The 71,258-nt window shown below is 45.6% G+C and overlaps 1 protein-coding gene across 4 annotated transcripts; it reads left to right on the top strand.

Annotated features, from left to right (window-relative positions):
• Positions 1-20,366: 20,366 nt before the first annotated feature.
• ZNF318 (zinc finger protein 318) lies at positions 20,367-66,963 on the top strand. Of its 4 annotated transcripts, XM_062186158.1 has the most exons (10): positions 20,367-20,836; positions 23,440-23,588; positions 35,658-36,294; positions 37,255-38,685; positions 42,680-42,779; positions 45,959-46,260; positions 57,990-58,193; positions 58,660-58,759; positions 59,856-59,974; positions 60,259-66,963. In XM_062186158.1, exons 1-10 carry the CDS (start codon positions 20,378-20,380, stop codon positions 63,562-63,564), a joined length of 6,807 nt encoding a protein of 2,268 aa, XP_062042142.1. In that variant the 5' UTR covers positions 20,367-20,377; the 3' UTR covers positions 63,565-66,963. The 4 variants fall into 4 exon arrangements, with proteins under 4 accessions (XP_062042142.1, XP_062042145.1, XP_062042144.1 ...); XM_062186161.1 differs by lacking the exons at positions 59,856-59,974; positions 60,259-66,963 and adding an exon at positions 58,301-58,398 and having other exon boundaries at positions 58,660-58,749; XM_062186160.1 differs by lacking the exons at positions 59,856-59,974; positions 60,259-66,963 and adding an exon at positions 58,301-58,398 and having other exon boundaries at positions 58,503-58,748.
• Positions 66,964-71,258: the final 4,295 nt, after the last annotated feature.

Below are 71,258 nucleotides of genomic sequence, written 5' to 3'. Positions count from 1 at the left end.
CTCCGGCCATTGTGGCCGTCTGGGGAGGGAATCAGCAGATGGAAGATTTGTCTGTCTCCCTCCCCCTCTGTAACTCTGTCTTTCAAATAAACAAATATTTACAAAAAATTGTTTACAAATAAACCTTGAAGAAAAAGAAAATGTGATAATTAAGTTTATGAATCAACTTGTTTGGGCCACAGTGACCATATACTTGATAAAATGCTTTCCAGATGTTCCATTGCAAGTGGTTTTTGAATGAGATTTACATTGAAATTGTTACGGAAAAATGGCAGCAGAGAAGTTATTATGACCTCGGGTTTTGTCTCAGATGGAAGAAGAATTTGCAAGCAGACAAGCAGAGAGACTTAAATTTATTAGAGTCAAAGACCTCCACCAGAGTAGCACGGAGGGGGCTCCCAAGAGAGGAAAAAACGGGAAGTGGTCTGTTTTTTGACCACTTCGCAGTTTTTAAGCACAATTTTGGGAAAAAAAAAAAAAAAGTTGACCTTCAGTTTCAAGGCAGGAACAAAACCCTTTCTGCAATCCTTTATCCTGTCTGGCTTGCTCAAGATAAGACAAAAGAGCCAACACAGAGGTGGGATACCTGGGGGGCTCAGAGGGTGGGGTCACCACTCCCTTACTATTCTCATGATAAAATTGGAAGCTCCCAAGGATTGGGCAGGCAGGCACCTCTGACCTTGCTAAGGAGAACTTTTGTGGGGAAGCAAGAACTCTATACCCTGAATTGCCACTTGGACCACCCTGACTGCCTGTTACCCCATCTGACCCCTTACAACCTTGGTAGACTCTGAAGAGAGCAGATTACCTACCATAATGTGTGCGGGCCTCTTCCAATGGGCGCCAGAATGAAGACTGACCTCTCCCAACCAAGAAGCAATTCAGCCAGAAGACCTCTGGACTCAAATCGCAGCTCCTCCTGGGGGGCCGGCAGCCTGTGGTCTGCCCTGCAGGTGATGGACTTGGCAAGCCTTCTTGATCACCTGACACAGCTCTTCAAAATCTTTGTGTCTTGAACACACACACACACACATAGAGTTGGTTCTGTTTCTTCAGAAAACTTGACTGGTACAGATCATTAGATTATCTAATGAAGTCCAAATAAAATTAACTGATCAGGTGTTCAGAAGAAAAGGACAACTTAAATGAGTTTTTGCTGCCGTGCAGTGGTTAGGCCCCTAACTGCTGTGCTGACAACTTGTGTGAGCACCAGCTGTTGTAGCCATTGGGGGACTGGACCAGCAGTTGAAAGGTCCTCTCTCTCCTCTCTTATTGTGTCATACTGCCTTTTGAACCAATCAATCAATCATTTGATTTAAAAAAAAAAAAAAAAGAATAGGAATCAAGGTAACTTCTAAAATCTCAACTGATTTCCTGTAGCACACACTAACTGCCACTAATGCAATTCAGCTTTAAGGAGTTCTGTGCATTGATGTCTCTCAGTGCAAATTTTCAAACTTCCAGGAGAGACCAAGCCAATTCAAGCAGGTTGGCTCAGCCTTGAATCAGATTCCCACCCAAGCTTCAATCAGCTATGACCAGGGTATGGTGTCACGGAGCACAGACGTGGCTGGAAATAGCCAGAAGGCAGTTCCCATAGAAGGATGAATCACTGGGAAGACCACTCTAAAATATGGCCCACCACATACAAGACGTTATATTTTAACTTCTCAAGCTACTATGTCTTGGTCCCAACTTGACCATAGGCTCTTTGAAAACGATCAAGTTGAGGTATGTTACTAGTCTCTCAAATCTAGCACACATGACAACTACCATTGGCGTAAAGGAAACACAAGCTACATCTGCTTCTGGGATTCATTCATACCTGGCACTCTGGTATGGGATGGGGCACCCATGGTTTTGTTTGTTTAAGATTATTTATTTGAGAGGTGGACTTACAGACAGAGAGAGAGAGAGCTCTTCCATCTGCTGGTTCACTCGTCAAATGGCCACAACGGCCAGAACTGGGCCATTCCAAAGCCAGGAGCCAGGAGCTTCCTCCAGGTCTCCCATGTTGAGTGGGTGCAGGGGCCCAAGCACTTGGGCCATCTTCTGCTTTCCCAGGTTCACTTTGAAATGGTTTAGTAAATAAAACATGGATGCATGCCCACCTACTGATTCACAAGGAAAACATGGTAAAACATTAGCTGTAATTGGGAAACTGAGTGAGGACCATGTAAAGCTTCATTGTACGATTTTGCTACTTTTCCATAGGTCTGGCATTTTTTTTTCTTTTTTTAAGATTTATTTATTTATTTGAAAATCAGAGTTACACACAGAGAGAAGGAGAGGCAGAGAGAGAGAGGTTTTCCATCCTCTGGTTCACTCCCCAATTGGCCGCAACAGGCAGAGCTGTGCCAATCCAAAGCCAAGAACCAGGAGCTTCTTCCAGGTCTCCCACGTGGGTGCAGGGGCCCAAGGACTTGGGCCATCTTCTACTGCTTTCCCAGGGCATAGCAGAGAGCTGGATCAGAAGTGGAGCAGTCCGATCTAGAACCAGCGCCCATATGGGATGCTGGCACTGCAGGTGGCAGCTTTACTTGCTACACCACAGCGCTGGCCCTGGTTTGGCATTTTTCTTTCTTTCTTTCTTTTTTTTAAGAAAGTCAGAGTTACACATAGAGAGAGAAGGAGAGGCAGAGAGAGAGAGAGAGAGAGAGAGAGGTCTTCCATCCGCTGTTCACTCCCCAGTTGGCCCCAATGACCGGAGCTGAGTCGATCCGAAGCCAGGAGCCAGGAGCTTCTTGCGGGTCTCCCATGCGGGTGCAGGGGCCCAAGGACTTGGGCCAACTTCCACTGCTTTCCCAGGACATAGCAGAGAGCTATATCGGAAGAGGAGCAGCCAGGTCTTGAACCAGCACCCATATGGGATGCCGGCGCTGCAGGCCAAGGCGTTAACCCACTGCACCACAGAGCCGGCGCCAACATTTTTCAACCTAAAAAGATAGGAAAGAGTTCAGAAATCAAACAAAGCAAAGTCTTATTGTTTAGGAGTACAGACATGGGTAGTAAATAAAGAATGTAATTATCAAAATTCAAGATAGTGCCAACTCTGGGACGAAGGATGAGCTTGCGACAAGGGAGAGCTTGTTGCTGGGCTCCTGGTGCTGGCCGTCCCTTCATCTGGGTGTAAATGCATGAACCTCCCCTTGTAATCATTTACTAACCTGTACATATGAACTTTCTGTATCTTTCTGTGTGTATGTTTCACAATAGAAAAATGATAACAATTTGATAAGTATATCAGAAAACTTTTTCTTTTAAACAAGCTTATTTTTTTAAGATTTATTTTATTTATTTGAAAGGTAGAATTAAAGAGAGAGAGAGAGAGAGGTCTTCCATCCCTGATTCACTCCCCAGATAGCTGCAACAGCCAGGGCTGGACCAGGCTGAAGCCAGTAGCCAGGAGCTTCTTCTGAGTCTCCCACATGGGTTCAGGCACTTAGGCCATTCTCTACTGCTTTCCCAGGCACATTATCAGGGAGCTGGATCAGAAGAAGAGCAGCTGGGACTCGAACCTGGGCTCATATGGGATGTCAGCACCAAGCTGCTATGCTGTGACATTGGCCCCATATCAGAAAACTTGCAAAAAATTTCTATAACATTTGCTAAACACTTTTATTCAAAAAATTAAAAGTTTTTACTTTGCAATAAGCAAATATAAATAAAAGGCTGTTTGTTATGTGGGTCATTTACTTGAGATCAATTTATTGATAAGTACTTACTGCAGATCCATTTTTTAAAAGGTTTTATTTATTTGAGAGGTAGAGTTACAGACAGTGAGAGGGAGAAACAGAGAGAAAGGTCTTCCTTCTGTTGGTTCACTCCCCAAGTGGCCGCAATGGCTGGAGCTGCGCCAATCTGAAGCCAGGAGCCAGGAGCCAGGAGCTTCTTCTGGGTCTCCCACACAGGTTCAGGGGCCCAAGCAATTCCACCATCTTCCACTGCTTTCCCAGGCCATAACAGAGAGCTGGATCAGAAGTGGAGCAGCTAGGACTAGAACCAGTGCCCATATAGGAATGCTGGCACTGCAGGCAGCAGCTTTACCTGCTATACCACAGTGCCAGCCAGCCAGCCCTGATTTGTTTGTTTTCTAATGTAAAACTTACATGTAGACCTAATAAATATGGATTTAATTTTTATGTATGATATGTGATAAGGTTTATTGGTTTTCCCCTTATTTATATATTCAGTTAACAGCATTTATTGAAAATGTTTTTAGTGCCCTAGCACCCCACAGTGCCACCTTTGTCCTATGTCAAGCATGGATTTGCTTCTGGGCTCTCTATCATATTGCTTGGTCTATTTGTGCCGATGTCACACAATCTTAATTTTTTTTCATGTATGTGCTTTTTATTGAATTTGTTAATGTTACAGAGTTCTTGCACAGTGAAACCATGACTGAGAATCCAAAGAAGAAATGGTACCATGGATAGTCTCATCCACCCAACCATACAGTAATGAAAACCTGAATCATGAGCATTTTGATAAGTTCACAATTCTTTAAAAATTTAAAACAGGTTGGAATTTAAATCTGCTGCAGGTCTTTATATTTCTAATACAGTAAATAAAACCTCCACATATCCATCATTCATTTCTTAATCACAGAAACCTCCAACAAAATTTTGCTGGAAAAAAATGCGTACATCTCAGGGAAAATATGTGACTCACAGTCCAAGAGATCATTTGGGCCCTGCACCTGCATGGGAGAGCAGGAGGAAGCACCTGGCTCCTGGCTTCGGATCAGCGTAGCTCCAGCCGTAGCGGCTATTTTGGGGGTGAACCAATGGAAGGAAGAACCTTTCTCTCTGTCTCTCTCACTGTCTATAACTCTACCTGTCAAAAAAAAAAAAAAAAAATCAGTCACAATCAAAGCCAGAAATGAAAACAACCTGGGGCCGGCACCATGGCACAGTAGATTAATCCTCTACCTGCAGCGCTGGCACTCCCATATGGGCGCCAGTTCTAGTCCCAGCTGCTCCTCTTCCAATCCAGCTCTCTGCTAACGCCTGGGAAAGCAGAAGATGGTCCAAGTGCTTGGGCTCCTGCACTCACATGGGAGACCGAGGAGAAGCTCCTGGCTTCAGATCGGCACAGCTCCGGCTGTTGTGGCCATTTGGGGAGTGAACTAACAGAAGGAAGACTTTTCTCTCTGTCTCTTCCTCTCACTATAACTCTACCTCTCAAATAAATAAATAACATTTTTAAACAACAACAACAACAACATGACCCTGTTTGTAATCTGGGTGCTGGAGGGGCAGGAGTAAGGCATATCCTCAAGTCAGGGTAATACAGGACAGGCTGTGATTGAGGCGAGGCATGCCAACAATAACTTTTTTTTTTTTTTTTTGGTTTTTAAAAGAAAGATTGATTTGACAAGTTTCACTTAGCACAATACACCTAAAAGGAAATCGTAATACAATGAAAGATTTAAAACAAGGTGTCAGAATTTCATACCAACACCAAGACCAAAATGCTAAGGTATTAGCATTGTGTCTTGGTGCTGTGGTGTAGTAGGCTAAGCCTCCACCTGTGGCGCCGGCATCCCATATGGCAGCCAATTGGTGTCCCAGCTGCTCCTCTCCCGATCCAGCTCCCTGCTCATGGTCTGGGAAAGCAATAAGATAGCCCAAGTCTCTGGGCTCCTGTGCCTGAAAAAACCCGGAAGAAGCTTCTGGCTCTTGTTTCAGATAGGCTCAACTCCGATTGTTGACATTTAGGGAGTGAACCAGCAGCTAGAAGACCTTTATCTCTGTCTCTTCCTCTTTCTTTCTGTAACTCTGCCCTCACTCAAACAAATAAATAAAAATCTTTTAAGAAATAGTCTTAGCACCATGGCTCACTTGGTTAATCCTCTGCCTGCGGTGCCAGCATCCCAATGGATGCCAGTTCTAGTCCCAGTTGCTCCTCTTCCAGTCCAGCTCTCTGCTGTGGCCTGGGAAGGCAGTGGAGGATGGCCCAAGTGCTTGGGCCTTGCACCCGCATGGGAGACTAGGAGGAAGTGCCTGGCTCCTGGCTTTGGATCGGCGTAGCTCCGGCCGTATCGGCCATTTGGGAGTGAACCAACAGAAGGAAGACCTTTCTCTCTGTCTCTCTCACTGTCTATAACTCTACCTGTCAAATAAAAAAAAAAATTGTCTTGTGTTTCAAAATTTCCCTGTTAACTTAAAAAAAAAAGCTTAAACTTAGTCTTACAGGTTATTAAACAAAACTAGAATTAACAAACAAGCCAGGCTGGCGCCAAAGCTCACTAGGCTAATCCTCCCCTGCGGCCCCAGCACCCCGGGTTCTAGTCCCAGTTGGGGTGCTGGATTCTGTCCCTGTTGCTCCTCTTCCAGGCCAGCTCTATGCTATGGCCCGGGAAGGCAGTGGAGGATGGCCCAGGTCCTTGGGCCCTGCACCCGCATGGGAGACCAGGAGAAGCACCTGGCTCCTGGCTTCGGATTGGTGCAGCATGCCAGTCATGGCGGCCATTTGGGGGGGTGAACCAACGGAAGGAAGACCTTTTTCTCTCTTTCTCTCACTGTCTAACTCTGCCTGTCAAAAAAAAAAAAAAAAAAAAAGCCAAATGTTTCACTTTTAATTATAGACACAGCTCCTATATTGAGTTTTACCAAAAAAAAGTATGCCTCTTAACATGCACCCAAACAGTGTTTGATGTAATGTAAGAGTGACATTTAGGGCCGGCGCCACGGCTCAATAGGCTAATCCTCCGCCTTGCGGCGCTGGCACACCGGGTTCTAGTCCCGGTTGGGGCGCCGGATTCTGTCCCGGTTGCCCCTCTTCCAGGCTAGCTCTCTGCTGTGGCCCGGGAGGGCAGTGGAGGATGGCCCAAGTGCTTGGGCCCTGCACCCCATGGGAGACCAGGAGGAGCACCTGGCTCCTGGCTTCAGATCAGCGCGGTGCGCTGGCCGCGGCGGCCATTGGAGGGTGAACCAACGGCAAAAGGAAGACCTTTCTCTCTGTCTCTCTCTCTCACTGTCCACTCTGCCTGTCAAAAAAAAAAAAAGCACGACATTTAGGGGCTGTCGCTGTGGTGTTTTAGGTTATTAAGCCTCTGCCTTTGGCAGCCATATGGGTGCTGGTTCCAGTCCCAGCTGCTCCACTTCCGATCCAGTTCCCTGCTAATGCACTTGGGAAAGCAGTGGAAGATGGCCCAAGTCCTTGGGCCCGCATTCACGTGGGAGACCCAGAAGAAGCTCCTTGCTCCTGGCTACAGATCAGCGCAGCTCCGGCCATTGCGGCCATTTGGGGAGTGAATCAGTGGATAGAAAGATCTCTCTCTCTCTCTCTCTCTCTGTCCTTTCCTCTCTCTGTTTGTAACTCTGCCTCTCACATAAATACATAAATCTTTTAAAAAATTTAACATAATTCAACTGTTTTGACCTAAATACGCTTACTGCTTGAGTACATCCCACAATATAACTAACTTGAGAAAAGCTGAAAATTGTTTAACAGTTATATAGTTAACTTTGCTGCTCTTATATCCCAGATGACTCATGTTCAAAAATACTGAACCTTATGTCTTTAAAACAAGCTTGATTTCCACATATAACGCAAGCATAAATCACAAGTTTGTATTACAGAAACTGTTAAACCTTAGCTGTATTTTTCTTTTAAAAAAGTTAACCAAGAGTCAGTGATCAGGATCAATTCCATTCCCCATCCACCACTCATCCTGGACATGTCAGATGTCCTCCTATTCCACCCGTGCCCATGGTCACATGGCTTCCTGTACTATAGTGGCTGCTGTCCACTGCTGATACTTGATATTTCACAGAGGTGGGATTTTCTTTTCTTTTCCTTTTTTCTTTTCTCTTCTTTTTTGTAACTTAGTCCTTTTCTGTGTATTTATTGTCTCTCTTTTGGCTTCATAATTATTTTTTTGTCTCATTCTACAAATCTAGGTTTTGGGGCTGGTGCTGTGGCACAGCAGGTTAAAGCCTTGGTCTGAAGTGCAAGCATCCCATGTGGGCGCTTGTTCTAGTCCCGGCTGCTCCACTTCTGGTCCAGCTCTCTGCTGTGGCCTGGGAAAGCAGTGGAGGATGGCCTAAGCACTTGGGCCCCTGTACCCACCCCTGTGGGTGATCTGGAAGAAGCTCCTTCCTCCTGGCTTTGGATTGGCGCAACTCCGGCCATTGATGCCATTTGGGGAGTGAACTAGCAGAAGACCTTTCTCTCTGCTCTTCCCCTCTCATCGTCTGTAACTCTCCCTCTCAAATAAATAAATAAATAAATCTTTAAAAAATATACCTAGGTTTTAAGAAACTCATCTAAGACTACCTGGCTATTAAACGATGGCGTATAAATTTAAATCCAATGCACCAGTCTTCCAAGTCTAATGTGTTGTTGCTCATATCATTCAGTTTGTCTTGCTTTGCACAGTGGCAGTCATTCAGCCTTAACAGCACAAACTTCCTTTGTCTTATTACCGTATTTATGCAGGGGCTTTTTTTGAAAAACATTTTTTTAATTTGAGGCAGAAATATATATAGAGAGAGACAGACAAGGAGAGAAAGCTCCCAACACTCCCTAAATGCCCACAACAACGACCAGGCTGAAGCCCACAAAGTCAATCCAGGTCTCCCATGTGGGTGGTAAGAACCTAGTTACCAGAGCCACCACTGCTACTTCCCAAAGACTGCATAAGCAGGAAGCTGGACTCAGGAGCCAGATCCAGGAACTGCATGCAAACACAGGTGCCTTTAAAAAATATTTACTGGGGCCAGCGTTGTGGCAAAATGGGTTAAACTGACGCCTGCAGCGCTGGCATCCACTATGGGTGCCAGTTTGAGTCCTGGTTGCTCCACTTCCAATGCAGTTTCCCGCTAATGCACCTGGGAAAGCAGTGGAAGATGGCCCAGGTCTTTGGGCCCCTGCAACCAGATGAGAGACCTAGACTGAATTCCCGGCTCCTGGCTTCAGCTTGATCTAGCCCTGGGTGTTGCGACCATTTGGGAAGTGAACCAGCAGATGGAAGATCTCTTCCTCTCTCTATCTATAACTCTGCCTTTCAAATAAACAAAATAAATCTTAAAAATATATACATATTTATTTTCATCTACTTGAAGGCAGAGCAAGAGAGAGAGTAAGAGAAATAGATAGAGATCTTCCATTCATTGGTTCACTCCTCAGATGGCCACAACCCCCAGGTTTGGGCCAGGCCAAAGCCAGGAGCCAGAAACTCCATCTGGGTGTTCCACATGGGTGATAGGGGCCCAAACACTTGAGCTTCCATCTGCTGTCTTTCAGAACGCACGTTAACAGGGAGTTGGATCAGAAGTGGAGTACTTAGGACTTAAGCCAGCACTCTGATCCGGGATTCAGGAGTCCCAAGTGACAGCTTAACTTGTTGTGCCACAACACCTGGCCTTATGACACAGGTGTCTTAGTGTCTTAACCACTAGGCTAAGGCCCACTCCCAGTTATTTGAATATTTTAAAAAATTATTCTAGCCGGCGCCGCGGCTCACTAGGCTAATCCTCCGCCTTGTGGCGCCGGCACACCGGGTTCTAGTCCGGTCAGGGCACCGATCCTGTCCCGGTTGCCCCTCTTCCAGGCCAGCTCTCTGCCGTGGCCAAGGAGTGCAGTGGAGGATGGCCCAAGTGCTTGGGCCCTGCACCCCATGGGAGACCAGGAGAAGCACCTGGCTCCTGCCATCGGATCAGCGCGGTGCGCCGGCCGCAGCGCACCTACCGCGGCGGCCATTGGAGAGTGAACCAACGGCAAAAGGAAGACCTTTCTCTCTGTCTCTCTCTCACTGTCCACTCTGCCTGTCAAAAAAAAAATTTATTCTTGATATTTTATTATTAATAGAAAACAGAAGTACTGATAATAGTGATAAAAGTATTTTTTTGGTAAATTTTAATTTCTGAAAACCAAGATAGAAAACCTGAATTGTACCAAAATTGGAAAAATCTTCAACTTTATTTCTCCTTAGGCTTGAGCTAACAGCAGATAAAAAAATGCATGGGGAAAGGCGGCCTGGAACACCCAACCATCTCCATGCAGCCATTTGGGGTGTGATCTGGTGAATGAGAGATCTGTGTCTGGCTCTCTCTCTGTCTCCCCATATCTCTGCCTTTCAAATAAGTAAATAAAATTTAAAGAACTAGAAGCCATGGTGGCTCTGATAACCTAATTTTTGAAGTGATGGATCATCACATCTGTTGTATCCTATTAGTCACACAGACTCACCGTGGAACGATATGGGAGGGACCATACCAGAGTGTGAACAGTGGGAGACAGAGATCACTGGGGGCCATCTCAGAGTTTGACTCCCACATTTAGAAGCATAAATTGCTTGCTAGCAAACAAACACTACTATTTAAACTTTGAATTTATTAGGATATAGTTTTGTAATCTCTCTTTCTTTAACCTTTCTTATTACAAAAATTACACATATACCTAAAAGTACATAAAATATAAATGTGCAGCTTTTTGAATTATTAAAAAGTTCATCTTGGTGGAAAAGCAATCACCCACGTTCATAAAAGGAATGGGGAGTTTTGGAAGCAGCATTGTGTGATTTAGTTTTGACAATTTAAAAATGTTCTATTCATGGAATCATGCAATATGTCTTGTTTAGTGTCCATTTTCTTTGACTCAATTTTATGTTTTTCGGATTCTTTTATGTTGTTGAGCACCACAGTTTGTTAATTTTTTTTCTTTTCTCTCTCTCTCTTTTTTTTTTTTTTGGACAGGCAGAGTTAGTAACAGAGAGAGAAACGGAGAGAAAGGTCTTCCTTCCGTTGGTTCACCCCCAAAGTGGCCACTATGGCGGGTGCATTACAGCCAGTGCGCTGCACCAATCTGAAGCCAGGAGCCAGGTGCTCCCTCCTGGTCTCCCATGCGGGTGCAGGGCCCAAGGACCTGGGCCATCCTCCACTGCACTCCCGGGCCACAGCAGAGAGCTGGACTGGAAGAGGAACAACCAGGACAGAATCCGGTGCCCCAACCAGGACTAGAATCCCGGGGTGCCAGCATTGCAGGCGGAGGATTAGCCTAGTGAGCTGTGGCGCTGGCCTGTTAATTTTCAAAGCTGTGTAGTATGCTGTTGTGTAAACAGTTTTTAATATTTGGTTGCTATAAATAAAGGGCTTTGAACATCTGGTACATATCTCCTGCTACGTTTGCACAAACATTTCTATAAGGTACAGGCCTAGCAATAGAATTGTGTAGTCATTTTCAACTTTAGTAGACATGCCAGACTGTTTCCCAAAGTGGCTATACTGATTGACACTCCCACATGCAGAGTCCGACAAGGTCCCTTGGTCCACATCCTCAGCAACATCTAGCATTTTTGACATGTTGATGATAACAGTGAAGTGATAGCCCATTACGACTTTCCTCTCAAATGTTTATTTATTTTTCTGTAGTTGAAAGAGAGAGAGAGAAGGGAGAGTCAGAAAGACAGGAAGAGATCTCACAAGTACTGGTTCACTCCCCAACAACCCACAACAGTAAAGGCTGGACCAGGCTGAAGCCAGGAGCCTGGAACTTTATCCACGTCTCTCTCATGGGTAGCAGGTCCTTGAGTACTTGGGCCATCACTGCTGTCTCCCAGTATGTGCTTTGGCAGGAAGCTGGAATAGAGAGCAAAGGCAGTACTTGAACCCAGGCACTCCAATATGTGGATGTCCTTACTGCTGGGCCAATCGGCTGTCTCTGATTATGGTTTTATTGAAGTAGCACCTTGACAGTAGGGACTCCATTTTGGAGCATTTGAGACTCCATTCTGGGAAAGCACCCCACACACACACTGTGAGACTCTGGTCTGAAACTATGATCTAAAACAGTAGAACAATAGCAGTCCACTACATCACACTTGGCAGAGCATAGAAACCCCCTAGCATAATTGTTCAAGCTTGAAAGTAGGAAGGTTGCACCTGGGTTAATAATAAAAATGTAATTTGTCTATGTCCTACATATAATTAAAACCAATACCTGAATTAATATCAGGATTATAAAATTGTAACTGGTATTGTCAAGATTATAATTGATACTAGTTTTGCATAGGTTTTAGGTCAGCTTGTCCCCGGTAACCATGTATTCCCCCCTGTTCCTAGCAACCATGAATTCCCCTCCCGATTTTGTGGTTTTTGCCTTTCTAAACCCTGTTGCTTTAGGCTTCAGGGTCGAGAGTTCTTTAGGGCATGAGCCCACTCTCCACCGCTGGCAAATAAAGGACCATCAAATTTTATCAGTGTGTGGAGCTCCTTTGTTTGCACTCGCTCAGGTACAACATAATCATGATTACGTGTGAGTTTTCATATACTCATTAGTTATTCAAATTTCTGTTTTTGAGCACTTAATTATCTTGTTCATATTTCTATTGGAATACCTGTCTTCTTGGTGTTTTATAGCTATAGTTCATATATTGTGATATTGTCCTTTAAAAAAAATTAATGGGGCAGGCCTTGTGGCATAGTGGGTTAAGTCACACTTGGCACACCTCCATCTCATATCAGAGTGATGGTTTGAGTCCTGGCTACTTCCCTACTGATTTAGCTTCCTCTTAATGCACGTGAGAGGACCACTAATGATGGTCCAAGTACATGAGTCCTTACCACTCTAATGGGAGACCAGAATGGAGTTCCTGGCTCCTGGCTTCTGCCTGGCTCATCATTGGCTGTTGTGTCTATTTGGGGAATGAACCAGCAGGATGAAAGACCTCACTCTCTCTCTTCCCTTCTCAAATAAATATTTTAAAATAGTTTAAGATTCATTTATTTGAGAGACAGAGAGGCAGATAGGCATAGAGAAAGAGCATGTCCCTCTGCTAGTTTACTCCCCAATAGCAAGGGCTGGGTCAACAGGCCAAAACATCAGCTGGGAACTCAATCCAGGTCCCATGTGGGTGGCAGGGACCCAGTCGTTTGACCTATCACCAATACCTTTGCAGAATCTGCACTAGGGGTCAGGAGCCAGAGGTGGGTATCAAAACTGGGCACCGTCTTAGCAGATGCAGGCATCCCGACTGGCACCTTAACCACTAGTCAAATGCCCACCCTCATATGAACCTGTTTTTTGTAGGATATATACCTTTTCCTATTCCATTCTCATAATGGTATCTTGATAATTCTTTTTTTTTTTTTTGACAGGCAGAGTGGATAGTGAGAGAGAGAGGAAGGTCTTCCTTTTTGCCGTTGGTTCACCCTCCAATGGCCGCTGCGGCCGGCGCACCGCGCTGATCCGATGGCAGGAGCCAGGTGCTTTTCCTGGTCTCCCATGGGGTGCAGGGCCCAAGGACTTGGGCCATCCTCCACTGCCTTCCCAGGCCATAGCAGAGAGCTGGACTGGAAGAGGGGCAACCGGGACAGGATCGGGACAGGACTAGAACCCGGTGTGCTGGCGCCACAAGGCGGAGGATTAGCCTAGTGAGCCACGGTGCCGGCCTTGATAATTCTTAATTTTAATGACGCCTAATATATCAGCCATTTCCTTGTTAGTCTGTTAGCCTGAATTCCCCAGAAAACAGAGCATGATATTATTATGAGGACATCCAGAGAGCAGGTATGAGGAACAAGAAGGGTGAAGCAGGGCAGAAAAATGAGAATGTTCCATTGACTTGCACACAACTAAGTTAAACTATTCAATCTGGGAGCTGTGTCCTCAATCACAGAAGTGCATCTCAAGACTACACTAGAAGTGGGACAGGAGAAGAAATGAGGAAAAATGATTCCATGGCTCTTGTTTCTCACTGATTCAAATTCCATCCCCCAGGGCATTACCTCCCTTACACTACCAGGTTACACATATGAGTTTACACCTTAAAAAACCAATAGGGGCTGGCGCTGTGGTGAAGCGGGTAAAGCCGCTGCCTGCAGTGCCGGCATCCCATATGGGAGCCAATTTGAGACCCGGATGCTCCGCTTCCGATCCAGCTCTCTGCTATGGCCTGGGAAAGCAGTAGAAGATGGCCCAAGTGCTTGGGGCCCTGCACCTGCATGGGAGACCCAGAAGAAGCTCCTGGCTCCTGGCTTCGGATCAGCACAGCTCCAGCTGTTGCCGTCAATTGGGAAGTGAACCTCCTCTCTCTGTAAATCTGACTTTCAAATAAATAAATAAATTAAAAAAAAATTCTTTACTGTCACTCCGGTGAGGGATAGGGACTAAAAAGATGCATCAATAGAGTTGATCATGTTTTCTAATTGGTTATCATTGGTATATAAGAATATTGATAATAACAGTGTATTTGCCAATCAGTGTCTCAACCAGGGCGGAGGAGGGCTGGGGCTCAGTTCTTGTCTGAAGACGGAATGTTTTTATCTGCCCACTCACTTGGCACGTAGGTACCCATAAAGCTATAGCCCCAAGCAGAAATGGGTAGTAGTTCTGTTCACTTGTACATAAGGACACAAGCATCCTTGGTTTTAATCTACAAACATGGCCCAGGTCCTCTATTCTCCTGAGAGGCGCTTACAGCTCCATTACCTCAAAGAGGTCAAACCTCTATCATCACCCTTGCTTCTAGACTCATCTCAAAGTGCAGGTGGTCTGTGGCTTCTACAGGTTCACGGTGTGGGGCATACCTCATTTTATTTTTTAAAGATTTATTTATTTATTTGAGAGGCTGAGTTACAGAGAGAGAGAGGGAGAGACAGAGAGGTCTTCCATCCACCAGTTCACTCCCCAAATGGTCACAACGGCCAAAGGTGGACTCATCCCAAGCCAGGAGCCAGGAGCTTCCTCCAGGTCACTCATGGGGGTGCAGGGGCCCAAGCACTTAGGCCATCTTCTACTGCTTTCCTAGTCCCTCAGCAGGGAGGCTGGATGGGAAGTGGAGCAGCCGGGACTCGAACAGGTGCTCATTTGGGCTGCTGGCGCCGCAGGCAGAGGCTTAACTCACTATGCCACAGCACCAGCCCCTGTACCTCACTTTAGAGAGGACTAGTCTACTTGAGCTACTGTAATATAATACCATACGTGGCTTAATTAGCAGCCATTATTTATCCTAGTTCTCAAGGCTGCAAAGACCAAGATCAAGGTACCAGCCATGAAGTTCCTGGTAATGGATCTCTTCCTGGCTCATAGGTTGCCGCCTCCTCACTGTGTCCTCACATGGCAAAGACAAGCTCTGGTGTCTCTTTCTCTCCTTATAAGAGCATTAATCCCACCATGAGGGCCCCATCCATCCCTAAACACCCCGAAAGGCCCCATCTCCAAATACCGTAACATTCAGAATTAAAACTTCAACATAAGAATCTTCAGGGATACCATCCACTTCTTTTTCTCTTTTCAGGTTTTACTTGTCATAGCTATATGTCTACTACAGGTATGTGTCTGTGCCGCGGACCGCCTCTCGTGGAGACAACAGACCGAGGGAGAACAAGGGCGAAGGCTCGAGGAGAAGCAGGAATCGGCGGGGAATGACAGACAGACACACACGTAATGAGTATGCTGCTGCGTTTATTTGTTTTTTAGCAGTGCTTTTTATACTATTTTTAGACGGAACTTGGCAAAGAAAATACAGACTTCAAGGGAACAATATCGTGATTACAATCATCATGATAGGGGAACATTTTGCCCTATGTGTGAGGGAAAGTGGTTTATTTGCCCGCAAGAACAATCTTTCAGTTTCTCACATTACACAACTGCGAAACAAGTTTACCCATTGTCTAAGGTCACATAAAGTTTAACTTAAAGACAATTTTCCTTTTATAAATTTCTGAATCATGCTGTCCCAACCACCTCGCCTTTTAACTAGTTCTCTTCCCTAATGGTCGCTATCATACCAATAGCGCAGCGCAGGCATCATATCTTTAATTACGTCTTTTCTTTCTTGTTCTGTGTATAAGCACCATGGTGGACGAGATCTGGCTAGCCTCTCCATAGATGGCAGGTTTCTCCATAACTGTCTTTTCTCATCTTGTGGGCTATGTGAATTTCCCAATAACATCTAGCTGGGCCTCTGTTGCGCCAAGCTGTTCGGCAGGGCTAAGCAGTTCCAATTGTTCCGTACGATCCAGCAATGTTCCCAATGTGTCATTTGGAGTTAATACCAAAGCCACATTGTACACTGCCTGGATAAACGCAGGTGCCCACAAGAAAATGTTCCCTAAGGTAAAATTTATAGGTTCTTGCTATACTACCATGAAACTACTTGTATGCACGTAACACAATGAATAGAAGCAAAACAGCATTAGTAAGAGCGGCAACAAAGAGCGCTTTCTGAGCCAAGCTGAAGCCTTCCGGCTTCCATTGGCGCCAGAGGTCATTACAACCGCTGACTGCCTAGGAACCGCCTGGGGCTTCACCCCGCAGAGCACTGACCCCAACCCTTCAGCCTCCATGTCCCGACGAGGCAGCGTTTGCTACGCAGGCGGCACGACTGTGGGCGTAGCATGTCTGCGTATGTGAGAGAGAAAGCCTTAATCCATGTCACCATTTTCATCAGATGTCTAAGAAGAATTCTTACAGTTGTGACAAGATGCTCATCAGATTCTTTCTATTGTCTTTGGAGTCTCAGCAAAGACCTCCGAGGCAGAAAACAGTACAATCAATGCCAGGTACTTCTCTTCTCCATCTTCAAGGGAGGGAGTAAGAGATTATGAACTAGGGACCGGTGCTGTGGCATAGCGGGTAAAGCTGCTGCCTGCAGTGCTGACATCCCATATGGGTGCCGGTTTGAGTCCTGGATGCTCCACTTCCGATTCAGCTCTCTGCTATGGCCTGGGAAAGCAATAGAAGATGGCCCAAGTCCTTGGGCACTTGCACCCACGTGAGAGACCAGGAACAAGCTCCTGGCTCCTGGCTTCGGGTCAGTGCAGCTCCGGCCATTGTGTCCAATTGGGGACTGAACCAGTGGATGGAAGACCTCTCTCTGTCTCTGCCTCTCCTTCTCTGTGTAACTCTTTCAAACAAATAAATATTTAAAGAGATTATGAACTAGTCTGCTGCCATTACTAGTCATCCGCCTTCATTCTACATAGAAGAATGAGGGTTATGTTGAAGAGTTGCCTAAGGGGCCTGTATTTTCCCCAGAGAGTGAGAGCTCTTGGCCAAAAGTCAGGTGAGAGAGATCCAGTCCTCCACTAGGACCTGTCAGAATGCCTGGCTTGTCTCTCCTGGTTGGGAGGTCCACAGGGACTGACGTCTTATCTCGCACGGGAGGGAAGTCCACGGGCAAGCCCAGCTGTGCTGGGATGGCAAGTACAGCGGGTTACGTGGGGAGCCACCTGGATGCCCTCTGCCAGCAGGGCAATGATTCAGTTAACCAGTGAGCCCCAGGGTACCGAGAAGGTAACCAACTTGGAGTTACTCAAAAGGGACTCTGGGGGGGGGTGTCTGGCCCAGCAGGTAAGTCATCAGTTGAGACCCTCAGTCCCATACTGAAGTACTTGGCTCCGGATTCCAGCTTCCTGCCGATGAGGACCCTGGGAGGCAGCAGTGGTGACTCCACAGCTGGGTTCCTGCTACCTGAATTGAGTTCCTAGATCCTGGCTTTGGTGTGGCCCACTGACGGCATTTGGGAAGTGAACTAGCGGATGGGAGCTAGAGCACACACATACTCGCTCGCTTTTAAAAAATATTTAAATTTAATTATCCCATGTTAGATGCCCAGACCCAGCAGTCTCCCCAGACCCCCAGTTACTGCTGTATGGCATGCACCTCCAGGATATCAACTCGAGGGAGGGGAATTACAGACAGCCAGCTAGGGAAAGGGCATTGCCTAGGTCCCAGCAGGAGAGTCCTCAAGAAGCCCACAAAGTGGGCTTCCATGTCCAAAGGGAACCAGTTTTAGATGACAACAGCGACCTGCACCAACCAGGAAGTCTGGGCGCCTTCCCTTTAGTGCCCTCTCTCGCTTAGGTTGGGTGTGGGGTGGTGCACTAGCGGCCGGTCTGTGCGAGAGGAAGAGTAAACTCTCAGGGGAAAAGGCAGGGATGTGGAGCCGCCCACCACACCTCCCTTCCTTACTAGCGGCCTTCAAGTCTGAAGCTAGGGGAGGGGAGACCCTTCAGCTTGAATAACGTTTACATTGTGACCCTGGGCTAGACATTCCCGCAAATCCAGTAAGACTGCTTGTGTGACGGAAAGCTGCTTTGAGAAGTGAAGGGATCTGTGAGAGCTTACACCAAAGACAGGAGAGAAACCACCAAGAGGGCGGCTGGGAAGGGGAAGTAGGAGAGAATTCCGGTCACAGACCAGGAGGATCATAGACCATAGCTCCCTTGATAAAAATACGTACTCAGTATGGCAAAATCGAGGAGGAAAAGTTGACACAGAGTATAATGAACCCTGATTAAAATGTCTTCATTCCAAGTATCTATACATCCTAACTCACATTTTCTTCGTATTTACTTAGATGCCATCAAAAGTATGGATAACCAAAACCCATATATAGGCTAATAAAGACAGGGCATATGTATATACCTCTGGAAGACTTTTAGTATTTTTTCATTAAAATAATTTTTATGGGTTTTTAGATTGCATAAAGATCATATAAAGAGTGAAATATGCCAAGTATAGGGCCGGCGCCGTGGCTTAACAGGCTAATCCTCCGCCTTGCGGCGCTGGCACACTGGGTTCTAGTCCCGGTTGGGGCGCCGGATTCTATCCCGGTTGCCCCTCTTCCAGGCCAGCTCTCTGCTGTGGCCCGGGAAGGCAGTGGAGGATGGCCCAAGTGCTTGGGCCCTGCACCCGCATGGGAGACCAGGAGAAGCACCTGGCTCCTGGCTTCAGATCAGCACGATGCACCGGCCGCAGCAGCCATTGGAGGGTGAACCAACGGCAAAAAGGAAGACCTTTCTCTCTGTCTCTCTCTCTCACTATCCACTCTGCTTGTCAAATAAAAAATAAAAATAAATTAAAAAAGAAATATGCCAAGTATAAAAAAAAATCAGCTAGTAAAACATTTTTACCCAGCTATAAGCATGTGCTACAATGTGTAGAATTGAAAATATTTTTAATTTTATGCAAGAACTAGACAATATAAATTTTATAATTACATTTTCCTGTGTTCTGCCTTTGCTTTTATTAAATACCATTTTATGGTTATTTCTAGTTGGAGAGTCAACATTATTTTCATGCTCTGACCATCTTTTTTTTTTTTTTTTTTTGACAGGCAGAGTGGACAGTGAGAGAGAGAGACAAAGAGAAAGGTCTTCCTTTGCGTTGGTTCACCCTCCAATGGCCGCTGCGGCCAGTGCACTGCGCTGATCTGAAGCCAGGAGCCAGGTGCTTCCTCCTGGTCTCCCATGGGGTGCAGGGCCCAAGGACTTGGGCCATCCTCCACTGCCTTCCCGGGCCATAGCAGAGAGCTGGCCTGGAAGAGAGGCAACCGGGACAGAATCCGGTGCCCTGACCGGGACTAGAACCTGGTGTGCCGGCGCCGCAGGCGGAGGATTAGCCTGTTGAGCAGCGGCGCCCGCCGGCCCATCGTATTTCTTTTTTGTGTTGCCTTTCCGTTTTCCGGCTTTTGCATTTAGGACGCAGAGACCGGACCCTGTATCCAGAAACACTGGTCACAGGTCGGGGGAGGAGAGCATTTCTGAATCTCTCACGACAAGCTCCCCAGGCCTGTCTGTCCCCGCGTGGGCTCCAGAATGCGTGGCTGACAGATCTCCCGGAAAACCTACGATGTCTGTTTCGGGTTCCGCCCCCCTCCACCCCGCGCTTTTCTCTTCTCCATTTCAGGACACTGGACAGGAAACTGCGGGCGGTCGGCCGTTCCCGTGGGACCTCGATTTCTGTGGGCTCCTTTGCCGAGCTGCGCAATGGCCGCCACTCCGGGAGTCATTTATGTCCTCCTCTCGTGGAACCGTTCACGTCCCTCTCACAAACGAACAGCCTTGAGGGAGAGAGCGAAGACCCCAGACCCGAAGCCAGCCGCGTCCAGCGGCCTCGGGCACCCCGGGAAGCCCACGCTCCTCTCCGGCGGAGCCTTTCTTCCGCCCCGCCCACTGCGCGCGCGGCCCCGGGGTCACGTGGCCGCCGGGGGAGGGGAAGTGGGTGGTTCGGCGGCGGCCATCTTGCGGGGCTGGGGGCGGAGCGTGTGGAGCGCCGGGCGCGCGCTTCCCCTGCCCTCCCCTCCCCGCCTCTCCCCTCCCTTTCCCTCGCCCCGGCTCGCGCCGGCTCCTGCGCTCCGCCCCGCTCCTCCTGCCTCCTGTGGCCGCTTCCTGAGTAGAGGAGCTGGGAGGCCCGGAGGGCGGGAGGGGTGTGTCGGACGCGTGCTCGCGCCCTCAAACCGCCGGCTGCGGAGGCGCGCTTGGCCGGGCCCGAGGGCCGGCGCGGGCCGAGAGGAGGGTGCTACCCTGGGGGCGGCGCGCGGCGGCCGTGGCGGCAGCGGCTGCAGCTGCGGCGGCGCGCTCGGGGCCCGCGTCCAGGGCGCCCGCGGGTCGGAGCCGCCGCCGTGGCCGCTGCTGCCGGAGCCATGTACCGCAGCGGCGCCCGCTCCTCAGTCTCCTCACACCGGCCTAAAGACGGCGGCGGCCCTCGCAGCAGCCGCAGCTCCGGCTCCTCCTCAGGCCCCGTCCGCCGCACTTCGCCGCCACCGCCCTCCTGCTCCTCCGCCTCCTCGTTGCGGACCCCGACTCGCCGGCCCCGCTCGCCCTCAGGGCCCCGCGGCCGCCGGGCCTCGCCATCTCCGCCGCGGGGTCGCCGCGGCTCCCCGTCCCCGCCCCGCGGCCGCCGGGCCTCGCCGTCCCCGCCGCGGGGTCGTCGCTGCTCCCCGTCCCCGCCGCGGGCCCGTCGCGGCTCCCCGTCCCCGCCGCGGGGCCGACGACTCTTCCCGCCGGGCTCGTCCGGCTTCCGAGGCAGCAGCCGAGGGGAGTCCCGCGCCGACTTCGCCCGGGACGGCCGCGGAGACCATCCAGGCGACAGCGGCAGCCGGGTAATCCCACCCTCGCCCGGGACTCCCTCCATCCCTAGCCCTTTCGGCCGGAGTTCCCGCGGCCTCCAGGCCGGGGTCTTGAATGGAAACCTCGCCTCGGCCCCCTGGGCTAGCCGGAGCCGGCAGGCTGCTGTCCGCCCGGGAGCGTCGTTTCCACTCTAACGGACTGGGGACCGCCGGGTCGGGAGGGAGCGCTCCGAGCCTCAGGACTCGGGGTGAGGTGTGGAAAAGTTTGCCAGGACCGGGGGGTGTTACGGAGAGTTGACGTCTCAGGGTTCCGCGATGCGTGCCCCCGCTGGAGCTTGTTAGCGGGAGCAGCTGCAGGTCCGGCTGGGTCGCCGAGCCGGGCCGGACGCCGGCGGTGTGAACGGTTAGCTGATCGAAAGCGGAGCCGCCTCTCCGAAATGAAGTGTGCATAACCACAGCCCTGGGGGCTGGCCACCACCACTCGTTGAGCTAACCGCCAGGAGTTCGGCTTCACCCTGTACACTCTGGCCACCTTTGGAGGCGTGGGGTGGCCGAGGAAACCCCCACCCCCACCCCAGGGAGGCTTGCGTGTCTTGGGAGAAGTGGTGGAGCCGTGTGTGCTTCAGCTCGCATCTGCCTCGTTCCCGGAGCCCGTGATTCGCACCGTTAGGTTTCACTGCCCGAGCAGCGGCTCCTGAGATTAGGAAGTTGAGTTGAGGCATAAGGTCGACCTCTCACTACACGCCTCTAGCGGAACCTCTGGGCACGGTCTGGTGTTTTGAAAGTGGTTTCTGTTTTCAGTTCATCATTTTTTTTTTTTTTCTTTTAACGTCAGTGACAACGTTTCTCTTTTCTCCTGTGGCTCTAACGTGTAACCAAGTTGAATTATCACCGTTAAAGTTGAGCGTGTCAGTCATTTCACTGCAGCGGAAGCAAGAAGAACAGAATATTTGTTTCCACAGTCTCCTTTTCTCCAGGGCACAACTAATTTGCTTCAGTCTTCTGTGTTTCAGCAAATGGCATCTTCCATTAAGTAAAAACAGTCATCGTCCCTTCTTCCCATATGTCATCTGTCAGATTAACCTTATCTGTCTAACCTGCTAGCTCTTCGTCCACACTGCACCCCCAAAACAGTCCTGTTGTCTTCACTTAGCTCCTAAACCCTATTCCCTCTTGCCCTGATTGTTGCATTTGGCTCCTTTATAATTCACTCTTGCCACCCTCCAGTTTATTCTGTGTGCAGAAGTCTAAATGATTATTTAAGCCTTCATTTTATGTATTTCACAAATATTCTTGAGCATCCAGCAGGCTCTGTTCTCGGATGTCAGGATACACCAAAGAGCTAGTCAGACCAAAAACTTCTTGTAGAGTTTTTCCTTCTGGTGAAGAGAGTTAATAAGATGGAGGTGTTAGAAAGGCTATGATAAATGTGATTGAGTGAGGGAAAAGAATGGAGAAGGCAGTTAAAAATGTTTTTTGAAGATTCATTATACAGACTCCACCATCACAGTTTTCTTAAGTCTTCCTCTCCGAGTCCCCCTCTTGGTTTGCTTAAAAAAAAAAAAAAAGTTTATTTATTTGAAAGGCAGAATTACAGAGAGAGATTTTCCATCTGGTAGTTTACTCCCTAAATGGCTGCAATGGTCGGGGCTGGGCCAGGCCCAAACCAGGACCCTGGAACTCCATCCTGGTCTTCCATGTGGAAGGCTGGGGCCCAAGCTCTTGGGCCATCTTCTGCTGCTTTCTCATGTGTATTAGTAGGGAGCTGGATCAGAAATGGAACAACCAGTACTCTAACTGGCACTTGTATGGGAAACTGACATTATAGGCAGGGGCTTAACCTGATGTGCCACAATGCTGGCCCTGGGAGTTAAAATTTTTGATAGGATAGCCAGGGAAGGCCTTCCGGGAAGGTGACCTTTGAAAACAGACCTAAAGGAGGTGAGGGAGTGAACAATACAAGCACCTGAAAGAAAAGCAGTCAGATCACATCATTCTCCCTCTTAAAACTCTCCTGTAGCTCTTACTACACTCAAAATAACTTCAGGTTTTCCGAACCATGGTTTCTGCCTGTCTTGTCGCTTTGCTGTGTACACACATACTGCTGTTACTCGAAACATGCCAAGTTCTTCCCTTCGCCTGAAACATCTTTCTACCTGGTTTTGGCAAGACCAGATCTCACCATCCAGGTCTCAGGTTGAAGGCTACCACCTCAGGAAGTCCTTCTCTGTTCTATGTGAAGTAACTCTCCAGTCTCTCTCATGCTATTATGTTTTAATGACTTTATAGCATCTATCACTGGTAAAAGTACTTTAAAAAAAAAAAAAAAAACCTGTTGTGGGCTTGTCTTTTTCACTAGAAATGTTTAGGCTCTGGGAGCAGGAGACTTTATTCAGTTCTGTGTTCCCACACCCATTAAATATGAGAGATCACTGTTTGGGAGAATCAGAGATTGGGGCTTTTATGGCTAAGAAAAGGACAGTTTTTTTTTTTTTTTTTAAAGTGCTTCATTCTTGAAGTAGTATCTTACAGCCATTTCTCTTTTTGTTGGACCATGACTCTGACTAAGGAGGGACATGTTTTTGGGTATAGAGGTGTCTTGACTATTGATTACCATATGAACTTTAATCTTACAGAGACGCTCTCCTGGTCTGCGTTCTGACTCTTTGGAACAGAGCTTAAGGATCACTGTTGGCAATGACCACTTCTGTGTTAGCACCCCTGAACGGCGACGGCTTAGTGATCGGTTGGGGTCACCAGTGGATAATCTGGAGGACGTGGAGAGGTAGGCTGCAGCTAAAACAGGGTATACTGTGCTAGTACTACCCTTGAAGGCAGAAATGTTGCTGTTTTCTGAATAATGTGTTTGAAAGGCTAGTGCCAGTGCTGAAGTTAATCCCCATGTCCATTTGTCTAACAGGAAATGTAATGTTGGAAAAGACTGAGTGGGGAGACTTTCTGAATGAATTGTATAGGAGAAAAGACTTTAAAAAGGTCATCTTGGGCCAGGTGTTGTGGTACAGAGAGTGAAGTCACTGCTTAGGAAGATCAGGATGGAGCTGCTTTTTTAAAAAAAATATTTAATTTATTTATTTTGAGAGGTAGAGTTATAGACAAAGGGAGAGACAGAGAGGTCTTTGATCCGCTAGTTCATTCTCCAAATGTCTGCAGCAGCCAGAGCTGGGCCAGTCCAAAACCAGGAGCTTCTGGGTCTCCCATGTGGGTGCAGGGGCCCAAGCACTTGGGCTATCTTCTACTGCTTTCCCAGGCCATAGCAGAGAGCTGGATCAAAAGAGGAGCTGCTGGGATTTAAATTGGCTCCCATATGAGATGCTGGAGCTACAGGAGGAGGCTTTAGCCCACTACACCAAGCTGCCAGCCCTCACCTCTGCTTATGATTCAGCTTCCTGCTAATATGCCTAGGAGGCAGCAAATGATTGCCAACGTGCTTGGGTTCCTGCCACCCACATGAGAGACCTGAATGGAATTTCTGGCTTGTGGTTCTGATCAGCCCTGGCTGTTGTGGGCATATCAGAGAGTGAACAGCAGATAGAAGATCTCTGTCTCTCTGTCATTCTTCTGTTCAAAAAAATGAATCAATGAAAATGACTTTGGAACTGGCACTGTGGTGTAGATGGTTAAGCTGCTGCCTGCAGTGCCAGCATCCTATGGGTGACAGTTTGAGTCTCAGTTGCTGTACTTTTTAAAAAAATCTTGCTAATTTTTTAAAGATTTATTTACTTATTTGAAAGGCAGAATTACAGAGAGACAGAGGCAGAGAGAGAGAAGTCTTCCATCTGCTGGTTCACTCTCCAAATGGCCGCAATGGCTGCTAATATGCCTAGGAAATCAGCAGAAGGTGGTCCAAGTGTTTGGACCCTTGCACCCACTTGGGGGACCCAGAAGAAGCTCCTGGCTTCAGCCTGGCCCCCAACCTTGGCTGTTGCAGCCATTTGGGGAGCGAGCCAGCAGATGGAAGATCTGTTCTCTCTGTTAAAAAAAAAAAAAAAAGTCTTTTTGGTTTATCTAGAATGAAGATGATAAGAGGATATAATCAGAGTTCTCACAAATCAAAAAAAGTTGAGGTGATGTAGATTATAAAATACTGAAAATACCAACAGGTCCCTTATGTATATATATTTTAGCTTGTGCAGGGTGAAACAGATTCAGAAAGGGTTTAAATAAATTCATGTCTAATACATGTATGTATATTAAATAGATAAAGCATTAGTAGAAATTTTTTTCATAATTTTTTAAAGATTTATTTATTTATTTGAAAGAGTTACAGAGAAGGGTGGTGGGAGCGAGATCTTCATCTGCTAGTTCACTCCCCAAATGGCCATGATGACCAGAGCTGGGCCAGTCTGGAGCCAGGAGCTTCTTCTAGGTCTCCCATGTGGGTGTAGGAGCCCAAGTGCTTGGACCATCTTTTGCTGTTTTCCCAGGCACATTAGTAGGAAGCTGTATGGGAAATGGAGAAGCCAGGACTTGAACTGATACCCATATGGAATGCTGGCACCTCTCAGCACAGTGCTGGCCCCAAATTAGAGATCTTTAAAAATGTTTAAGTACAGTTGTTATCTTACAACTACAGAGTCCTGAAGAAGGACATACTGCTGGGGTGTCAAAATAAAGACCTCAGGTGCTAGGAACTTTATATGGGAAGTAAGTAATCATGTTAGGTATTTTTTACCTCAGAAAAGTCAAAAAGTAAGGATGAAAGTGCAAGAAAGCACTCTTTCTGAGTCTGTTATGGTCTCTGTCCAACACATTGGAAGTTTTCACAAATGGTTAACGTAACAGGAAGTCCAGGTAATATTTTTTCAAACTGAGACTATCTTTCAGAAGTACAGAGAGCATAGGCAGGCAAGTAGGAGATAGCTGGGCAGGAAGTCTGAGGACCAGTGCTTCCATATTTACTTCAAAGCTCCAGCAGCTATGGGTGTAGGGAAGCAAGGCAAGACATACAACACTGAAGCTCCTGAAGAGAGTATATGTGACCATATTACTTAACTGAGGCAACAGCCCTTGCCCTTCCGACTGTTTCTATTTTGGGAAATGATTGAGTAGGCTGTCTGGGTAGTTGGTGCGTGGTATGATTCTCTTCCTTCCTGTATGAGGTTTTGAAGTAACTTCTGTATTTCCTCTTGGTAACATAAGGTATCACCTTCCCTTTATATAAAATTTGGTGTGCATGTGTGTTTCAGATAACCAGTTATCTTTTTAAATTATAAAAACTAAATTTTTCTCTTAAAGATTTTGGGGCAATAATCTTTCTAGAGTCAGATATTTCTGAGAGACAGGTTTACTGTAGAGAAGGTGAGATTAAAGTTCTGAATGAAGGTACAAAGCCCTTCTTTCTTTATACTTTTATTCCCTACACATTTGGTTCTTTTCCTTTTAATATGGTTTCTGTATAATTACTATCCCCTAAAACCAGGCCACAGGCCTATTGGCACACTCACATTTCCTGACAGTGAGTCTAATCTCCACCTAATGAAAATAGGCCAGTCTATCCTTTGTATGTAGATGTTTATTTTTTCTTGAGACTCTAATATTTTTTCTTTTCTTTTATTGAATCTTTTGTTTTATATCAGGTTGGAGTGATAGGCAAGTTGCCAGGACTGTTAGTATCCTCACCTTAGCAGCCCTATGAGTAGGACTATAACTTGTTGTAAAAGAGAGTATGAACAGGTTGAAAAATTCTAGAACATTTGGATTCTAAAATCTCGTGCATATGAGGTCAGTTTCTTCTTTTCTGCAGAGTACTTTACACATTCAGTGCTCCATTCATGGAATTCTTTTTTTCAAAAAAAGATTATTTATTTGAAAGGCAGACAGTTACATAGAGGCAGAAAGAGAGAGAGAGAGTCTTCCATCCACTGGTTCACTTCCCAGATGGCGTCAATCGCCAGAGCTGCACCAATCCAAAGCCAGGAGCTTCTTCGGAGTCTCCCACATGGGTGCAGAGGCCTAATGGGCTGTTTTCCACTGCTTTCCTAGGCCATAGCAGAGAGCTGGATGGGAAGTGGAGCAGCCAGGACTCGAACCAGTGCCCATAAGGGATGCCAGCACTGCAGGCGGCTTTTATCTGCTATACCACAGTGCTGACCGCATTCATGGAATTCTTATCTCCTAATTCCTTGCTCTCACATAAATTAAAGGACTAGTCATTTTTTTTTTCCTTTGATTTATATAGGGAAAAGACAGAAACAAATGACTTTCTTGGAGGCATTTTGGAGACTCAGCAAAGGGAAAGAATGTAGGCCAGCGCCACCATAGCTCAATAGGCTAATCCTCCGCCTTGTGGCGCTGGCACCCCAGGTTCTAGTCGCGGTCGGGGCGCTGGATTCTGTCCCGGTTGTTCCTCTTCCAGTCCAGCTCTCTGCTATGGCCTGGGAGGGCAGTGGAGGATGGCCCAAGGACTTAGGCCCTGCACCCGCATGGGAGACCAGGAGAAGCACCTGGCTCCTAGCTTCGGATCAGCGCGGTGCGCCGGCCGTAGCGTGCCGGCTGCAGTGGCCATTGGGGGGTGAACCAACGGACAAGGAAGACCTTTCTCTCTGTCTCTCTCTCACTGTCCACTCTGCCTGTCAAAAAAAGAGGGAAAGAATGTAGAGTTTGAGCTCTGAAAGACCTTTCTGGGTTTTTTTTTTAATCATATGTTTTTAATAGCTTTATTGAGATATAATCCATATACCATATAATTCACACATTTGATCTTTTTTTTCCTTTTTTTCTTTCTTTTTTTTTTTTTGACAGGCAGAGTGGATAGTGAGAGAGAGAGAGACAGAGAGAAAGGTCTTCCTTTTTGCCGTTGGTTCACCCTCCAATGGCCGCTGCAGCCGGCGCATCTCGCTGATCCGAAGCCAGGAGCCAGGTGCTTCTCCTGGTCTCCCATGCGGGTGCAGGGCCCAAGGATTTGGGCCATCCTCCACTGCCTTCCCGGGCCATAGCAGAGAGCTGGCCTGGAAGAGGGGCAACCGGGATAGAATCCGTTGCCCCGACTGGGACTAGAACCCGGTGTGCCGGCGCCACAAGGCGGAGGATTAGCCTGTTAAGCCACGGCGCCGGCCACATTTGATCTTTAAGCTTTTAAAATTTGAGAGGCAGAGAGAGAGAGAGAGACCAATAGAGATAGAGAGCTCCTATCTGTAGATTCACTACCCAAATGTCCAGTGCCAAACTGGGAGCTGGAAACTCAATGTAGGTCTCATGCATAAGTGGCAGGAACCCAACCGCTTGAGCTGTCCCTGCTCCCTCCTGGGACCCATGTTAGCAGGAAGCTGAAATCAAAAGACATGAATCTGAAACACAGGCATCCTAACTGATGGCTTTACTGCTAGGCCAAATGCCTGCCCCCAGTCCACTTCATTGATTTTTAGTATATTCACATTTAGTATATGCACATTTGTGCATCGCTACTACAAACAATTTTGTAACATTTTTATCATGACAGAAAAAGTACTGTATCTTAGCCATTTTTCTCCCACCCTGTCCCTCAGCCCTAGGGAATCATTAATGTCCTTTCTGTCTCTGTGGATTTGCCTATTCTGGACACCTTATTTAAATACTTGTATTGTAAATACATATATTATGTAAGTCATACATAATATATGGTCCATTGTGACTGGCTTCTCTCGGCATTTTTTGTTGCTGTTGTTAAAGGATATGTGTTTGAAAGGCAGAATAGGGGGGTGATCTTCTATCCTCTTACAGCTGCTGGTTCACTCCACAAATACCTGCAATGGCCAAGGCTGGGCCAAGCTGAAGTCAGGAGCCAGGAACTCCATCTGGTCTCCCATGTGGGTGAGATGGACCCAAGTACTTGGGCCATCTTCTGCTGCCTTCCATGACAAATTAGTGGGGAGCTGGTTTAGAAGCAGAACAGCTGGGGCTGGAACTAGCACGCCAATATGGGATTCTGGCATTGTGGGGAATAGCTTAGGTCACACCACAACATGAGCCCCTAACTTAGCATGTTTTTAAGGTTCATCCATATTTATAGCATTTTGTTGTTGGTTGGTTTTTTTTTTTTTTTTTTTTTTTTGACAGGCAGAGTGGATAGTGAGAGAGAGAGACAGAGAGAAAGGTCTTCCTTTTTGCCGTTGGTTCACCCTCCAATGGCCGTTGTGGCCGGCACATCGCGCTGATCCAAAGCCAGGAGCCAGGTGCTTCTCCTGGTCTCCCATGTGGGTGCAGGGCCCAAGGATTTGGGACATCCTCCACTGCCTTCCCGGGCCATAGCAGAGAGCTGGCCTGGAAGAGGGGCAACCTGGATAGAATCCGTTGCCCCGACCGGGACTAGAACCCGGTGTGCCGGTGCCGCAAGGTGGAGGATTAGCCTGTTAAGCCACGGCGCCAGCCAGCATTTTTTTTTTTATTGCTGATATTTCATTATCATATTTTGTCTATCCATTCATCAGTGGTGAATGAATGGTAACATTTGAGTTGTTTTTATTTTTTGGCTATTATTAATAGTGATGCTATGAATTTGAGTGTACAAGCTTTTCTGTGGACACATACACATTTTTAAACTTGTTTAATGAAAATTTTTAAACAGAAAATAGAGAAATATAGTGAATCCCCATGTACTTATCACCCACATCCAATATTTATTTTTAAAGATTTATTTTTATTTATTTGAAGGGCAGAGTTACAGAGAGAGGGAAAGAGAAAGAGAAAGATCTTCCACCTGCTGGTTCACTCCTCAAATGGCCAGGTCTGGGCCAGGCTGAAGCTTGAAACATCATCTAGATCTCCCACTGGGTGCAGGAGCCCAAGGACGTGGACCTTCTTCCACTTCTTTCCCAGGCACATAAGCAGGGAGCTGGATTGGAAGTGGAGCAGCTGGGACTAGAACTGGTACCCATATGCCATGCAGGCATCGTAGATGGTGGCTTAACCCATTATGCAACACCACTGGTCCCTTTACATTTTTTAAAGATTTATTTATTTATTTGAAAGAGAGAGAGATCTTCCACCCGCTGCTTTACTCTCCCTCTCTCTCTCTCTTTTTTAAAAGATTTATTTATTTGAAAGTCAGAGTTACACAGAGAGAGAAGGAGGGACAGAGATAGGTCTTCCATCCGCTGGTACATTCCCCAATTAGTCGCAATGGCCGGAGCTGCGCTGTTCTGAAGCCAGGAGCCAGGAGCTTTTTCCCGGTTTCCCATGCAGGTGCAGGGGCCCAAGGCCTTTGGCCATCTTCTACTGCTTTCCCAGGCCATAGCAGAGAGCGGATCGGCAGTGGAGCAGCGAAGACTTGAACCAGAGCACATATGGGATGTTGGCACTGCAGGCGGCAGCATTACCCACTAGGCCACAGTGCCAGCCCCATAGTTTACTTTCCAAATGGCCACAATGGCTCGGGCTAAGCCATGTCAAAGCTAGGAGCCTAGAACTCCATCCAGGTCTCCCACATGGATGGCAGAGGATCAGGTACCTGGGACATCTTTTGCTGCTTTCCTAGGCACGATAGCAGGAAGCAGGATCAGAAGTACAGCAGCTGAGAGTTGAACTGATGCTCATATTGGATGTGGGCATTGAAGGCAGCAGCTTAACCCCACTGTGCCACAATGCCAGCCACTGATCATTTTTTTTTTTTTTATTAGATCTTATTTTAGAAAACACTTGGACTTAACCAAGGCTTTCAGAGAGTGTGTCTCACCAAAGTATTCCGAGCTATAGGAGATGTGGGGGCTCATTCTTTCTGCAGCCAGTCCTCTTTCTTATCTTTTGGGAATCCTGAGAAAGGAGGACAAAATAATGTGATTTCTGCCGTATTTACATGGTTGCTCTTTTTTTTTTTTTTTACTATTTTGTGCCGTGTTCATTGTTTTGTGCCTCATTTTGATAGAGATTCTAAGTCTGTACATAGGCTTTCTGAGACCCTTCTCGTGTCTAGTTTCTTTATATTTAGAGGTGGAGCAGATATTAGGCTAGAGGTAAGCTGAACATGGGAGCATGGATGAACTTGCCACTATCCATGTAGCCTATGTTTTTCCCCTATACTAATATGAGCAGAGACTTGACTTTTTTTGTGTAGTAGATGGCATTTTAGCAGTGGAGTGACTCAAGTCATGATATTCTTTCTTAAATATAGTGTGTTCATTGTTGACAGACCTACAGAGCAAAATTTTTACTCTAATTATGTCTGACTTTAGAGATCATCTTGGTTCATTCTCATTTCTATCCATTTAATATTATATTGCCATCTCAAAATTTCCCAGATTCTGGATTCTCACAGGTGGCATTCTTTGTAGAGGAGGTGGTAAAGTTTATTCCTGATACCCTTTCATGTAGTTACTTATAGCTGTTGCCCAGTTTTACAACTTGAACAAAGACAGGACTGGTAAATAATAAAAGGCAACTTTTTGATATTCTGCTAGTGTCTTAGAGATAAATATTTTTAAAAAATTTTTATTTTATTTGTTTGAAAGAGTTACAGAGAGAGGTAGAGACAGAAAGAGAGGTCTTCTATCCACTGGTTCACTCCCCAAATAGCGACAATGGCCAGAGCTGAGCTGATCCAAAGCCAGGAGCCAGGAGCTTCCTCTGGGTCTGCCACATGGGTGCAGGGTCCCAAGGACTTGGACCATCCTCCACTGCTTTCCCAGGCACATTAGCAGGAAGCTGGGATCAGAAGTAGAGCAGCTGAGACTTGAACTGGCACCCACATGGGATGCCACTGCAGGCAGTGGCTTTACCTGCTGCACCACAGTGCTGGCCCTGAGATAAACATCTATTAAAAAAGGAAGAAAAGCCGGTGCCGCAGCTCAATAGGCTAATCCTTCGCCTGCGGCGCCGGCACACTGGGTTCTAGTTCCAGTCAGGGCACTGGATTCTGTCCTGGTTGCCCCTCTTCCAGGCCAGTTCTCTGCTATGCCCCGGGAAGGCAGTGGAGGATGGCCCAAGTCTTTGGGCCCTGCACCCGCAAGGGAGACCAGGAGAGGCACCTGGCTCCTGGCTTCGGATCAGCGAGATGCGCTGTCCGCAGCGGCCATTGGAGGGTGAACCAGCGGCAAAAAGGAAGACCTTTCTCTCTGTCTCTCTCTCTCACTATCCACTCTGACTGTCAAAAAAAAAAAAAAAAAAAGAAGAAGAAGAAAAGTCATTTTTAGAAATACACAAAAAAACAAAAAGTGGCTACCAGAAAGTATAAAAGACACCAATAATTTACTCTGGAATGTGAGTAGTTGGAAACACTTTTATTTTTCATTCAGTTTACCTAAAAGTTACATGCTTAAAGTATTTATTTATTTATTTATTATTTCTATCTGTGATTTAAGTTAGAAACTTTCTTTTTAGATCATAGAAGTTCTGTGTCCATAGTGCCCAAAAAGATTTTGTGTTATATGTGGTATAGAACTCTGAGCTAAAAGAACAGCTGTCCCATCTTGTATTTTTCTTCACACCACAAAATTTGAGACTTTTGTACTTCCATGAAATTAGAAGGTATAGTGAGCCAAAACACTTGCTTTCCTGGGCACAAGATTAGCATGTGCTTGTGGGTTTCCAGACAAGGAAGGAGACAGGGTGACAAAACAGGCCAATAAGGCAGTTTTGTGGTTGTTAATATATGAGCCAGCAAAACAAAGCATTGGAGTATCTTCTAAAACTTATGAGAAAATCGTGCTAATTAGATAGATCAGTAGTTAACAGAATTTTCCTACAATGACACCCCCTTTTTTCAGCTAAGTATTATACAGAACTTTAGTATGTAGACAGAAAATTGAGACCAGTATGATTTCAGTGAGCCCTGATGGTTCTGCTTTCCTAGCACCTCCATTAGGTAGCTTTTTATACTTCCATCCACTGATTCACTCTCCAAATGACCGCAACAGATGGAGCTGGGCCATGTCAAAGCCAGGAGTCAGGAGCTTTTTCTAGGTCTCCCACATGGGTACAGGGGCCCAAGCATGTGGGCCATCTTTTGCTGCTTTCCCAGGCACATTGGCAGGGAGCTGGATTGGAAGTAGAGCAGCTGCATCTTGAACTGATACCAATATGAGATTCTGGCCTCACAGGTGGCGGTAGCTTTACCTGCTTCACCACAATACTTGGCCTCTTCTTAAACTATTTGGAATTTCTGTGGAACATCTTAAAAACCATTGATCTGGGGCCAGTATCGTGGCATAGTGAGTAAAGTGGCTGCCTACAGTGCCGGCAATCCCATATGAGCACCGGTTCGTGTCCCAGCTGCTCCACTTCAATCTAGCTCTTTGCTATGCCTGGGAAAGCAGTGGAAGATGGCCCTGCACCAGCACGGGAGACCCAGAGGACGCCCCTGGCTCCTCGCTTTGGATCCGGATCAGCCCTAGCCATTGCGGCCATCTGGGGAGTGATCCAGCAGATGGTAGACCGATCTCTCTCTCTCTCTCTCTCTCTCTCTCTCTGCCCCTGCCCCTGCCCCTGCCTCTGCCTCTTTATAAATCTGCCTTTCAAATAAAATAAGTAAATCTTTAAAAAAAATTGAACTGATGTTTCTTAAAGGTTTAAGTGCATACAGATCACCTGAAAATCTTGCTAAATATGGATTCTGGTTCATTAGGCCTGAGATAGAGCCCGAGAATCTGTATTTGTAGCAAATTCCCAGTTAATGCTGATGCTATAGGTTCAGACCATATTTTTTCTTATAAAGATTTATTTATTTATTTGAAAGTCAGAGTTACACAGTTATACAGAGAGAGAAGGAGAGGCAGAGAGAGAGACAGAGAGAGGACTTCCATCCAATGGTTCAATCCCCAATTGGCCACAACAGCTGGAGCTGCATCAATCTGAAGCGAGGAGCCAGGAGCTTCTTTCTGGTCTCCCACATGGGTGCAGGGGCCCAAGGACTTGGGCCATCTTCTACTGCTTTCCCTGGATATAGCAGAGAATTGGATTGGAAGTAGAGCAGCCAGGTCTCGAACCGGCGCCCATATGGAATGCCAGTGCTGCAGGCCCCCAGAGCACATTTTTAGGAGCTAGTATTACCTAGTATGGTGTTAGGTAACCTATGACTCTAGTCTTTTGGTGGTGTTTTCACATCTCCTACGCCCTGGCATGATACTCTGCATCCACAAAATTTAGTCGAAGAAATTAGCTTGAGTTCTGTCTAGGTATATTGGTAATAAAAGAGTACTTTGGGCCGGTGCCGTGGCTCACTTGGTTAATCCTTTGCCTGCAGCACCGGCATCCCATATGGGCACCAGATTCTAGTCCCGGTTGTTCCTCTTCCAGTCTAGCTCTCTGCTGTGGCGCGGTAGGGCAATGGAGGATGGCCCAGGTACTTGGGCCCCTGCACCCACATGGGCGACCAGCAAGAAGCACCTGGCTCCTGGTTTCGGATTGGCACAGCTCCAGCCATGGCAGCCATTTGGGGAGTGAACCAACAGAAGGAAGACCTTTCTCTCTCTCTCGCTGTCTCTCACTGTCTATAAATCTACCTGTCAAATAAATTTTAAAAATAATAAAAAAATAAAAATTAAAAAAACAGATACTTTGGGTCTGTGTTGTGGCATAGTATGTTAAGCCTCTGCCTGCGATGCTGGCATCCTCAGCTCCCTGCTAATGTGCCTGGGAAGGCAGCAGATGATGGCTCAAGTCCTTAGGCCCCTGCACCCATGTAGGAAACCTGGAAGAAACTTTGAGCTCCTAGCTTTGGCCCTGCCCAGCCCCAGATGTTGCGGCCATTTGGGGAGTGAACCAGTGGATGGAAGATACCTCTCTGTCCCTCTCTCTCTCTCACTCTGCATTTCAAAGAAATAAAAAATAAATCTTAAAAGAAATGAAAGGGTATTTCAAAAAACTTGTAGAGGGGGTTGGCTTTGTGGCATAGCGAGTTAAACCTCTGCTGGCATCCCATCCAGGTTCCTGTTTGAGTCCCAGGTGCTCCACTTCCAGTTCAACTCCCTACTAATGTGCTTGGGAAAGCAGGGGAAGATGGCCCAAGTCCTTGGGCCCCTGCTCCCACATGAGAGACCTAGAGGAGGCTCCTGGCTCCTCGCTACCTAGCCCTGGCCATTGTAGCCATTTGGAGAGTGAACCAGCAAATGGGAGATCTCTGTCTCTCCTTCTTTATCTCTAAACAAACAGTGCCTTTCAAATAAATAAAATAAATAGTTAAAAAAAATTGGGGTGGCCATCACTGTGGTGTAGTGAGCTAAGCCTCTACGTACGGCGCTGGCATCCCATATGGTTACCAGTTCGAGTCCTGGCTGCTCTTCTTCTGGTCCAGCTCTCTACTATGGCCTGGAAAAGCAATGGAAGATGGCCCAAGTGCTTGGGCCCCTGCCACCTGCGCACATGTGAGATCCAGAAGAAGCTCCTGGCTCCTGGCTTTGGATCAGCTCAGTTCTGGCCATTGCTGCCATTTGGGGAATGCACCAGCAGATTGAAGACCTTTCTCTCTGCCTCTCCCTCTCTCTGTCTGTGGCTCTACCTCTCAAATAAATAAATGAAATCTTTTTAAAATTTTGTGGAAAATGAAAACAAAAGTAATTATTTGGATACAGTTTTTTTTTTCAAATCTGTGCATAATTTTTTTCATACTATGCATTTTCTATTAATCTTTTCCAGGACTACTCTCTGCGTGGATTTCAAAATTTTTTTCCACCAAAACAGGCTTATCTTTCAATTCCATTTCCATGAACTTTTTACCCTTTGAATAGAGGCTAATAAAGCTGCTGTGTCCCTGGGGAAAGAGATAGGAAAAGTTCCACAAATTAGACATAGATATATTCTTGTACTTTATGGTTACTGTCTTTTTCTCTAAGCATTCTATAATCCATTTCCAAATGTGTTTCTCATCCTTGTCTAATCTGGCTTTTTCCAAGTCCGTTCTATTTACTGGTACTTTCTCTTTCCTCAGGGATGAGCTGACTGATGATTCTGTCTTCACTAGAAGCTCCCAATGCTCTCGTGGTCTTGAGCGATACATTTCCCGGGAGGAGGGACCTCTGAGTCCCTTCTTGGAACAACTTGATGACTACCGAACGAGAGAAACTTTTCTGCATCGATCTGATTATAGTCCCCATATCAGTTGTCGTGATGAGCTCTTGCGGGGTACAGAACGGAACAGAGACAAACTCAAAGGCTCATACTCTGTACGATCTGAGGAAAGGAACCGGGAGGCCAAAAGGCCCCGTTATGATGACACTGAGAAGATACACAGCGTGGGAGGGGAGCACCCAAGTTTTACGTCAGGAACTCGGAACTATCGACAACGGAGACGAAGCCCAAGTCCTAGGTTTCTAGACCCTGAGTTTCGAGAGCTGGACCTTGCCAGGCGAAAACGAGAGGAAGAAGAGGAACGAAGTAGGAGCTTGAGTCAGGAGCTGGTGGGAGTGGATGGCAGCGACACTAGCTGTTCCATCCCTGGATTGTCAGGTGTCCTGACAGCATCAGAGCCAGGGTATTCTTTGCATCGGCCTGAGGAAGTATCTGTGATGCCCAAGAAGTCCATTCTGAAGAAGCGGATTGAGGTAGACGTGGAGCCTTCTATGCAGGTCTCTGTTGAATTTCTTCTGAGTCTCTTGCTAGTCCCTTTGATATCTTAAAGCCTGGTTACTTTTCTTGGAGCTGTGTCCCTAATGTTATCTTTGTAATAAATACTGGACCAACATTGTTATGTCAATGAACTATATCTTCTAAGGCTCCCCAAACAAAACTATAGGCCTCATAATGTGTCAGTAGAGCTCTTCTCTTGCCATATATTAGGTTTTTTAGGCAAATGTTTCAAAGAGTATCTGTTCTTTTTTCATTAAATTTTGGATAGCCCTGAAAGGGATCTTTGAATATGGGTTTCTTAGAAATGAAGTGTGAAGGGCAAGGATAAGAGTTGACCTGAATTTTCTCATCTGTTTTTAGAAAGAAGACAAAGTATATGAATTGTAGGACATTAAACCAGAAATCAGATGATTCTGATTTCCGACCCACCTCTGCTACCAACTTGCTGTGTGGGTTTTAGACAGATCACCTCACCATTCTGGGTCTTGATATTTTTTCCTTTGTATGAAAAGGTGATCAGGCAGGTCCACTAGTTTTTAGCCATCCTCTTAGGAGCTTAAAGCTTCTGAAGAAGGTCCCTAGAGAAGTCAGGAGGAGCTGATGATTTAGGAGTCCACAGTTTCTGTCCCCATTGTAAAGCAGCTCCATTTTTATGCTTTTTTTGTGGGGCCCCATGGAAAAGAAAACAAGCCAGGGATCTCTAAAATCCTATTTCATTCACATTCCTTGATGAAGACTATGGTAAATGAGCAAAGGTGAGGATTCTATCCAATCTGCCTCACTTCTGGTTTCTCCTTGGTACAGCAGAGAGATGTGCAGAAATCTTGAACCTGGCTAACGACAGTCTTCTCCCTTATATCTAGACTGATATATATATCCTCTATTAATTCAGGAAAAACAGTTTCTCCTTGTGTTCTGAGATTCTGTGTAGGAGCTAAATTAGTTGTTTGTCTTTGCAGCTTGAGAATTTTTCCAGCACTGCCAGCTCCAGCCAGGATCACCCTCTCTACTCTTCACACCCGTCTCTTCCACTGAGTGGTGCTATTGCTGCTTTTGCCTCAGAGATTGAGAACAAGGGAACTATGGCAGAGACTGCCTTGAAAGAACCTCATGGCAACCTCTACCAATGGGGTACCCTTCCTGGGTTGCCCAAAGACAGCAGTCCTCACAGAGAAAATTTTGGAAGTTTTTTATGCCGCAAGGAGAAATTGGATTTGAAGGCTGAGGGACCTGAACGACACACAGACTTTTTGCTGCCCCATGAGAGAGCCAGCCAGGATGGTAGTGGTTTTTCCCGCATTCTGAGCATGTTAGCTGATTCTACCAGTACGCAGGAAAAAAGGCGACGTAGCTTCCCTGACATTGAGGATGAGGAGAAATTTCTCTATGGTGATGAAGAAGAGGATTTAAAGTCAGAGTCCCCACCAAAGCCCCTTGGGGGCTCTGAGAGTGAAATTATGAGGCAGAAGGCAAGCTCCCTACCCTCTTCAGCTCCAACCATAAAGCTAGAATCTCTAGAAGAGACTAATCCAGAATATGCCAAGATTCATGATTTACTGAAGACCATAGGGCTGGACATTGGTGTGGCAGAGATCAGTAAACTGGCTGCGCGTACCCAGGAACGACTTCATGGCAAAAAACCATCATCACGCTCTTCAGCTGACCGCCGTTCCTCAGTTGACCGGCACTTTTCCTCAGTTGATCACCATTTCTCAGCTGATCAACGTTCCGCAGATCCCCACAGACTGGAGAGTAGGGAGGCACACCATAGTAATACGCACTCTACAGAGGTGTCCCATCCGCACCCAGCCTCCCCTGTGGATCCTTACCTTCTCACACAAAATAGCCCTGCATTCCTAAAATCTGACCATCCAGTGGGTCATATTTCAAGACCAGACATGGTTGGCAGTGGGTTTCAGTCATCTGTTACAGTCAGGTGCTTGTTGCCATCAGCCCCATCTACCCCTATTAGACTTCCACATTCTGCTTCTTTATCTCAGTTTCATATGCCAAGGGCCTCGCAGTTTGCTGCAGCCCGGATACCTTCAAACTACCAGGGACCTGCCATTCCCCCTACCTCCTTTGATGCCTATAGGCATTATATGGCATATGCAGCCTCAAGATGGCCCATGTACCCCACCTCCCAACCATCAAACCACCCTCTATCTGAACCACACAGGATAATGCCAATAACCAAACAAGCTACTCGTAGTCGTCCCAATCTCCGTGTGATCCCCACTGTGACTCCTCACGAAACCAAACAAGAGGAGTCAGTGCTAGGCTCAATTCCTGTTGCCCAAGTGCCTGTCCAGATGTCCATCCCTTCACTCATAAGATATAATCCAGAGAAGATCTCTGATGAGAAAAACCGTGCATCCCAGAAGCAGAAGGTAAATATTTGCTTTGGATATTCTGTGTCTATTTTAACATAAATTGATATTTATCTTTTAGAGGGGATTGAAAATTTATAAGGCCCTGTCACTTTCACCCTTTCAGGTTTGCTGTCATTACCTTGAGTACTGTGTATAGCTCCTCTGTTCTTGCATGTTCTGCCACTATGGCTAAAAGAAAGTCTGACCCTCTGTCCCACTGTGATTACCAGGCTTTTAAATATTTTTAATTTCTTTTTGAGAGGTGGAGAGAGAGAGCTCCCAACCACTGGTTTACTACCCAAATACCCATAATAGACAGTTGGGCCAGGTGAAAGCTGGGAGCCAGAACTCAATCCAGATCTCCCACAGGGGTGCTAAGGACTCAGCCATCTACTGCCTTCTAAGGTGTGCGATAGCAGGAAACTGGAATAAGGAGCAGAGCTGAGACTTAAACCCAGGCTCTCCAAGATGGGATGCAGGTGGCATCTTGGCCACTTCCCCAAATGCTCGTGCCCTTCCCACATTATTAAGGTTTATTTCTCTATATTAATTGTCTTAGAACACTCTAGGCAGGAACTAGAAGATTTGAAGTTTTCAAATGACTTCATTAGAGGATAGAAAACAAAAATTGAGTTGGGTGAAGGAGAATCAATAAATCTATTTCATCCCAGTGAATTTGGGATCATTCTGTAGTGATTATGGATGTTGAAAGCTAATAATTAAACCAGAAAATAAGCCTATTCTGGTTTACTAATAGGAGTAATAACAGACTTTTTTTTTTTAAGATTTTATTGGGGCTGGCACTGTGGCATAGTGGGTAGATGCCTGAGTGCCAGCATCTCATTGGTGTCGGTTCAAGACCTGGCTGTTCCACTTCTGATCCAGTACTCTGCTGTGGCCTGGGAAAGCAGTAGAAAATGGCCCAAGTCCTTGGGCCCCTGCACCCAGATGGGAGACCTTGAAGAAGCTCCTGGCTGTTGTGGCCATCTGGGGAGTGAACCAGTGGATGGAAGACAGACACTTGCTCTCTCTCTCTCCCTGTTTTTCTCTCTTTCTCTCTTTCTTCCTCTGCCTATCTATAATTTTGCCTTTCAAATAAATAAATTTTTAAGAAAAAGATTTTATTTATTTATTTAAGACATACAGTTACAGACAGAGGGAGAGACAGAGAGAAAGGTCTTCCTTCCACTGGTTCACTCCCCAAAAAGCTGCAATGGCCGGAACTGTACTGATCAGGAGCCAGGAGCTTCCTCCCGGTCTCCCATGCAGGTGCAGGGGCCCAAGCACTGGGTCCATCATCTTCTGTTTTCCCAGGCCATAGCAGAGAGCTGGATTGAAAGAGGAGCAGCGGGGACTGGAACCAGCGCCCATATGGGATGCCGGTGCCACAGGCAGAGGATTAACGTACTATGCACCAGCCCCAATAACAGACTTTTATGACCTTTTTTAATTTGAAAAAGCACTTTTATTTATTTATTTTTAAGATTTATGTATTATTTATTCAGAAGGTAGAGTTACAGAGAGACAAAGACAGAGAGAGAGGGAGAGAGGTCTTCCATCCACTAGTTCACTCCCCAGATGGCCACAAAGGCTGGAGCTGTGCCAATCCAAAGTCAGGAGCCAGCGGCGCTGTGGCTCAACAGGCTAATCCTCCACCTTGCGGCGCCAGCACACTGGGTTCTAGTCCCAGTCGGGGTGCTGGATTCTGTCCCGATTGCCCCTCTTCCAGGCCAGCTCTCTGCTATGGCCCAGGAGTGCAGTGGAGGATGTCCCAAGTCCTTGGGCCCTGCACCCCATGGGAGACCAGGAGAAGCACCTGGCTTCTGCCTTTGGATCAGCACGGTGCGCCAGCCGCAGCGCAGCAGCCATTGGAGGGTGAACCAACACAAAGGAAGACCTTTCTCTCTGTCTCTCTGTCTCACTGTCCACTCTGCCTGTCAAAAAAAAAAAAAAAAAGTCAGGAGCCAGCAGCTTCTTCCGGATCTCCCACCAGGTACAGAGGCCCAAGGACTTGGGCCATCCTCCACTGCACTCCCGGGCCATAGCAGAGAGCTCGGAAGTGGAGCAATTAGGACTCAAACCCCATATGGGATGCTGGCACTGCAGGTGGAGGCGTTACCCACTACACCACAGCGCCAGCCCTGAGAAAGCAGGTTTTTTTGTTGTTGTTGTTTTTTGTTTGTTTGTTTTAGGATTTATTTATTTATTTGAAAGTCAGAGTTACACAGAGAGAGGTGAGGCAGAGAGAAAGAGAGGTCTTCCATCCGCTGGTTCACTCTTCAGATGGCCACAGTGGCCAGAGCTATGCCGATCTGAAGCCAGGAGCCAGGAGCTTGGAGCTTCTTCCGGGTCTCCCATGCAGGTGCAGGGACCCAAGGACTTGGGCCATCTTCCATTGCTTTCCTAGGCCATAGCAGAGAGCTGGATTGGAAATGGAGCAGCCGGGACTAGAACCGGCACCCATATGGGATTCCGGCTTCAGGCCAGGGCGTTAACTTGCTGCACCACAGTGCTGGCCCTGAAAGCAATTTTTATATTGTCGAAGTTCACTGGGTTTCCAGGCTATGGGAAGGGAGCAATAACTTGGATAAAGATGTAATAATTCTAGATGTATTAGAGTAGGAAGTGAAAGTTATGTAGGGATGAGGAATACAGAGAAAAATTTTGAGTGGAAAGATTAATATGTACTGTTAATAGCTAATAACTCTGTTTAGGAACATAAAAATATAATGTGTATAAATTTGGTTTCCTCATAAAATAATACCTGAGAAAACAGGCATGCTGGCCTACCAAGCATGATGTCTTGAAGATTGATAATCCAGTCTCGATTTTAGTGCACTTCCTGATTCCATTGCTTGACTGGATGGGTGAGGCTGTATAAAAAAAAAAAAAAACAAACTGAGAAAACAAGAAGAAAAAATTGGAGGGCCATTTTGGGTTTTTTCCCAGTACAAAGTTTAATCTTTGAAAAGGCAAAAATTAATTTTCTGTTGTAGTCAGATACTCTGAACTTCAGCCTTTAGTTTTATTAAAGCCTTTTGGGAAAAGGGGGAATAGGTTTAATAAAGTTTTTGAGAACTGAGCACTTTCTCTTTGCTTTTAAGATCCTGGGACTTAAGTCAGGGCTGAAAATACATAGCTTTTTCTCACTGATTCATTATAGATAAGGCATATTTGCTTTTTTCCATTAGGTGTAGTAATACAGTAGGTCTTGAGTTTTAGAGAAGATATACATGGATTTCAAATCCACTTTTATTGTGTAACTTGTTACCTAAGCTTGCATATCTTCAGTTTTGTGTGGTAGAATAGAGAAAATATTGTGAGGGTTGAATGCAGTGCAACTAATAGTGTCCCTCACCCCTAACACCTACTAGTTTCCTTCTCCAGGGTTCCCTCTGGGCTCAGACCATTATTAAATAGTTCCTGTTAGTGGCTTTAGGATGTTCTTCCATAAAAGCAATACTTTATGGACAGTGTAGAACTACACTGGATAATTCTATTCTGGGACTTAGGTTAGAATGAAATACTAATTTGACTATCAGGCAGCTCCTTACTCTACAGGCATTTGATTTAAAAAAAAAAATTTATTTATTTATTTGAAAGTCAGAGTTACACAGAGGAGAGGCAGAGAAGACAGGTCTTCCATCTGCTGGTTCACTCCCCAATTGGCCACAATGGCCGGAGCTGCACCGATCTGAAGTCAGGAGCCAGGAGCTTCTTCTGGGTCTTCCTATGTGGGTACAGGTTCCCAAGGACTTGGGCCATCTTCTACTGCTTCCCCAGGCCACAGCAGAGAGCTGGATCAGAAGTGGAGCAACCGGGACTGAAACTGGTGCCCAAATGGGATGCTGGCACTGCAGGTGGCGACTTTACCCAGTATGCCACAGCGCCAGCCCCCTGCATTTGATCCTTAGCTTTAGATAATGTCTAGCATGAGGGCTTCTCGAAAAGAGCAGTAGAAAAGGGAGGATATCAGAGGCTGCAGGACTCTTTCCCATTTTATACTTTGTAGGTTATTGAAGAGAGGGAAAAACTAAAGAGTGACCGGGAAGCCCGCCAGAAGAAAATGTATTATCTCAGGACTGAGTTGGAGCGGCTTCATAAACAACAAGGTATCAGACAACTCCTTTGCATGACTGCCTTTTTGTAGTAACCTGAGTAGGAGACCCAGATGAAAAGTTTTAGGTTCTCTCAGATAGGTGTTCAGTTACTTTACAATTTTTTTTTGACAGTGTTAAACTTATAGAAAAGTTAAAATAATAGTGCAAAGAATTCTGAGGTGCTCTTCTATATTAACATTTTGCTACATTTGCTTGATTCTTACATTTCTCCTTGTGTGTATATATAATTTTTCCTGAATTCTTTGACAGGTAGTTGTAGATACAAAGTTCGTTTATTCCTAAATGCTTAAGTCTGTATTTCCCAACAACAAAGATTTCTTGTACATAACCATAGCATAAAATGTACAATACAATACTATTATGTAGTCTGTGCTATGTCCTTTATAGCAAAAAAAAAAAAGATTATTCATATTCAGTTGTCATGTTCTTTTATCTTCTTTAATCTGTAATAGTTTATGAGTCTTTGTATTTTATAACATTAACATTTTAGAAGAGGCCACACATTTTGTAGAATGTCTTAACTGTGGTTTGTCTGATACTTTCATTAGATTAAAATTAATATAACTTTTGGCAGAACATCACAAAAGTGATGCTGAGTTCTTTCAAGGTGTTGATTTGGCTCATTACTGTGATGTTAACAGTGATCATGATTGGGTTAAGGTGGTATCATCTAGATTTCTCTACCGTAAAGTTACTATTTTATCCTTTTGTTGTTGTTGTTGTTAAAAGATTTTATTTATTTGAGAGGTAGAGTTACAGACAGAGAGAGGGAGAGAGAGAGAGAAACATCTTTCATCCTCTGGTTCACTCACCAGATGGCTGCAGCAGTCAGAGCTGAGCTGATCCGGAGCCAAGAGCCAGGAGCCTCCTCCAGGTCTCTGAGGCTGGCGCAGGGGCCCAAGCACTTGGGCCATCTTCTACTGCTTTCCCAGGCCTTAGCAGAGAGCTGGGTTGGAAAAGGAGCAGCCGAGACTTAAACTGGCACCCATATAGGATTCTGGTGCCACAGGCGGAGGTTTAGCACACTATGCCACAGTGCTTTCTCTATTTTATACTTTTTAATTAGTATCTGCTACCTTGAGACCACATAAATATTTAGTTACTCTTCAGACTTCCATATTGTAATTTTAGCATCCACTGATGACTCTTGCCTGAATCAGTCATAACTGATATATGGTCATTAAATAGTGATTTTTAATTTCATCATTCCCTCTACTTTTATAATTGGCTTTCTATCACAGAGAGGTACTTCATAGTCTTACCCCCATTTATTTGTTTGTATCAGTGGGAATTAATGGATTATTTATTCAGTAAATTATAATCTTTTATTATTACTGATTTTCATGCTCCAATTATCCCATATTTGGCCAGTGGGAGCCCCTTTGAGTTGACTACTGTTTCCTTTTGATATGTTCTCATCCTTCCTTTTGAATCCAAAAAGATGTTTCATGATGCCTTTTTATTCCATCTCTTTATACTTCTGGGAATTCACATACACATGAGGAAAGAACATAACAAAACTATATACAGTAGCTAATGATAGTATAAAAGAACAAAGAGGAGCCAGCGCTGTGGCATAGCAGGTAAAGCTGCTGCTTTCAGTGCCAGCATCCCATATGGGCGCCAGTCCGAGTTCCAGCTGCTCCACTTCCAATCCAGCTCCCTGCTAATGTGCCTAGGAAAGCAGCGGATGATGGTCCAAGTGCTTGGGCCCCTGCAGTCCCGTGGGAGACCTGGAAGAAACTTAAGGCTCCTGGCTTCAGATCGGCCCATCTCTGGCTGTTGCGGACATTTGGAAAGTGAACCAGTGAATGGAAAATCTCTCTCTCTGCCTCTGCCTCTGCATTTCTGTAACACTGCCTTTCAAATAAATAAATATTTTTTTTAAAAAAAAGAACAAAGAAGGAGAAGATATAATTGCTTCATTCTAGATCTGGACTATTTAGGGATGAGAAACTTACTTACCCTGTGAGAATCAATCCATGGGGACCTGCAGTTTGGAACATTAGGCCAACCTGAGGCAAAACCTAAAACTCAATGGAGAAGTTGATAGGGTATGCTTAAATCGGGTAAAGTCAAATAGGTGACCGAATATTTTTTTAAGATTTATTTACTTATTTGGCCGGCGCCGCGGCTCACTAGGCTAATCCTCCGCCTTGCGGCGCCGGCACACCGGGTTCTAGTCCCGGTCGGGGCACCGATCCTGTCCCGGTTGCCCCTCTTCCAGGCCAGCTCTCTGCTGTGGCCCGGGAGTGCAGTGGAGGATGGCCCAAGTACTTGGGCCCTGCACCCCATGGGAGACCAGGAGAAGCACCTGGCTCCTGCCATCGGATCAGCGCGGTGCGCCTGCTGCAGCACGCTACCGCGGCGGCCATTGGAGGGTGAACCAACGGCAAAAGGAAGACCTTTCTCTCTCTCTCTCTCTCTCTCACTGTCCACTCTGCCTGTCAAAAAAAAAAAAAAAAAAGATTTATTTACTTATTTGACAGAGTTAACAGAGGGAGGGGGAGGGGGAGAGGAAGAGGGAGAGAGGGAAAGAGAGAGAGAGAGAGAGAGAATATGTTCCATCTGCTGGTTCACTCTTCAGATAGCTGCAATAGCCGGGGCTGGGCCAGGCTGAAGCTAGGATCCAGGAGCTTTTTCCAGGTCTCCCACATGGGTGCAGGGACCCAGGCACTTGGGCCATCTTCTGCTGCTTTTCTCAGGCTATTAGCAGGGAGCTGGATCGGAAATGGAACTGCTGGGACTCAAACTGCGTCCACATGGTTTGCCAGTGTTGGAGGTGGCAGCTTTACCTGCTAAACCACAGTGCCGCCCCTGAATGTTTTTCTTTTTTTACCCTCTGAATCCTTCTTTGTCTCTCTGAAGAGAAGCTATTTGTTGGATTCATAGTTATAGTACTTAACAAACATTTTTAGAGGACACATGCACACAAACTTACAGACCTTTCTGTCTGTAGGTCCTTAGCCAGTTACCTTCCACAAAAGATAATGTCATCATCCAACACTTGCCTTAATGGAATCTTCAGCTGAATCAGCCCGTGTGGAAGGGAAGTGGGAATAGATACGGTAACCGTAACTCTCGGACAGATTACACTTTCAAGTGAAAAGTGACTTGTCCTGACTTATTTTGTCTGTGTTTCTTTTTGTTGTTGAAATTTGGCTATCCAGGGGAAATGCTTCGTAAGAAACGAAGGGAAAAAGATGGCCACAAAGACCCACTTCTGGTGGAGGTGAGTCGGCTTCAGGATAACATCATGAAGGACATTGCAGAGCTGCGGCAAGAGGCAGAAGAGGCAGAAAAGAAGCAATCTGAGCTGGACAAAGTGGCTCAGATCTTAGGAATTAACATCTTTGAAAAATCTCAGAAGTCTTCAAATGACAGTAAAGAGCCTTCAGAGAAGCCTGGGAAAGCAGAAAAATCTAAGAGCCCAGAAAAGGTGTCATCCTCAAACTCTTCCTCCGACAACAAGGTAACAGCTCAACTTTTCCATTTTTAATTCTGCCCTCTTCCTCCACCCCCAGACTGCTACAGAAGCTTTCTAACCATTTTCTTAACTACCTACTCTTGTTAGTTACTCTCTTTCAGAATTTTAGTACTTTATTGTTGCCCACAAAGTAGAATCTAAAATCCTCAATGGTCAGGGCTTTCCATGTTCATGTTCTATGATTTTTTTTATGATTTTTTTTTTTTTTTTTTTTGACAGGCAGAGTGGACAGTGAGAGAGAGAGAGAAAGATTTTCCTTTTGCCGTTGGTTCACCCTCCTTCACCCTCCAATGGCCGCCGCGGTAGGCGCGCTGCGGCCGGCGCACCGCGCTGATCCGATGGCAGGAGCCAGGTGCTTCTCCTGGTCTCCCATGGGGTGCAGGGCCCAAGCACTTGGGCCATCCTCCACTGCACTCCCGGGCCACAGCAGAGAGCTGGCCTGGAAGAGGGGCAACCGGGACAGGATCGGTGCCCCGACCGGGACTAGAACCCGGTGTGCCGGCGCCGCAAGGCAGAGGATTAGCCTAGTGAGCTGCGGCACCGGCCTCCATGTTCATGTTCTAACATTTGCTCTTTGATCCACTCCAGTTTGGCTTGTATTCTTTTCACAACTTTCCCATACCATTTTGGGAGCTCATATTCAGCAACCATGTTCATGTTTAGGTTACAAATGCTTTCGTCTCTTGGTTTCTATGCACTTCTTTTCCTTCTAGTACCCTAGCTGCTATACTAGTGTACTGGTTGCTGCTGCTGCTGAATCTTCTGTGCCAGTCCTCTTACATATGATCTTTAAATATTTGAGTTTCTCAGTGTTCAGTCCTAGCCCAGTTCTCCAGATTTCTGTTCTTTCTGAGAAGGCTATTTTCATCCAGTTCAGGGCTGAAATACTATGTGACAACTTCATTTTAAATTCTGACTCAAGTGATTCTTCTGAGTATCTAACAGCTTTTTCATTTCATTATCTTGTGGGCATCTCAAGTTCGGCATATCTCAAAGTGATTGTTTTCAATCTTTCTCCAACTTTTTCTTTCTCTAGTGTTTGTTACTCATTATCAGTGAATGTCACCACTGGCCAACAGTTTTCTTTTTTTAAAGATTTATTTTATTTATTTGAAAGGCAGAGTTACAGAGAAAGGTCGAGACAGAGAGAGAGAGGTCTTTCATCCACTGATTCACTCCCCAGATAGTCTCAATGGCAAGAGCTGGGCCAATCCAGAGCCAGGAGCTAGGAGCTTCTTCCAGGTCTCCCACATGTAGAGGCCCAAGGACTTGGGCCGTTCTCCTCTGCTTTCATAGGCGTGTTAGCAGGGAGCTAGATTGGAAGTAGAGCAGCTGGGACTTGAACCAGCGCCCATATGGGATGCCAGCACTGCAGGCCAGGGCTTTAACCCACTGTGCTACAGCACCAGCCCCCAGCAGTTTCCATACTAACAACCTAGGTTTTTCCCTTTCCCTAACTGCTACGTGCCTAATCAGTTATGGATTCTATCATCATTTCCTCCAAAGTAAATCTCAATTTCATCCACCTTACCATCTCTTTTGCTTTTTTTTTTTTTTTAGATTTATTTTATTTATTTGAAAGGTAGAGTGACAAAGGGGGAGAGAGAAAGATTGATCTTCCATCCATTGGTTCACTCTCCAAATGGCTGCAACAGCCAGGGCTGGAGTAGTTCAAAGCCAGGAGCCTGGAATTCTGTCTGCCTCCTAAGTGGGTAGCAGGGCCCCAAGCACCTGTGTCATCTTCCACTGCTTTCTCAGGCTCACAGGCAGGGAGCTAGATTGGAAGTAGAGCAGCTGGGACTCAAGCCAGTGTTCATAAGGGATGTTGTCATCTAAGTGGAAGCCTAACCCACTGTGTCATGCTAGCTCCTCAGTTTTCTTTAAAAGGCCAAGTCATTTCAATACTTTCTTTTTTTTCTTTTTTTTTTTGACAGGCAGAGTGGATAGTGAGAGAGAGAGACAGAGAGAAAGGTCTTCCTTTTTGCCGCTGGTTCACCCCTCAATGGCTGCTGCGGCTGGCACATCGCGCTGATCCGAAGCCAGGAGCCAGGTACTTCTCCTGGTCTCCCATGCGGGTGCAGGGCCCAAGCACTTGGGCCATCCTCCACTGCCTTCCCGGGGCATAGCAGAGAACTGGCCTGGAATAGGGGCAACCGGGATAGAATCCAGCACCCCAACCGGGACTAGAACCCAGTGTGCCGGTGCCGCAAGGTGGAGGATTAGCCTGTTAAGCCACGGCGCTGGCCCATTTCAATACTTTCAATCCTTGTTAGTTCCGCTACATTCTTTATACATATATATATATATATACATATATATATATAATTTTTTTAATTTACGGGAGAGGGAGAGAGAAAAAGAGCTCCCATCTTCCAGTTCAATCCCCAATTGCCCACAATGGCTAGAGCTGGCTAGGCCAAAGCTCCAAACTGGGAACTCAGTCCAAGCCTCCCAGTAGTAGACCCAGCTACCTGAGCCATCAACTGCTGCCTCCTGGTGTTCACAGCAGCAGAAAGCTTAAATCAGAAGTGGAGCCAGAACTTGAATCCAGGTATTCCAATATGGGGCACAGGCTTCCTAATCCGAGTTATTTAAAAAAAAAAAAAAAAAAAAGATTTATTGATTGATTTGAAATACAGAGCTGCGGAGAGGCAGAGGCAAAGAGAGAGAGAGATCTTCCATCTGCTGGTTCACTCCTCAAATGGCTGCAATGAGCAGAGCTGGGCCGATCCAAATCTAGGAGCCAGGAACTTCCTCCAGGTCTCCCACACTGGTGCAGGGGCCCAAGGACTTGGGCCATGTTCTACTGCTTTCCCAGGCCACAGCAGAGTACTGGATCGGAAGTTGGGCAGCTGACACTCAAATTGGTGCCCATATGGGATGCCAGCAGTGCAGGTGGCAACTTTACCTGCTATGCCACAGCACCAGCCCCCAGAGTTAAGTCTTAACCACTAGGCAAAAATGCGTGTCCCCTGCTACATTCTTAATTCTTTCTCCACATAATAGCCAGTGATCATTGTACTTCTACCTTCCCTACCTCTTCAGCCTTCTTTCATGTCCATTTCCCCCTTGCTCACTCTAATTTTTTTCCCTCAAATATATCATACTAATGCCTTTGCATGTTTTTTTCCCTTTTCTTTACCATGCAAACCTAACTTTCCTTATCCTATTTCTCTTCCCTGGTTTCTTAAACTTAAATTTGCCTGGTATACACTCTCATAGTACCTTGTCATTTTCCTTAGCAGTTTTAACAGTTGGCAATTATATCATTACATGTGTTCCCCCAATTAGATTTTAAAGTTCAAGGATTAGGGGCTGTAACTGTCTCATTTTCTAGTATAGCATCCAATATATAGCTCAGTACCTAGCACATGGTAATTAGTAACACTTAAGAAATTGGCCAGGCCGGCGCCGTGGCTTAACAGGCTAATCCTCCGCCTTGTGGCACCAGCACACCGGGTTCTAGTCCCACTTGGGGCGCCGGATTCTATCCAGGTTGCCCCTCTTCCAGGCCAGTTCTCTGCTATGCCCCGGGAAGGCAGTGGAGGATGGCCCAAGTCCTTGGGCCCTGCACCCGCATGGGAGACCAGGAGAAGCACCTGGCTCCTGGCTTCGGATCAGCGAGATGCGCCGGCTGCAGCAGCCGTTGGAGGGTGAACCAACAGCAAAAAGGAAGACCTTTCTCTCTGTCTCTCTCTCTCTCACTATCCACTCTGCCTGGCAAAAAAAAAAAAGAAAGAAAGAAAGAAATTGGCCGGTGCTGTAGCTTAACAGGCTAATCCTCCACCTTGTGGCGCCAGCACACCGGGTTCTAGTCCCGGTTGGGGTGCTGGATTCTATCCCGGTTGCCCCTCTTCCAGGCCAGCTCTCTGCTATGGCCCGGGAAGGCAGTGGAGGATGGCCCAAGTGCTTGGGCCCTGCACCCGCATGGGAGACCAGGAGAAGCACCTGGCTCCTGGCTTCGGATCAGCGAGATGCGCCGGCCGCAGCGGCCATTGGAGGGTGAACCAACGGCAAAGGAAGACCTTTCTCTCTGTCTCTCTCTCTCACTATCCACTCTGCCTGTCAAAAAAAAAAAAAAAAAAAATATATATATATATATATATATATATATATATATATATTATACAGAGTCCTGCCACCCATGTAGGAGACCAGGAATGGAGTTCCTGGCCCCTGACTTTGGCTTGGCCCATTGTTGTGTCCATTTAGGGAGTGAACCAAATGGATGATCTCAATCTCTCTCCCCCTTTCGCTCTCCCTTTCTCTCTCTCTCAGTCTCTTCACTCTATTGCTGTCTGTTTCCTCTCTCCTCCTTCCCCCTCTCCTTTATTCTCTCCCTTTATCCTCCTCTCTGACACCCTGCCTTTCAAATAAATAAATTTTTTAAAAAAATTTATACAATAGCTTACCCTCCTACCACCTCAAGATGCTCAGTTTTTCAGATATATAATATGCTATTATACCTTTCTAGTTTTACATTATTAAACCTCTTAGATTATCTGGATCTGTCTTTCTGGAATAATTATTCCTATAGAATATTCTTTCTCCCAACTCCACTCATCCATAAGGCTCAACTCCTCTATAAAGAGTTCTCGGAATTTTACTCAGATTTAGCCTTTCTTTAGCACTCGCATCATATATTTGTTTCTTTTATTCTGTATTATTTAAATACTTTTCTCATTTGTCTCTTTCACTAAATGAGACATACTTCAGGACACAAGAATATCACTTGTTTGTCTTTGTGTTTCTCAGTGGGATCTAGTATTTGTAATATAGGGAAGATGCTTAGTTAATGTTAGGGAGTGAGAGAGAAGGTAATTCTGCATTATCTACCAATAAGGTTCTGATTTCTCTCCTATCTGGGAGGGGGGTTCTCTTTCTCAACCAGGTGGGATGGTAGTTTTTTTTACTTGTTTTTAATTATTATTTATTTGAGAGTCAAACAAACATAGAGAGCTCCCATCTACTGATTTACTCCGCAGATTGTCTGCAACAGCCAGGACAATCAGGCCAAAGCTAGGAGCTAAGAACTCAGTCCAGGTCTGCCACATGGGTAGCAGGAGCCCAATTACTTAAGCTGTCACTACTGCCTCCCAGAGTCTGTAGTGTCAGGAAACCTGATTCAGGAGCTAGCTTATGGTGTCAAACCCAGACACCTTCATGTGGGCATGAGCATTTTTTTTTTTTTTTGACAGGTAGAATTAGAGAGACAGAGAGAAAGGTTTTCCTTCCATTGGTTCACTCCCCAAATGGCCACCGTGGCCGGCGCTGTGCTGATCCGAAGCCAAGAGCCAGGTGCTTCTTCCTGGTCTCCCATGGGGGTACAGGGGCGCAAGCACTTGGGCCATCCTCCACTGACCTCCCGGGCCACAGCAGAGAGCTGGACTGGAAGAGGAGAAACCAGAACTAGAACTCGGCACCCATTTGGGATGCTAGTGCTGCAGGCGGAGGATTAACCAAGTGAGCCGCGGCGCCGGCCCCAGGCATGAGCATTTTAACCTGTGTCCTAGGCACTAGACTAAATTCCCACCATGTTTTCTTTTCTTTTTTTTTTTTTTTTTTTTTGGTTTGTTTTTTAAAGATTTATTTATTTGAAAGGCACAGTTATGGAAAAGCAGAAGCAGAGAGACAGGGAGAGAGGTCTTCCATCTGTTGGTTCACTTCCCAGATGGCCACAATTGTCAGAGCTGCACCAGTCCAAAGCCAAGAGCCAGGAGCTTCTTCTGGGTCCCCCACATGGATTCAGGGGCCCAGGGACTTGTGCCATCTTCTACTGCTTTCCCATGCCACAGCAGAGAGCTGGATTGGAAGTAAATCAGCCAGGACTCCAACCAGCGCCCATATGGGATGCTGGCACTGCAGGCAGCAGCTTTACCCACTATGCCACAGCACCAGCCCCTGTATTTTCTTATGAGAGGCAGAGTCACAGATACAAGAGAGAGATTTTCCATCTTATGGTTTACTCCATGAAAGCTAGGAGCCAGGAAATCAATCTCAGTCTCACATGACTATGACAGGAACTCAATTACTTAAGTCATTACTGCCAAGGTCTACACTAGCGGAAAGCTGGAATCAAGAGGCAGAGCCAGGCGTCAAGCTCAGATACTCCAATATGGGACACTGGTATCCTAACCAGCATTTTAATCTCTAGGCTAAACCCCTACTCCAAAATTACAGTTTTTAATACCTAAATATAAAAAATATAGCAGGGAATAATTAGACTAGTTTATAAAATAAGATGGACAGATGGGGCCAGTGCTGTGGCATAGCAGGGGAAGCCGCCACCTGTAGTGCTGGCATCCCATGTGGGCTGTGGTTTGAGTTCCAGCTGCTCTGCTTCTGATCCAACTCTCTCCTATGGCCTGGGAAAGCAGTAGAAGATGGTCCAGGCCACTAGGCTAATCCTCCGCCTTGTGGCGCCGGCACCCCAGGTTCTAGTCCCGGTCGGGGCACCGATCCTGTCCCGGTTGCCCCTCTTCTAGGCCAGCTCTCTGCTGTGGCCAGGGAGTGCAGTGGAGGATGGCCCAAGTCCTTGGGTCCTGCACCCCATGGGAGACCAGGAGAAGCACCTGGCTCCTGCCATCGGATCAGCGCGGTGCGCCGGCCGCAGCACGCTACCGCGGCGGCCATTGGAGGGTGAACCAATGGCAAAAGGAAGACCTCTCTCTGTCTCTCTCTCTCACTGTCCACTCTGCCTGTCAAAAATAAAAAAATAAAAATTGAAAAAAAAAAAAAATGAAGATGGTCCAAGTCCTTGGGCCCTGGCACCCTTGTGGGAGACCTGAAAGAAGCTTCTGGCTTCATATCGGCACAGCTCCAGCTTTTGGGGCCATCTGAAGAGTGGACCAGGGGATAAAAGACCTCTCTCTCTCTCTCGCCTCTGCCTCTGCCTCTCTGTAACTCTGCCTTTCAAATAAATAAATCTTTTTTTAAAGTACTTTAAAATAAGATACACAGTTAATAAACAAATGTGTGTTAAGTAACGACAAATGCCTAAAAAGAATAGGATAAGGGGTATAGAGTAGGGACTTGAACTGGTGCCGATATGGAATGCTGGTGCCACAGGCAGCAGCTTTACCCACTACATCACAGTGCAGCCTCCTGATACCATTTTTTAAAAAGACTTATTTATTTACTTGAGAGAGAGAGAGAGGGGTCTTCTATCTGCTGATTCACTCCCCAAATAATGACTACAATGGTTGGAGCTGGGCTGATCCGAAGCCAGAAACCAGGAGCTTCTTCCCAGTCTCCCATGTGGTTGCAGCGGCCCAAGCATTTGGGCCATCTTCTGCTGCTTTTCCAGGCCATCAGCAGGGAACTGGATCAGAAGTGGAGCAGCCGGGGGACGGCACCAAGGCTCACTTGGCTAATCCTCTACCTGTGGCGCCGGTACCCCGGGTTCTAGTCCCTGTTGGGCCGCTGGGTTCTGTCCCAGTTGCTCCTCTTCCAGTCCAGCTCTCTGCTGTGGCCCGGGAGTGCAGTGGAGGATGGCCCAAGTCTTTGGGCCCTGCACCCGCATGGGAGACCAGGAGGAAACACCTGGCTCCTGGCTTCGGATCGGCGCAGTGCGCCAGCCGTAGCAGCCATTTGGGGGGTGAACCAATGGAAGAAAGACCTTTCTCTCTGCTCTCTCTCTAACTCTGCCTGTCAAAAAAAAAAAGTGGAGCAGACGGGACTCAAGCTGGTGCCCATATGGGATGCTAGCACTGCAGGCAGATGCTTAACCCACTATAACACTGCAGTGGCCCCTTCTCATGATTTTTTTTTTAATGAGCACTGGGTCAGCTTTTGACTAGAGTTTTCTTTTCTTTTCTTTTTTCTTGAAGATTTATTTATTTATTTGAAAGGCAGAGTTACAGAGAGGCAGAGAGAAAGGGTCTTCCATCCACTAGTTCACTCCCCAGATGACTGCAATGGCAGTAGCTGCACCAATCCAAAACCAGGAGCTTCCTCAGGGTTTCCTATGTGGGTGCCAGACCCAAGGACTTGGACCATCTTCTGCTGCTTTCCAGGCCATAGCAGAGAGCTGGATCAGAAATGGAGCAGCTGGGACTTGAATCAGCGCCCATATGGGATGCTGGCACTGCAGGCGGAGGCATTGCCTGCTATGCCACAGCACCACCACCCCCTATATAATTTTTAATGACCTTATGTTTTGTTATATGAGTAGCAAAATGTTTTTAACCAGGCAAATCACCTGTTTGACAATAATTTCCATAGGATCAAAGGGTATGCAGAATTTTGAGATTTGTAATATATATTCCTGGGTTATCTTCCAGAGGGTGGTATCGACAAATACTCCAACTAGCATTATATGAACTCTCCCACCTCCTGCCTGTTGAGTGTGAGATTGTTTTAATTTATTTTTTAAGTTTATTTTATTTATTTGAAAGTCAGATTTAGAGTTAGAGATCGAGATATCTTCCATCCTCTGGTTCACTCCCCAAATGTCTGCAATGGCCAGGGATGGGCCAGGCAAGAGCCAGGAGCTTCTTCCAAGTCTCCCACATGGGTGGTAGGGGCCCGAACACTTGGGCCATCCTCTGTTGCTTTCCCAGGCACATTAGCAGGGAGCTGAATCAGAAATAGAGCAGCTGGGACTTGAACCGCTGCCCATATGGGATGCCAGCATTGCAGGCAGCAGCTTAATCTGCTATGCTACAATGCTGGCTCTGAGTGTGAGTTCTTTAGTAACTCTTCCATAGGTCTCAGATAGGGAATGAGCATCTTTGAATTCCTAATTGCTTCCTTTTGTCCTGTTTTCTTCACATCATCATCTAATATTCCAGATGCCTAATTTGCTCATCTACTGTACAACCCCATTCATACTTTCTCTCTCTCTCTCTCTAAGATTTATTTATGGGGCTGACGCTGTGGCGTAGTGGGTAAAGCTGCCACCCGCAGTGCCAGCATCCCAAATGGGCGCTGATTCAAGACCTGGCTGCTCTACTTCTGATCCAACTCTCTGCTATGGCCTGGGAAAGCAATGGAAGATGGCCCAAGTCCTTGGGCCTCTGCACCCATGTGGGAGACCCTGAAGAAGCTCCTGGCTCCTGGCTCCTGGCTTTGGATCTTCACAGCTCCAGCCATTGCAACCACTTGGGGAGTGAACCAGCAGATGGAAGACCTCTTTCTCTCTATGGCCTGGGAAAGCAATGGAAGATGGCCCAAGTCCTTGGGCCTCTGCACCCATGTGGGAGACCCTGAAGAAGCTCCTGGCTCCTGGCTCCTGGCTTTGGATCTTCACAGCTCCAGCCATTGCAACCACTTGGGGAGTGAACCAGCAGATGGAAGACCTCTTTCTCTCTATGGCCTGGGAAAGCAATGGAAGATGGCCCAAGTCCTTGGGCCTCTGCACCCATGTGGGAGACCCTGAAGAAGCTCCTGGCTCCTGGCTCCTGGCTTTGGATCTTCACAGCTCCAGCCATTGCGACCACTTGGGGAGTGAACCAGCAGATGGAAGACCTCTTTCTCTCTTTCTCTGCCTCTGCCTCTCTGTAACTCTTTCAAATAAATAAATAAATCTTAAAAAAAAAGATTTATTTATTTATTTGAAAGTCAAGTTATGCAGAGAGAGAGACAGAGAGGTCTTCCATCTGCTGGTTCACTCCCCAGTTGGCTGCAACGGTCAGAACTGCGCCAATCCAAAGCCAGGAGCCAGGAGCTTCCTCCACACAGTGCAGGGGCCCAAACACTTGGACCATCTTCTTCTGCTTTCCCACACCATAACAGAGAGCTGGATCTGAAGTGGAGCAGCCGGGACTTGAACTGGCGCCCATATGGGATGCCAGCACTGCAGGCAGCAGCTTTACCTGCTACGCCATAGTGCTGGCTCCATACTTATTCTCTTTGTGCTGCAAAATTATCTTTTTTCTGTGCCTTATTCCCCAACATTAGCCCAAATTCTTACTTCATGAGTACCTTGTTTCTAGCTTGGTGATAAATTAACTCCTATTAAAGTATTAAAATTATTGTCATGTTGGGAAGTTTATGTTTTAAAAGAGGACAAGTTCAGTTACAAATTACATTGGTGACATTTTTTTATTTTTTAAAGAAGTTTCTATTTTATTTTATTTTTTATGATTTATTTATTTGAAAGTCAGAGTTGCACAGAGAGAGAGGAGAGGCAGAGAGAGAGAATGGTCTTCCATCTGATGGTTCACTCCACAATTGGCCGCAATGGCCGGAGCTATGTTGATCCGAAGCCAGGAGCCAGTAGCTTTTTCCAGGTCTCCCATGCGGGTGCAGGGTCCCAAGGACTTGGGCCATCTTCTACTGCATTCCCAGGCCATAGAGCTGGATCAGAAGTGGAGCAGCCGGGTCTGAACTGGCGCCCATATAGGATACCAGTGCTTCAGGCCAGGGCGTTAACCTGCTGTGCCACAGTTCTGGCCCCACGATTGGTAACATTTTCAATAGTAATGTTTTACCCAGATTTTTTTAGTTCTGCATAGATGACAGTCCACTTTGTCTATGCACAACACAAGCCATACTCTTCAGTTTTCCGTATCAGGATACATGTGATAAATGAGTTCATTGCCTCCTATTTTCTGCATTTTTTAAAAGGATTTAGCCGACGCTGTGGCTCAGTAGGCTAATCCTCTGCCTTGCGGCGCCGGCACACCGGGTTCTAGTCCCGGTCGGGGCACCGATCCTGTCCCGGTTGCCCCTCTTCCAGGCCAGGTCTCTGCTGTGGCCAGGGAGTGCAGTGGAGGATGGCCCAAGTTCTTGGGCCCTGCACCCCATGGGAGACCAGGATAAGCACCTGGCTCCTGCCATCGGAACAGCGTGCGCCGGCCGCAGCGTGCCTACCGCGGCGGCCATTGGAGGGTGAACCAATGGCAAAAAGGAAGACCTTTCTCTCCGTCTCCCTCTACTGTCCACTCTGCCTGTCCAAAAAAAAAAAAAAAAAAGATTTCTTTTATTTCTCTGAAAAGCAGAGTGACAGAGGGAGAGAGATCTTCCATCCACTGCTTCACTTCCCAAATGGCTATAATGACCAGAGCTGGCTAGGCCAAAGCCAGAATCCTGGAACTCCATCCAGGTCTCCCACATGAGTGGTAAGGGCCCTTGAACTTGAGCCATCTTCGGCCACCTTCCCAGGAGCATTAGCAGGGAGCTGAATTGGAAGCAAAGCAGCTAGTACTTGAACTGACATACATATATGGGATGTGGGCATCACAAGAGGCAACTTAACCCACTGAACCGTGATACTGACTACCTGTTTTCCACATTTGTTTTGCTTAACCTATCAATTATCTTTTCCATCTTGGTTTTTCTTCTCTCCCTGGTTGTCCTTATGATTTTAAAATTTAACTACTATATTTAGTTATGTAGGTAACATATGCAAGTTCTACCAAAGGGTGTTCAGTGAAAAGATTCTACCTATCCTTGTTCTCTAGTTCCCTTCCCCAGAGGCAGCCAGTGTTTCCATAATCTTGGGTATTCTTCCAGAGATATTTTAGGATATGCAAGTAACTGTATTGCTGTTATGATTTACTCTCCATTGTATGATACACTGTGGAGTCTGATGAATTCTGTTTGAGTCTTGAGACAAGTTTCTCTTGGTGTTCCCCCTCAGTTTGTACAGCTTTAGGCACTGAGAATGTGGTCATGATGCCATATTCTTACTATTATGGCCTCTTGCCTTTTGAGAGAAACATCTACAAACTGCCTTGAATTCCTTTTAAGTACCAGTTTTCCCCCTCTAGGAATCAAAGGTAAACAATGAGAAGTCCCATACTGGAAGCCCGGGGTCTGTTGAAAGCCCTCAACCAGCTGCTAAGCAATCTGATCAGCCCACTGCTACTTACGAGTATTATGATGCTGGCAATCACTGGTGCAAAGACTGCAACACCATCTGTGGGACTATGTTTGACTTCTTCACCCATATGCACAATAAGAAGCACGCACAGGTAGGTGTCCTGCCATCTGTTATTTCCACTCTTACCCTCATTCCCCACAAACTTCTCTACCTGCATCTGCATTACAAAACTGGAAAATGAAACATTCTCATGGGCAGGAGCCCCAATCTGAAGAGCCAGGAGATACCAACAAAGGAGACACCATCCCCAGGGCTCAGTCTAGGGGACCTGCCTGTAACTAAACACCATGACAAGTGTAAGTGAGGCTTCTGCCTCTTTTGATTCCTTGAGTACCTGATTTTTTGTTTCATTTTACCCATTTCTAGTACTTGCTCTAACATGTGTTTACCTTTTCCACAGGTGATTTCCATTTAAGCTGTTGGCAGAGGGGGTGGTTGGGGATGGGTAGCTGGGGGTTTCTGGTCCCTTGTCATATGTTTGGGGGAAGAAAAGAGAGAAAAGTGGGTCGTTGAGTTTTTGGTGCTGTTGTGTGAGCGCCTCTGCCTCTTGCAAATAGACACTGGATCCCTACAACAGACCTTGGGCTTCAAAGACCCAGAGTGAGGCCAAGCAAGATGCTGTAAAGCGCATTGACAAGATAACTGTTCCTGCAAAAGGTATGTTCCCTCCCTGCCTAGTGTTTCCTTAAATCCAACTGGGGAAGAGGTGTCCCTGAATAAGGTTCTAGGAAGCAGCATGACATGAGACATAGTCATTCTTTTGAGGAAGCATAAGAATACTTTCTGTATACAGAATGGCAGATTAGGTCTTGAAGAGATGGAGAGATCTGTAAGAGAATGGTCTACTCATATGGCCAAAATTCCAACAAATATCAAATACATACATCCCACTTAAAATCAGAAAAATAAGTGTATTTGTCATTGGCTTATCTATAAAAATCTTATTTGAAATCTATGTTAAAAAGGATAGTAAATAATTTAACTGCCTTTTCAACTAAAAACTATACAGTATCTTGTCATTGTTATTAAAGTGTAAGTTGAGAAGCAGAAAGTTTCTTTAAAGTTTACAAATTCTTAATTTCTTTTTTTTTTAAATTAATTAATAAATTTATTTTTTGACAGAGTGGATAGTGAGAGAGAGAGACAGAGAGAAAGGTCTTCCTTTTTGCCGTTGGTTCACCTCCAATGGCCGCTGCAGCTGGCGCATCTCGCTGATCTGAAGCCAGGAACCAGGTGCTTCTCCTGGTCTCCCATGGGGGTGCAGGGCCCAAGGACTTGGGCCATCCTCCACTGCACTCCCGGGCCATAGCAGAGAGCTGGCCTGGAAGAGGGGCAAATTCTTAATTTCATAGTAAATGTTGCCTCTATATACTTTATATCTATTAAAGGTAGATTCCTAAGTAATTAATACCAACATGAAAGATCTACATATATATGGTAATGGATCTAGATGCTAGTGCTAGTTAGATTTTTGAGGAAAATCAGCAACTGGAATAGGTCTGGCAAAGGGAACTTCTGAATTAACAGATTAGTGTTCCCAAGAGACAGAAGGAATAGAGGTCTAGAGTTCTTCAAGTTTTAGCTTAGGAAGATTATGCCATTGGTATTCATTTAAATGCTATTTCTGATTCCAGAGTGGGTAGGTCATCTGTACCCTCATCATTTTACTGCACAGGGGTAGTAGAATTTCCTTTGGTTGCTGTCATCCTGGGTGAAAAGACTTATTTCTTTAACTTTCTTCTGCTGTTTTCAGGCTCTGAGTTTCTTATTCCCATCACTGGATTTTACTGCCAGCTCTGTGAGGAATTTTTGGGGGATCCAATTTCTGGAGAACAACACGTGAAAGGTCTCCAACACAATGAGAAATATAAGGTTGGTCTTTGTAGTAATTGTGGATTTCCCACTTTCTGCAGTAATTCTTGAGGCTTTGGCAAACAAGTAAAGAGCCAGGGATAGTCATTGACACTTCCAATTCCATGTAACCATTAGGAAACTCTCTTTAATCCTACTGAGAGATGCTGAGCTGGTCGAACTATTTATCCTTGAGGAAGATTACTCTGGGGATTTCCACTGAGTGAATTCTAAACAGTGGTGGGGCCAAATTTTCTCTCTTATATTTTGGTCAGTTATTAAGCCTCTATCTTTTCTCTTCCCAGAAATATGTGGATGAAAACCCATTGTATGAAGAGCGGCGGAATCTGGACCGCCAAGCTGGCTTGGCTGTGGTCCTAGAGACAGAACGACGACGTCAGAGTGAGCTTAAGCGTAAACTTAGTGAGAAACCAAAGGAGGAGAAGAAAGAAAAAAAGGTAAAAGTTACGAAAGAAGTAAAGGAGGATGACAAGGTTTCTGAGGAATTGGAGGACCAACTCTCTGAGGGTGGAAGCTCTCCTGAAAAAGCTGAGAATAAGAACACTAGCATCAAACTTCAGTTAAAAGAAGAGGTAAAGAAAGAATCACCAACCTCCTCTTCATTTGGGAAATTCAGCTGGAAGAAGACAGAAAAAGAGGAAGAAAAAAGTTCAGTGGTAGCTCCTTGTATCCCTAAGGAAGAGATAGGGGAAAGCAGTAAGGACAAAGAAGATAACAGAGCTGAAACTGGGAAGGCAAAGCCCATCAAAATCAAGCTGTCTGGGAAAACTGTTGTAGCACACAGCAGCCCTTGGATGCCTGTTGTGACAACTTCAACGCAGACTAAAATTCGACCCAACCTGCCTATCCCATCAACAGTACTCCGCAAGTCAGGTTCCATCACAGTGAGCAAGCCTGCTCCTCTTAACACCTTTCTGTCCATCAAATCCTCTGGAACTACTGCCAAACCTCTGCCAGTTGTTAAAGAATCTTCAGCTGATCTCCTGTTGCCACCAGACATCATCTCCAAAGCATTCGGAGGGGAAGAGGTGGTTCTGAAAGGATCTCCAGAGGAAAAAACAGTGGTGGCTGAAAAGAATGAGCTATCCCATATACCTGAGCAAATGCTACCTCCTCCTCCTCCACCCCCACCCCCACCCCCACCCCCACCGCCCCCAGTTATACCTCATCCAGCTGCTCCATCTCCTGCTCAAGCAAGTACTGTCTTGGCTCCAGTAAAATCAAACCCAGTTGTATCTCAAACTCTCAGTCCTGGCTTCCTGGATCCTAACATTTTGAACCCAGTGTTGCCTGTAGCCATCATGGCCTCAGCACAGCCAGCTGCCATTCCTTCTGATGAGACAGCTCCTGGGGTGAGTGAAAGTGACCGGGATCAGACCCTATTCTCTGTGTTAGTCCGTCCTCCACCACCACTTTCAAGTGTATTCAGTGAACAAGCCAAAAAATTGGAGAAGCGAAATTCATGCCTAGCCACAGCCAATGCTAAGGATTTGTATGACATATTCTACAGTAGTGGTGGAAAGGGAGCACCTGAAACTAAGCTGAGTGGTGGTCCATTGGCCAATGGAGAAAATAGCAACCTCTCTAGAACTGAAAGTTCAGATACTTCTTCTACTTCTACATCCCAGGAGGAGTTGCCTCAACATAAAGGTTTGGTCATTGCTCCTGTAGTCAGCAACCCTGAAAAGCCCATTGCAAAAACTCTGATGTCCCTAGGGAAGTGGTCAGCTGTAAAGCATGCGGACCCAAAAACCAGAGGCAGCAGCTATGGCTTTCTACAACCTCTGACAAGGTTGTGCCAAAGCAGACCTTGTGAAACTATTACTCCAAAGCCAGAGACTTTGGCAAAGTGGACTTCTAGCTCCTTCCAGAGTGACACTAATAAAAGTGTACCTCCGGAGGGGAAACTTGAGCTTGACCTGGGAGAGCCAAGGCCACCTGGTTTAGAAACAGCTCCTCAACAGTCAGATACACAATGTCATACCAAGGAATCTCAGAAGTTGGTAGAAATCCACCTCATAGAATCTGGTAAGCAAGATAAGGAAAGCCAAGACCTTGATCAAACTAAAGATTGTGGAGAAAGTGAGGTGGGGACGAACACTGAACTAAAAGTAAAAGTAGCAGTTGAAGAGGGAAAAGATATCAACCTTGGGCCTCACAGCTTAGAAGATTGTCATTTGAACCATGGGGACAGATATACGTGGAAGGGAGAAGTGGAACAGCCCAAACTGTTAATGACTGACAAAGAGGTTGAGCAGTCCAAGAAATTGATGACAGGAAGTGAAACCCCAAGTAAAGTAGTGATGGAATTAAACGCACAGACTCTCTCTTCCACAAAGACAAAAACAGACTCATTTCCATCAGAAGCTAGGACTTTAACCCAGAGCTCACAAGATATAACTGTGAAAATTTCAGCTCCAGAAGTACTGCTTCAGTCCTCAGCCAGATTAGATGTGTGTTTAACAGATAGTCCACAGGAGCAAGGGTTTTCAGCAGGTAGTGAGGAATGGCTAGAAAATTCAACTCCAGAATCAGCTTCCAGAACTTCCAGGTACAGAAGCCTCAAACTCAAGAGAAAAAGATCAAAAGACCTTCAAGGTAAAATGGTCTATGAGCTGGCTGTTTGGGATGAGAGCAAAACAAGGCCAGAGAGCTGGGTGGATCCAGAAAAACCGGAAGTGGAAGCTGGGGAGCTACGAGAAGTCCATCCAGAATTAACAGTGACAATAGAAAACAAAGCCTTAGATGACTTCAAAGCTACAGACTTAAAGGTAGAGGAGCTTGCCGCTCTTGGGAAAATGGGAGATGTATGTGTTGATTTTTGCAATACGCGAATAGACCCAGTTTGTAGATCCCCAACTGCCTTGTCTCAGAAAGTGTGTGAAGAAAATTCTGTGTCACCTGTAGGGTGTAAATCCTCTACTCCCACTGATTTTAACCAAGTTCCATCTTTTTCTGGGTTTCCAGTAGAGTCTCCCAAAACCCTGGTGCTTAACTTTGAGACAGAGGGTGAACAAACTTCATCCGATCTCAGAAGTGGGAGGATTACTTCTAACATGTTGAAAACTGGACTTCCTATGGAAAACATTGATCGAGGCTTTGGAAGCCTAGAGGGAACACACCAGGCCCTTGACCTATTAGTAGGAGGAATGATGCCTGAGGAAGTAGAAGCAGCTTCCCAATTAGAAAAACAGGAGTCACTCAGATTAGAATCAGAAACAATTAATCCTGCAGGCCTTGGGCCATCTCCCTGCCTTCCAGACCTTGTTGACTTTGTCACACGGACATCAGGAGTTCAAAAAGAGAAACTGTGTTCTTCCCTCTCTGAACCAGGTGACCTTCCTAAGTGTAGTTCTCTGGAGATGGGACCACTGCAGCTAGAAATTCTGAATGCATCCATCACAGAGGTAATAGTTCCCCAAGTAGATGAGGACAATAACAACTCTTCGAATTTGGTAAAAACCCCAGCTTCAAGGTCACCTCCAAGGGAGCAGGTCATTGGAGGCAATATGATCCCTCAGGAAATGCCTGAGCAACAAGCTTCAGTTGATGTCATCCAGGACTACACAAAATCCAATACTCATGACTAAGAATATATACTCAGAGCTACTTGTGTATAATAATTCCCAGATGACCCACGACTAGTTGGCAATCTTACCTGGAACCTATACCAAGAAATGCAGTCAACATCTTACAGTAAATGTTCGTGGAAGCTAAAAAATTACCTCCTTTCCTCTTAAAACGCCAGACAAATTAATCATAACTTCTATACATATCTGTAAAAATGTATTTTTTTTTTTTGGTTTTTTTGTTTTGTTTTTTTTTTTTTTTTTTGGTCAATTTATCTTCTCTTACTTTGCCATTAAAATCAGATGTCTATCTGGCTCACCACACAGTGTGCTTTGATTGTATTTTGGCTTTGATGCTGCCATTTCTGGAATGTGGGGGAGGAGGGAGACAGCTGACTTTGCCAATTGCTGTGTTATATTCCTACCCAATTTTCTGGGCTGCTTATGGATCTCTGGGAGAAACACCAGAAAGCTTGCTGAAATGGAAAACTTCTGATGATGGAAGAATTGTTCATCTCTTAGGCTTCCATTTGGATGAGCCTGCCTTAACATTGTTTGAAATGCAGAGTGAGTAGCTCTTTTGTTTACTGTTTTCTTCCTTTATTGGCATGTCAACTCCTGCATTCCCTTACTCTGTTGCCTTTACTTGAAATGCTCCTGCTAACCCACAAACCTATTGGGAAATGACCTAAATAAACATGGAAGAGAATCTGGCAGGCTCACTTTTAGAAGACAACAAATCGGTAAGACTTATTTACAGCCCAGTGCCAGGAGCAGATGTGCTTTTGGGATCACTTTTATTTTTGAAGTGGCCTTTGTTCATTGTCCTGTGGTCCTGTGACACTTTGTATTAAAATGTTTAGCAGCTATTTGTTGTGAAGAGGTAGAAGATCTGAAACTTGTCTTGGGATTTTGGACTCATTTTCTGTTCTACAAACCCATGTGTATCCCTTCCTCTACCTCTGCTTTTCCCAAGTACTTTCCACCATAGTGTGATGTTTTGGGTTGTACATTTTGTTAAAAAAAATTAAAGAATTTATAAGTTGGCTTGGAAAAGTTTAACTTTATTTTTAATGTGTTAATTATTTGGAATAAATGCATTAATCTCAAGTTTCTGGATTTTTGTTTTGAAACTATACACATTTTGAACTACAAGGAAAACTAGAACAGTGAATTCCTACTGTCATGTTGTCTATCCCCACCTCCATTCACTCTTCCCCAACTTCTCAAGAGCCGCCTCTTTCATGCCTGAATGTTGCATAGTCTGCCCCAGTACTGCCTGGAGTGAGGAATGATGGTTTGGTGTAAGCATCTTCCTACTGTGAATGTTTTGTATACCTTTGTGTTGGCTTTCCCTAGGCTCTTCTGGGTCAAGGCCCTGCTGAGGAGCTCTTGGGAGACAAGGAGCTCAGTCCTCAAGATTGTCTGGTCTCTGTCCCAGCTTCCCTTTGACATCTCTGTTGTCTGCAGTTTGTAACTTGGCTCAACAGAGGCTTTGGATTCCTATTCCCCACCCACTCCTCAAAGACAATGTAAAATTACTAACCTTTTTTTCCCCTAAGAATTATTTCTTCCCTTTTTCCAATTGTGTACAAAGCCACAGAATCCCTAGGTTGTTTGGGAGGCTATTTAATTTTTCTAGAACTTTGATTAGTGACAAATTAGAAATCATCCTGGTCTCTCTTCTTCATGTTGTAGAGAACACACAGATTTGGGAGAGCTAAGATCCTTGAATATGCCTCAACCATTTACCTTGCTTTGATTTTGGACAAGTTACTTCACTGGGTCACAGGGATGTTTGGTTTGTTTCCTTATTTAAGATAAACTTCATTGTTCCCATCTCAGCACCAACTATGTCCAGGTCTTTCTAGGCCTGCTTTTTAGGTTTAAACTTGAAAATCAGCATATTTTTTCCCAAGAGGAAATTCCCTAGATTCATAATTATAGCTTAATTATAACTGCATCTAGAAATGAGTTTTAGCCAAACTCTCAATTGAAGCAATTCTAAAAACTTAAAAATTTTACAAGTTTTTAGACTTAATGAACCAGAATTTTTTTATTTTTTAATTTTTTTTATTCAATGCTCTTTCTGGTCTGGAAACCATAGACTGACTCAGGGGCCCGTAGGAGATCTAAAACAAGGTGAGCTTCAGAGATACTTGTTTACCCAGAGAACTACTTCCTGTTCCAGGAGGTCATTTTACAGGAATCCAAGGAATATTATAACTCAGGATGCCAGTGTGTACTGATTTTCATGCCTGCTCACTTGGTAATTTCCATCTCTTTGGAGAGACACATTGGGTTTTCTTGTGGCGGGGAGGGGGGAAATAGGTGGAGGGTTAATTATACCCACTTGACAATCCTAACCTCACTTGTTCTTAGAGTCAGAATCTCCTCCAGGTTAAAAGGAGATCATTTGGAGAGGGGTAGGGAGGGAGGCAAAATCTAGGAAGGACAAAACTAGTTCCAGTAACAGGGGCTGGGTTACTTTAAGCCTTAGTAACAACTACTGTTGTGCTGTCTGGATAACTTCAGAATTTACACCAAAGGTATCTACCAATCTGGTTTTTTTTTTTTTTTTTTTTTCTTTTTCTACAATAATCATTTCTAAGAGTTGAAGGAATGGCATTCTTCATATCTGCATTGAGCCAGCAGAGGGAGAGCTTTTAGGATTCTATAGTCTGAGCAGGAAGTGTTTCTGGTCTTTTCCTGTTGATCAGTGGGATTTGACTTTGGAGCCCGTTCGGAAAAGCCCTGTGAAAGGAAGAGAACTCTAACCTGGTAGTTACTGCCTAAAGGTAGGGCAGTTTCTTTGTTTGCAGTATTGAGTAAATTTTTAACTTAGAAGATAGACACATGCAAGAAATGGGCCCTGATCTTCTCATGTGACTTATAGTATTCTATAACCATGTTTCAGATTTCTGACCATAGGGTACAGTTTTTATTGGCTACCCTCAACTATGAGAACTAATATTGGCAATTTAAATTGGGGCAAACACCTCATTTTTTCCTAAGTTTTGCAAGTAATGCCCTAAAATGCCACTTGGCTTTGTGAAGAGAGGCCTCATATTTTATAAGCCATCTTTCTCCTGTTCACAGCTATTCTATTTACAGAACACACACTCAATATTTCTGCTAAGATTGCTGAGTAATATAGCAAAATATTCCCACTTCCTCCATTGCCCCTTCCTCTTAAAAGAAAAGTTACCTAATGTTTTGGTATCAACTTGATGAAAACTATCATTGTCAAGTTCAAGGACTGAGGAAGAATCAGAAGTGGAATAAAGCATGGGCATACAGGACATAGGCGTCTAATTAGGACACCAAAATATTTTTTTAAAAAGATTTATTTTTAATTTTATTTGAAAGGCAGAGTTACAGAGAGGTAGAAACACAGAGGGGGCCAGCACTGTGGCATAGCAAATTAAAGCTGCCGCCTGCAGTGCCAGCATTCCATGTGGGTGCCGGTTCAAGACCTGGCTGCTCCACTTCTGATCCAGCTCTCTGCTATGGCCTGGGAAAGCCATAGAAGATGGCCCAAGTCCTTGGGCCCCTGCATCTGTGCGGAAGATCCGGAAGAAGCTCCTGGCTTTGGATTGGTGCAGCTCCAGCCATTGCGGCCAGTTGGGGAGTGAACCATCCAGCTGATGGAAGACTTCTCTCTGCCTCTCCTTCTCTCTCTGTGTAACTCTAACTTTCAAATAAATAAATGAATAAATCTTAAGGAAAAAAAAAAAAAGAAACAGATTGTCCATCTGCTGGTTCACTCCCCAAATGGCAGCAATGGCCAGGGCGGGGCCAGATGGAAGCTAGGAGCCAAGAGCTTCTTCTGGGTCTCCCATGTAGGTTCATGGACCCAAGCACTTGGGCCATCCTCTGCTGTTTTCCCAGGCACATTAGCAGAGAGCTGGACTGGAAATGGAGCACCTGGGACTCAAACCAGTGCCTATATGGGATGCTAGCACTACAGGCAGCAGCCTTACCTGCTATGTCACAGCGCTGGCCCCTAATTGCACCTTCTTTTTTAAAGTGGGGAAGCAGTAAAGAGGGGATACCCTGTAATAGAAGTAAATAAAGTATTGATTTTTTTAATTACATGTTCCTGAAAGTTATCCTCACGTTAGCAAACCTTACTTACCAAGCCCAAGATGAGAACCTAGGCTAAGTCTTCATTAATAGCTGCTTATGTGAGAACATTGACAAATGGAAGTAGTTTGGGATTGTGAGCACATTTTTTATTAAGAGTTTAATTTTGCAATAATGTTTGTGCAGTTTTAAATTATGTACATGGTAACAGTATTCATTGATCAAGCAGTTCAACTTGTAACAAAAATCTTCTCTTAAAGTAATCGCCACTATCATGATTTGCTCTCAACCCATATACACTTAGGAAAACATTCATAAGTATGTGTTGTAGCTCTTAACGTGGTTGTAATTTTATGTTTATGTGTTTCTTTGATTAATGTATCTTCCCCAAGTATATTATATTATATAAGCTCTCTGAAGCAGGAAGTCTGTCTTTGCTTACTTTGGTTTTTCATCATTGTATTTATAGTACACAGTTGGCTAGCACATAGAGGGTGCTTAATAAAAATTGTTGAATCAATGTGGTAATAGTGGCTGTTTTATTAACTGGCTGATAATGCTTAGCAGCTTTTAAGTGGGTGAAAATCATAAGTTACTGACTGTATTTACTGGGTGCTTAGCGCTCCAGAAGCTAATTGTTCTTTGCTACTTTTCTGGATCTCCGCAAAGCACTCTCTGCAGTATTGAGTATCCATCAGGGCTGCGAGCAGCTCCCTTCATTTCAGCAAGCATTCTGAAATGGTGCTGCCAGTCCAGGAGGGGTGCACACTGCCCCTGCAGTCCTAGAAGAGAAACAATAGGAAGAGGGGGTAAACTGATCTTAAAATTTGCAAAGAAGTTTTGGGAGCTCTAATTTTCAGATCGTCTGCTTTCTCCTAGCTAGATTTTATAAGCATGATGAAGTCAGACTCCAGATCTCTCTGGTTTAGCTGAAGGAGTAAATCATCACTGTAGCCCACATCTACTTATCTGATCAAAACTAAATCAAGCTCTCAATTTTATATATGGAAGAAAACAAAAATTAACCAACGTTATCTTTGGAAGAGGGGTGCTTCCACGTTTTTTATCCTCCCTTTGTTTCAACATTCTGACCATGAAAATATATTTAAAACTAAAATATTTATACACATATAAAACATGTACATGTGCACACATAAAGCATACATCTGGTGCGGTGGAATTAAGGCCAGGGTGTGTTTTTTTCCTTTTGTATACGTTTATGTATCAAAAAAAGTGTTTAAATTGTGTCCTTCTCAGTGTATCCCCGTCATCACTCCTCTTGCTGTTTTTCCCTCCAGACTTCCTAGATTTCTCTTCTCCCATCAATGCTGGACAAAAAGCTTTCTTCAAGAATCCTTTCCATTCTTTCTTCCTCTCTTCCTGTCTCCCTGCTCCTGCCCCTTCCTCTGTTGAGCTGGTTGTGCACATCCATTAATGCTGTAACAGCACTTGGACATTATATAAATCGAAGCTTTAGTTGAGGTATATAAAAAATATTGCAAAGTCTTTTCTGCATGCAAAAGGACAAAAGACAATGTGTTTCACGATGTAGTGACTGAGTGCTTTACAAGCTTTAATTCCTTCTACTTGTGGGGGATCAGGCAAGAGGGTTTTTCTAGAAAATGGGGAAATTAGTCTGTTTTAAGGAAGGCAATGAGGAGGATGAAAATAGGACAGTTACGTAATAGTAGAACAAAAGGTAGAGGATGTGGAGAAAGATAGCAAATGAAATTCACCATACTGAGCTGGTGTTTTCTTTCAGCTTCTCTCTGATACTTTGTCCCTACTAAAGTTCCCTCCGGCCTTTCTGAAGCCTACCTACTAAGAATGATTATGTCACATTGTTACTCACTCACCCACCTGTCTTTCTTTCCAGGGGCAATTCCAGAAGTCTTCAGATTTCCGTAAGGAAAGACTACAGCAGACACCTCTGTTCCAGGGAGGCAGGGATAGAAGTCACAGAGACCGTGGAGACGAGCACCTCTAGGGTATGACTTTTGGAAGGTAGGTATGGCTGCTGTGACAGGAATGGGTTATGAAGGACGCCCTGTTACTTTAGCTGCCAGATTAGGTGAGTGAAAATATGTGTGTGTGTGTTTATCTGTATTGTGTATGGAGTGTATGTACATATATAAATGTATATATGTGTATTTGTGTATCTGCATCTTTGTACCAGTAGAGGAGGAACAAGATAACAATGAAAATAGAAAGTGTGTGTTTTAGGCTTGCCACCCCTTGCCTTGTTTAGCATTGAATAAATTATCTCTTAAATTTCCATGTCTCATTTTGTGATATGATACTTGTATTAAAGCTGTGGACTTCAGGTCTGCCCCCTGAAACCCAGTGTCCTCAACAAGTAGAACATGTGCTATCTCAGTTCTAGCCTTTCCTTACTGGCGCATACAAGAATCAAGGTGAAAGTGGGTGTGTCATTAGTGGAGTGGATTTTGAATAAGCAAAGGAGATTAAAGCAAAGTGTGTGTGTGGCGGGGGGTGGGGGGAAGCGGAGAACAATCACCAGTGGGGTGTTTGAAGAACCCTGAGATACGAGTTTTTAGGACAGCTGTGTACTAGTTTTCATTTTACTACCTCTACTACACATAGTGAAACATCTGGCACACAGAAAGGAGCAAGCACCATTTCAAAATATGAAGCAAACTCTTGACTCTCTGTCCACCTAAAATGCCAGTAATTACTTGTTTTACTCCCCTTCGTACTTCTGTACTGTGGGCTGAGGAACACAATGGGAATGAGAACCAGACCTAGTAAAACTTAGCTGACCTTTAAGTCCTTCAAATTCAGATTAATTTAAATCTGAGTTGCCCGCGTTTTACATTCACCTAGAAAAATATTAGTTTAGTTTTGTCCCTGGAACAAAATTTCTCTCGAATGTTAGAGGCCTGGAGATCTAGTTTACTTCCCAAATAAATCTATGGCTTTTGTAATTTGGGGGGATACTTGTGTTAGTACAAATGCTGAAAAAAAACATATATGTAACCAAAACCATCAGAATATGAAGTAAGTAAAGGGTGACAGTGTCTCAGGGCCTCTTGCTGCTGGGATCATATCAGTTAAGAACTACTCATTCCTAAGACATGACCCTGTGGATGAAGCAATGGAAAGCAGCCTTGTGCCAGGGCTGCCAACACTTTGTCACCACCACTTTCTCTCCATTGCTCAGCCAAAGATCTGTTTCTCATCAACTATCACATTCCTCTGCTCAGGGACGATCAAAAATGTTGGTCACAAGCTTTCGTTCCAATCTGTGATTCACAGTCCTACCTCCAGTTTGCTGCTGGACCTCAGTTCGCCAGTGGTGTCTGAATTCCATGTCTAAGGTGTACTGATCAAGGGAATGGACGGGGAAATGGAGCTTTTTTCTTTTGAATAATTGCTTTTCCTTTGAGCTTTTTAGATTTCCTGTGCTAGAGTTCACGTATGTTATGAATGATATATTTAAGGTCTACTTTTTAATTGAAGTATTATATAACATTAAATTTTACATAACAAAATTTTCCATTTTAAAGTGTGCAATTTTGTAGTTTTAATATCTTAAACTTATACAGTCACCACTCCTATCTAATTCCAAAACATTTCCATGACTCTCCCACACCCCCAAAAACCCACAT

This window comes from Lepus europaeus, chromosome 3 (assembly GCF_033115175.1).
Source record: "Lepus europaeus isolate LE1 chromosome 3, mLepTim1.pri, whole genome shotgun sequence".
NCBI classification, from domain to species: Eukaryota; Metazoa; Chordata; class Mammalia; order Lagomorpha; family Leporidae; genus Lepus; species Lepus europaeus.
This window is presented reverse-complemented; position numbering and strand designations above follow the sequence as displayed.

Coding starts and splice junctions, on each gene's coding strand:
- ZNF318 (XM_062186158.1), top strand. CDS start 20,378: ATGTACCGCAGCGGCGCCCGCTCCTCAGTCTCCTCACACCGGCCTAAA. Junction 20,837..23,439: donor CAGGCGACAGCGGCAGCCGG/GTAATCCCACCC, acceptor TTAATCTTACAG/AGACGCTCTCCTGGTCTGCG. Junction 42,780..45,958: donor GCGGCTTCATAAACAACAAG/GTATCAGACAAC, acceptor TTGGCTATCCAG/GGGAAATGCTTCGTAAGAAA.